General features: G+C 42.3%; 2 protein-coding genes, 1 long non-coding RNA gene and 1 pseudogene across 9 annotated transcripts; 3 read left to right on the top strand and 1 right to left on the bottom strand.

Moving 5' to 3' along the window:
* Positions 1–18,501: 18,501 nt before the first annotated feature.
* Mup4l3 (major urinary protein 4 like 3) lies at positions 18,502–27,581 on the top strand. Of its 2 annotated transcripts, none has more exons than XM_087548035.1 (7): positions 18,502–23,400; positions 23,709–23,842; positions 24,072–24,145; positions 24,837–24,947; positions 25,295–25,396; positions 25,567–25,612; positions 27,246–27,581. In XM_087548035.1, the coding sequence occupies exons 1-6, from the start codon at positions 23,134–23,136 to the stop codon at positions 25,590–25,592; spliced, it is 714 nt and encodes a 237-aa protein (XP_087404161.1). In that variant the 5' UTR covers positions 18,502–23,133; the 3' UTR covers positions 25,593–25,612; positions 27,246–27,581.
* A 1,133-nt stretch (positions 27,582–28,714) lies between these two features.
* Positions 28,715–35,835, top strand: LOC134478910 (zinc finger protein 37-like; annotated as a pseudogene).
* A 1,756-nt stretch (positions 35,836–37,591) lies between these two features.
* On the bottom strand, positions 37,592–39,278 carry LOC148005827 (uncharacterized). The gene is made up of 2 exons (XR_015620929.1): positions 39,126–39,278; positions 37,592–38,362 (listed from the first exon to the last, which is right to left on the bottom strand). It is a non-coding gene; the product is annotated as an uncharacterized LOC148005827 (long non-coding RNA).
* A 988-nt stretch (positions 39,279–40,266) lies between these two features.
* Positions 40,267–64,234, top strand: LOC148005826 (major urinary protein-like). 6 transcript variants are annotated; one of them, XM_087551614.1, is made up of 9 exons: positions 47,028–47,101; positions 49,498–49,689; positions 56,724–56,816; positions 57,125–57,258; positions 57,489–57,562; positions 58,248–58,358; positions 58,704–58,805; positions 61,177–61,230; positions 62,042–64,234. In XM_087551614.1, the coding sequence occupies exons 2-9, from the start codon at positions 49,678–49,680 to the stop codon at positions 62,212–62,214; spliced, it is 753 nt and encodes a 250-aa protein (XP_087407740.1). In that variant the 5' UTR covers positions 47,028–47,101; positions 49,498–49,677; the 3' UTR covers positions 62,215–64,234. The 6 variants fall into 6 exon arrangements, with proteins under 6 accessions (XP_087407741.1, XP_087407745.1, XP_087407744.1 ...); XM_087551619.1 differs by lacking the exons at positions 56,724–56,816; positions 57,125–57,258; positions 61,177–61,230; positions 62,042–64,234 and adding exons at positions 58,976–59,021; positions 59,853–60,105 and having other exon boundaries at positions 47,017–47,101; XM_087551616.1 differs by lacking the exons at positions 56,724–56,816; positions 61,177–61,230; positions 62,042–64,234 and adding an exon at positions 59,853–60,108.
* The last annotated feature ends 7,184 nt before the right edge of the window (positions 64,235–71,418 follow it).

The raw sequence follows: 71,418 nt of genomic DNA, 5'->3' as shown, positions 1-71,418 counted from the left end.
AAGAAAAGGAACCTACGAACACTAACCTGTAGCACAAACAGTTTCAGAGAATGGGGACACCCTTATTAACTCTTCTTTTTTTTAGGGGATTTTTCTTTGTTTTTATTTTATATGTTCACTTTTTTAAAACATTGGATAGTTTGTGTATTTACATTTCAAATGTTATCCCCTTTCCCACTTTCCCCTCTGGAAACCCTCCCTCTCATACCCCTTCCCCCTACTTCTATGAGGACACCCCCTCCCACCCACCCACTCCCACCTTAACACCATGGCACTCCTCTACACTGGGGAAACAAGCTTTCACAGGACCAAGGTCCTCCCTTCCCATTGATGCCAGATAATGCCATCCACTGCTACATATACTGCTGAAGCCATGGGTGCCTCTATGTGTATTCTTCAGTTGGCAGTTAAGTTGCTGGGAGCTCTGGGGGTTCTGGTTGGTTGATATTGTTGCTCTTCCTATGGGGTTGCAAATCCCTCCAGCTCCTTCAGTCCTTTCTCTAACTCCTCCACAGGAATCCCCATGCTCAATCTGATGGTTAGCTGCCAGCATCCTCATCTGTATCAGTAGGGCTCTGGCAAAGCCTCTCAGGAGACACTGTACCTGGCTCCTATCAGCAAGCACTCTTGACATCAGCAATAGTGTCTGGGTTTGGTGGTTGCATATGGGATGGATCTTCAGGTGGGGCAGTCTCTGGATGGCATTTTCTTCAGTCTCTGTCCCTGTCTGTTCTTCCATGATTATTTTGTTTCCCCTACTATGAAGGACTGAAGCATCCACATTGTGGTCTTCCTTCTTCTTGAGCTTCATATGGTGTGTGAATTTTATCTTGGGTGTTCCGAGCTTTAGGGCTAATATCCATATTGAGTACATACCATGTGTGCTCTCTTGTGAGTCAGTTACTCACACAGAATGATATTTCCTAGCTCCATTCATTTGCCTAGAATTTCATGAAGTCATTGTTTTTGATAGCTGAGGAGAACCCTATTGTGTAAATGTGCCACATTTTCTATATCCATTCCTCTGTTGAAGGGCATCTGGGTTCTTTCCAGCTTCTGGGTACTATAAATAAGGCTGCTATGAATATAGTAGAGTATGTGCCCTTGCATTACGTTGGAGCATCTTTTGGGTATATGCCCAAGAGAGGTATAGCTGGATACTCAGGTAGCACTATGTCCAATTTTCTTAAGAACCAAGAAGAATGCAAATCAATCCATTCTTGTCTCCTTGTACAAAGCTCAAGTCTAAGTGGTTCAATGACCTCCAGATAAAACCTGATACACTGAAACTAATAGAAGAGAAAGTGGGAAGAGCCTTGGACACATAGGCACAGGGAAAATTTCCTGAACAGAACACCAATGGCTTATACTTTAAGATCAACAGTCAACAAATGGGACCTTAAAGCTTCTGTAAGGCAAAGGACACTGTCAATAGGACAAATTGCAACCAACAGATTGGGAAAAATATTTACCAATCCTACATCTGATAGATGGCTAATATCTAATATACACAAAGAACTCCAGAGAACCAAATAATCCTCTTAAAAATGGTATACCCAGCTAAAGAAATAATTCTCAATTGAGGAATAATGAATGGCTGCAAAGCACCTAAAGAAATCTTCAACATCCTTAGACATAGGGAAATTCAAATCAAAACAACCCTGAGATTCCACCTCACACCAGTCAGAATAGTTAATATGAGGAATTCAGATGACAGCAGATGCTGGTAAGGATATAGAGAAAGAGGTATACTCCTCCACTGTTTATGGGATTGTTAGCTGGTACAACCATTCTGGAAATGTCTACTGGTTCCTAATCAACTCCTCTAATTGCCGAGTTGTACCCAAGATACTAGTTCTTTCTCCTGTCCATGTACTCATGATTCCTCTCCCCTCATGGCAGCTTCCTCCTCCTTTTCTTTCTCCTTCTTCCTCTTTCCTCTAGATCTCCTCTCCTCCATTCAGATCACTCGTAACCCACCTACCTCAAATCCCTCCAGTAATTGGCTGTTGCCAACTTTTTTAAGCCAATACTTTTAAAACAAGGAACAAAATTTGCACAGCAAAAGCTTGTAAACATGAGAAATCACTCATAGGCTTAGACTCTCAGGTATAGAATTTAGCATTACAATATATAGCAATAGACCAAATTGCAATACTAATCTAGCAATTTCTTACTTTGTTGTCACTTCCATGGTGTTAACATTTGGTAGAATTAAAATAAAAATATCATTTTAGTTATTAATGTAAGGTGATGTGAACAGGAAATCTTCCAGAATTATTAGGTTTACACAAGTAGTCTGGAATATTTGCTATCAACGTTACTTTTCATTTTTAAAATTCTCCTCTTGATGGACCAAATTGCATTAATAATTTATAACACAATGATGTTTTATATACATACATATGTAATGGCTAAATCATACTGATAACTTAGTACATTACCTTATATTTTTATTACATTTGTAACATGTAAATTTCTTTAAGAATGCACCAATAATATATTGTGTTTAATTATGCACATCACGTTATCTCTAAATCTATTACCCCTGCCTAACAAACTTGTGTCTTCTGACAAAAATCTTCTAAACAACGCCTACATTTTATACCTTAGCTCATGGTCACATCTCTAGAGTTTCAAGGCAAAAGCCTTCTCTGTGGAAATCCCAAAGGAGTAGTCTCGACATCATCCATGTATAGCAATTAAAGAGTAATGATAAGAAGCAGAGAAAGAAGTTTCTTAAAGTGAATAAATAAATGAATAAATAAATAAATAAATAAATAAATAAATAAATAAAATAATTACCCCAAATTAAGTCAGGACTACATAGTTCTGATGTTGGAGATCACAACATTCTTCCCCTGCATAAAAGGTGTTATAATCCTCAAAAGCTGACTATTCAGGAGAGGTCAAAATCTGGCTTTTAGACACTCCCTCACCACATATATGTAATTCTGTCCCAGTTGCACATTGTCTCCTCTCAAGAGGTGCTAGAAGAAATAGAAGGTAGAAAGTTAACTGAAGAGGGAATCCCATCTAGGCTGCTGTGATGAAGTCTTCATCCATGCTATAGTGATACTTTTCATTGATGAAACTCATTTCTGGTCACTCATATTGTCTTTTTGTACATAAACTAATAAATTCAGTGGTTTCCCTATGAAGACTTGATGGAATAGTTACTTTGTTTGGTGCAATACCTGAGCAAAGTACAATCTGGTTAGTCATTGTGTCAGTTCCCAATTTGCAATGTGGTTAAAAGACATCTTTATTGATTTACGAGATAGGCTGGTGCTTAGAAAATGAGAACTTCTGCTCCAGAGTCCAGTGTCATGGATGATCTCTCCTGAGAACTCTACTCTTCCTGGACTCCAGGGTGACTGCGGGGTTAGAACCTTTGCCTAATTTTTGGAAGTCTGGAAAAGAATATTTTAAAAAGCTATAAAATGCCTCAGTTACTGTTAGCTTCAAATCCTCATCTTTAATAGGAAATGAGATAGATTTATAGTCTAGCTCAGTGCTTTTTAGAGGGTTTAAATCCCCATATACAGAGATATCCAAAGGAATGTAGACATGAAGAGTGAGGCAGAGATGACTGGTTTCCATCTTAATTTTAGTATACGTGTGGACCCAGGAGAGAGTGAGTTCTTCTTAGAAAGGAGTGGCTACGCACCTACCATTGTAACTGCCATTTTACCCTGATTTCTTGATAAAGATTCTCTCCTGTTTGAAAATGCTTCACGATTTGCCATGGTGACAGGAACAATTCTCCTCTTTCCCCTGCTTTGTCAGAGAATATTCTGCAGGACACTCAGTAGGAAAAGGTAACTGAAAACATAAACTTAATTTAATAATTATACACAAACTAGTAAGAGGGGCAATGACCCAAAAAGATTGAAATTTATCTTACCATCTCAAAATTATCTATTACAAATGAATCTAAAATTGTCCTAGGAATTTACTTAAGTGGCAGATAAGTATGTGCTTTAATTAATTGGATATCATCTTAAGAGAATATACTTTTAGGGGCAGGATTATCTTGTAATTGGGTGTATTATTTTAATGAGAGATCAGTGTAGATATTTTATTATCTACAAATGTTTATAGGAATGAGGTTTTAAAATCACACAAAGCAAAAAGAAACAACTATTTCTTACTTTCGCTTTGATGTATATGATATTTTAAAATATACCATTATTAGTTACATAGGGGATTTTACACATACACTAGGAAATTATTCATATTTTGGGAATTCCATTTTGTGTGGTTTAGAATCAGTCATTAAAAAGGTCATTGAAAGGGAACAAATGGTGTGCCTGAGTTTCATTTAAAATGCTTGGTTCAGTACATGCCTAGGTGGTCGTGTGTCTTTGTTTGCCTGTATGAGTTGTTTGCTTCTATATTCTTAGCCATAAATTATATTGAACTAAGCATTTTTAATAATGGATAAGGTTTGGTGTAAGGGAAACTTTATTCTCTTTGTTTCCGTTAAATGCTTTTTAATATTACTGCAAAACTGCCAGCCTTGGACTAAGTTGTGAATAAATATTTTGTTGTGTAACCTTCAGAATAATGTAAACTTAGGAAGAATGTAAAGATAATTTAGAAGGCTCAAATTTGCCACATAACAGAGCAGAATGGAAATGGATTCTTGCAAACTGTCTTGTGTCTGGAGTGGCACAAACAGATTGAGCGTAGCCTTTGCCTTTTGATTACCTTCCTGTTTCTACCTGAAGGTGAGTGACAGCTTCCTTCAGTCTTTCCTCCTTGTACTGGCTTGTGCTTGTATGAGACATGTTGGCAGCTCTCAGGCCTCTTCCTGTAGTGATTTCCTGTGGATATACACATGAGTTTCACCTTTCTTTCAAAGCCCTTCCTTTCTCCCTTCTAGTTTTTTCTACCCACCTTTGCATTTGAATCACATATATTTACATTTCTTAGTCGTGGTAATTTACTGAAAATCGAATATGACACGGCTCTTTCCACAGACAAGTGACTTCTGTCTTCTATCATCTCTGTACAATTTGCAAATACATTTTATTCAAGGAAACTAAAATTATCCAATTGTTCCACACCTTTGCTCTAGGAAGCTCCTATCTGAAATTGGTGTAGACTTGGCACAAAGCTATCACAGAGGTGACAAAAGCATATGTACTCATTCCTTCTATTTTTATAAACTCACAATATTCTGGAAGAAAAGAATACCAGCTCTCTTTAGAGGGATTGGTGTCATACATTAAACTCTGACACGAATAGTCCTCCATACGCCAAGGAGAATTACTGCTGGACTAAGCTCAGAAGCTTGGATAAGACAGTTTTCCTCCTTTACCAATAGGAGCTTTCAACAGCATTTCTGCCTTCAGGTGGGAAGTTGGGGAAAGGCCTGCTCTTGAGTCACAACTCATGCTTTCCTCTCCACTTGCATGTACCCCTTTCTCCCCATACCCTCTCATTTTCTCCATCTTTTAATAAAATTCCCCATGCCTACTTACTACTCCCTACCACTCTGCGCTGCACACAAGAATTGTGTCTACAGACTTACCCTACCCTATATGGGCTAATATAACCAAATACTTTAGATGGGATTGCTTATCAGCTCATAGTACATAAACAACTTTGAAATCATGGAAGATCAAAATACATCACTAGCAGGCTGTCTCTTAAGAGACTCACAGACGATGATGCCTCCTTACTGCATTTTCACACTGTGGAGGCAAGGTAGAGATAGGAGTCCTTGGACCACTTTAGAAGAGCGCTAAACCCATTCATAAATTGAGAGCCATAATGATGTTCCAAAAACACCTCTCACAACAACTTCCTCATCATAAAAAGTTTCAAAGTATGCTTCTGGGACAACAGAGTCTTAAGACCACAGTAAGGCAATTGTCTACAAGAATTAAATGAGAGAATTAGTCCTCCACTAGTGTTTATATAAGAAATGACATATCTGTGCCTGCGACTTATCACAGACCATCAAGCCACAATTACAGGCATGCTGCCTATCATAGCAAAATGAAGTCAGCTGTCGCTTGCAGGGTAACACCTTTTTTTATTGGATATATTATTTACTTACATTTTGAATGTTATCCCCTTTCTCAGTTTCCCCTCCACAAGCCTCCTATCCATACCCCTCATCTTGCTTTTATGAGGGTGATCTCCCACTCACTCACCCACTCTGGCCACAGCAGATGGAGCCTACTTGATCATGATGAGTGATTGTTCTGATGTATTCTTGGATTCAGTTTGCATGTTATTGAGTATTTTTGCATCAATATTCATAAGAGAAATTGGTCTGAAATACTCTTTCTTTGTTGGGTCTTTGTGTAATTTAGGTACAAGAATAATTGAGGCTCCATAGAAGGAATTTGCTAGTGCTCTGTCTGTTTCTATTTTGTGGAATATTTTGGACAGTATTGGTATGAGGTCTTCTGTGAAGGTCTGGTAGAATTCTGCACTAAACCTATATGGTCTAGGGCTCTTTTTGGTTGGGAGACTTTTAATAACTGCTTCTATTTCTTTAGGAGTTATGTGGTTGTTTAGATGTTTTACCTGTTCCTTATTTAACTTTTGAACCTGTTATTTGTCTAGAAAATTGTCCATTTAGTTCTTGGCATCAGCAATAGTGTCTGTGTTTCTGGCTACATATGAGAGGGATCTCCAGGTGGGGCAGTCTGTGGATGGCTTTTCCTTCAGTCTCTGCTCCCCTGTTTGTCCCTGTATTTCCATTAGGCAGAAGCAATTCTGGGTTAAAATTTTGGATGTCGGTGGGTGGCCCCATCCCTCACTTATGGGCCATGTCTAACCTCTGTATATGGTCTCTACAGATTTTCTCTCCTCTTTGTAGGATATTTCAGCTAATATCATCCCTGTTGGGTCCTGGGAGACACTTGCTTTTCTGGTATGTGAGACTTTCTTGTGGCTACCGCCAGATCCCTGTCCCTCATTACTACACACCTCTCTTCATTTTCCTGACCATCTGTACATCTTCCCTGTCTCCTCCCATACCTGATACTGCCACTTTTCCCCCTCCTCCACCTCCTCACTTCCTCCTAAATCAGTCCCACCCTCTACCTTCCATAAGTCTTTTGTTTCCCCTTCTAAATAGAACTGAAGCATCCACACTTCGGTCGTCCTTTTTCTTGAGCTTCATATGATCTGTGAATTGAATCATGGGTATTCTGAGCTTCTCACCTAATAGCCACATATTAGTGACTACATTCCATGTGTGTTCTTTTGTGACTAGGTTATCTCACTTAGGATGATATTTTCCAGTTCAATCCATTTGCCTGTAAATTTCATGAAGTCTCCGTTTTTAATAACGGAATAGTACTCCATTGTGTAAATGTACCACATTTCCGTATCCATTGCACTGTTAAGGGACATCTGGGTTCTTTCCAGCTTCTGGCTATTATAAATAAGGCTGTTATGAATATAGTGGACTGTATGCCCTTGTTATATGTTGGAGCATCTTTTGGGTATATGCCCAGGAGTGGAATAGCTGGATCCTCAGGACCTCCAATTTTCTGAGGAACCTCCAGACTGATTTTCAGAGTGGTTATACCAGCTTGCAATCCCACCAACAATGGAGGAGTGTTCCTCTTTCTGCTGTCACCTGAGGTTTTGATCTTAGCCATTTTAACTGTTGTGAGGTAGAATTTCAGTGTTGTTTTAATTTTCTGATGACTAAGGAGGTTGAACATTTTTAGATGCTTCTCATCTATTTGGGATACCTCAATTGAGAATTGTGTTCAGCTCTGTACCCCATTTTAATAGGGTTATTTGGTTCTCTTGATTTTAACATAATGAGTTCTTTGTATATACAGGACATTAGCCCTCTGTCAGATGTAGAATTGGTAAATATCCTTTCCCAATCTGTTGATTGTCGTTTTGCCCTAATGACAGTGTCCTTTGCCTTATAGAAGCTTTTCTGTTTTATGATATCCTATTTGTCCATTGTTGATCTTAAAGCATAAGCCACTGATGTTCTGTTTAGGAAAATTTTTCCTGTGCCCATGTGTTTAAGGCTCTTCCCCACTTTCTCTTCTATTGAATTCAGTTTATTTGGTTTTATGTGGAGGTCATTGAACCACTTGAAGTTGAGCTTTGTCCAAAGAGATAAGAATGGATTGATTTTCCTTCTTCTACATAATGATTGCCAGTTGAACCAGCACCATTTGCTGAAAATGCTATCTTTTTCCACTGGATCATTTTAGCTTCTTTCTCAAATATCAAGTGACCATAGGTGTGTGGGTTCACTTCTGGGTCTTCAATTCTAGTCCATAGTTCTACCTGCCTGTCCTTGCACCAATACCATGCAGTTTTTATAACTATTGCTCTGTAGTACAGCTTGAGGTCAGGGATGGTGATTCCCCCAGAAGTTCTGTTATTGTTGAGAAGAGTTTTCCCTATCCTGGATTTTTGGTTATTCCAAATGAATTTGAGAATTACTCTTTCAAACTCTATGAAGAATTGAGTTGGAATTTTGATTGGAAAAGAAATGAGTAATTCTCTCTTTTTTTTATTAACTTGAGTATTTCTTATATACATTTCGAGTGTTATTTCCTTTCCCAGTTTCCGGGCAAACATCACCCTCTCCCCTCCCCTTCCTTATGGGTGTTCCCCTCCCCACCCTCCCCCCATTGCCACCCTCCCCCCAACAATCTAGTTCACTGGGGGTTCAGTCTTAGCAGGACCCAGGGCTTCTCCGTCCACTGGTGCTCTACTAAGATATTCATTGCTACCTATGAGGTCAGAGGCCAGGGTCAGTCCATGTATAGTCTTTAGGTAGTGGCTTAGTCCCTGGAAGCTCTGGTTGCTTGACATTGTTGTACTTTTGGGGTCTCGAGCCCCTTCAAGCTCTTCCAGTTCTTTCTCTGATTCCTTCAACGGGGGTCCTATTCTCAGTTCAGTGGTTTGCTGCTGGCATTCGCCTCTGTGTTTGCTGTATTCTGGCTGTGTCTCTCAGGAGCGATCTACATCCGGCTCCTGTTGGCCTGCACTTTTTTGCTTCATCCATCTTGTCTAATTGGATGGCTGTATATGTATGGGCCACATGTGGAGCAGGCTCTGAATGGGTGTTCCTTCTGTGTCTGTTTTAATCTTTGCCTCTCTATTCCCTGCCAAGTGTATTCTTGTTCCCCTTTTAAAGAAGGAGTGAAGCATTCACATTTTGATCATCCGTCTTGAGTTTCATTTATTCTAGGCATCTAGGGTAATTCAAGCATTTGGGCTAATAGCCACTTATTAATGAGTGCATACCATGTATGTTTTTCTGTAATTGGGTTCCCTCACTCAGGATGATACTTTCCACTTCCAACCATTTGCCTATGAATTTCATAAAGTCATTGTTTTTGATAGCTGAGTAATATTCCATTGTGTAGATGTACCACATTTTCTGTATCCATTCCTCTGTTGAAGGGCATCTGGGTTCTTTCCAGCTTCTGGCTATTATAAATAAGGCTGCAATGAACATAGTGGAGCACGTGTCTTTTTTATATGTTGGGGCATCTTTTGGGTATATGCCCAAGAGAGGTATAGCTGGATCCTCAGGCAGTTCAATGTCCAATTTTCTGAGGAACCTCCAGACTGATTTCCAGAATGGTTTTACCAGTCTGCAATCCCACCAACAATGGAGGAGTGTTCCTCTTTCTCCACATCCTCGCCAGCATCTGCTGTCACCTGAGTTTTTGATCTTAGCCATTCTCACTGGTGTGAGGTGAAATCTCAGGGTTGTTTTGATTTGCATTTCCCTTATGACTAAAGATGTTGAACATTTCTTTAGGTGTTTCTCAGTCATTCGGCATTCCTAGCTGTGAATTTGTTTAGCTCTGAACCCCATTTTTAATAGGGTTATTTGTCTCCCTGCGGTCAAACTTCTTGAGTTCTTTGTATATTTTGGATATAGGGCCTCTATCTGGTGTAGGATTGGTAAAGATCTTTTCCCAATCTGTTGGTTGCCGTTGTGTCCTAACCACAGTGTCCTTTGCCTTACAGAAGCTTTGTAGTTTTATGAGATCCCATTTGTCGATTCTTGATCTTAGAGCATAAGCCATTGGTGTTTTGTTCAGGAAATTTTTTCCAGTGCCCATGTGTTCCAGATGCTTCCCTAGTTTTTCTTCTATTAGTTTTAGTGTATCTGCTTTGATGTGGAGGTCCTTGATCCACTTGGACTTAAGCTTTGTACAGGGTGATAAGCATGGATCAATCTGCATTCTTCTACATGTTGCCCTCCAGTTGAACCAGCACCATTTGCTGAAAATGCTATCTTTTTTCCGTTTGATGGTTTTGGCTCCTTTGTCAAAAATCAAGTGCCCATAGGTGTGTGGGTTCATTTCTAAGTCTTCAATTCTGTTCCATTGGTCTATCTGTTGGTCTCTGTACCAATACCATGCAGTTTTTATCACTATTGCTCTGTAATACTGCTTGAGTTCAGGGATAGTGATTCCCCTCAAGTCCTTTTATTGTTGAGGATAGTTTTAGCTATCCTCGGTTTTTTGTTATTCCAGATGAATTTGCAAATTGTTCTGTCTAACTCTTTGAAGAATTGGATTGGTATTTTGATGGGGATTGCATTGAATGTGTAGATCGGTTTTGGTAAAATGTCCATTTTTACTATTTTAATCCTGCCAATCCATGAGCATGGGAGATCTTTCCATTTTCTGAGGTCTTCTTCAATGTCTTTCTTCAGAGTCTTGAAGTTCTTATTGTACAGATCTTTTACTTCCTTGGTTAAAGTCACATCGAGGTACTTTATATTATTTGGGTCTATTATGAAGGGTGTCATTTCCCTAATTTCTTTCTCGGCTTGTTTCTCTTTTGTGTAGAGGAAGGCTACTGATTTATTTGAGTTAATTTTATACCCAGCCACTTTGCTGAAGTTGTCTATCAGCTTTAGTAGTTCTCTGGTGGAACTTTTGGTATCACTTAAATATACTATCATATCATCTGCAAATAGTGATATTTTGACTTCTTCTTTTCCGATCTGTATCCCCTTGACCTCCTTTTGTTGTCTGATTGCTCTGGCTAGAACTTCAAGAACTATATTGAATAAGTAAGGAGAGAGTGGGCAGCCTTGTCTAGTCCCTGATTTTAGTGGGATTGCTTCAAGTTTCTCTCCATTTAGTTTAATGTTAGCAACTGGTTTGCTGTATATGGCTTTTACTATGTTTAGGTATGGGCCTTGAATTCCTATTCTTTCCAGGACTTTTATCATGAAGTGGTGTTGAATTTTGTCAAATGCTTTCTCAGCATCTAATGAAATGATCATGTGGTTTTGTTCTTTCAGTTTGTTTATAGAATGGATCATGTTGATGGTTTTCTGTATATTAAGCCATCCCTGCATGCCTGGAATGAAGCCTACTTGATCATGGTGGATGACTGTTTTGATGTGCTCTTGGATTCGGTTTGCCAGAATTTTATTGATTATTTTTGCATCGATATTCATAAGGGAAATTGGTCTGAAGTTCTCTTTCTTTGTTGGGTCTTTGTGTGGTTTAGGTATAAGAGTAATTGTGGCTTCATAGAAGGAATTCAGTAGTGCTCCATCTGTTTCAATTTTGTGGAATAGTTTGGATAATATTGGTATGAGGTCTTCTATGAAGGTCTGATAGAATTCTGCAGTAAACCCGTCTGAACCTGGGCTCTATTTGGTTGGGAGACCTGTAATGATTGCTTCCATTTCCTTAGGAGTTATGGGGTTGTTTAACTGGTTTATCTGTTCCTGATTTAACTTCAGTACCTGGTATCTGTCTAGGAAATTGTCCATTTCGTGCAGATTTTCAAGTTTTGTTGAATGTAGGCTTTAATAGTAAGATCTGATGATTTTTTGAATTTTCTCTGAATCTGTAGTTATGTCTCCCTTTTCATTTCTGATTTTGTTAATTTGGACACACTCTCTGTGTCCTTTCGTTAGTCTGGCTAAGGGTTTATCTATCTTGTTGATTTTCTCAAAGAACCAACTTTTGGTTCTGTTGATTCTTTCTATGGTCCTTTTTGTTTCTACTTGGTTGATTTCAGCTCTGAGTTTATTTCCTGCCTTCTATTCCTCCTGGGTGTATTTGCTTTTTTCTTCTAGAGATTTTAGGTGTGCTGTCAAGCTGCTGACATATGCTCTTTCCTGTTTCTTTCTGCAGGCACTCAGAGCTATGAGTTTTCCTCTTAGCACACCTTTCATTGTGTCCCATAAGTTTGGGTATGTTGTACCTTCATTTTCATTAAATTCTAAAAAGTCTTTAATTTCTTTCTTTATTTCTTCCTTGACCTGGTTATCGTTGAGTAGAGCATTGTTCAACTTCCACGCATATGTGGGCGTTCTTCCCTTATTGTTACTGAACACCAGCTTTAGCTGATGGTGATCTGATAGCACACATGGGATTATTGCTTTCTGTACCAGTTGAGGCCCGTTTTTTGACCAATTATATGGTCAATTTTGGAGAAAGTACCATGAGGAGCTGAGAAGAAGGTATATCCTTTGCTTTAGGATAGAATGTTCTATAAATATCTGTTAAGTCCATTTGGCTCATGACTTCTCTTAGTCTGTCTACGTCTCTTTAATTTCTGTTTCCATGATCTGTAAATTGATGAGAGTGGGGTGTTGAAATCTCCTACTATTATTGTGTGAGGTGCAATGTGTGTTTTGAGCTTTAGAAAGGTTCCTTTTACGCATGTAGGTGCCCTTGTATTTGGGGCATAGATATTTAGGATTGAGAGTTCATCTTGGTGGATTTTTCCTTTGATGAATATGAAGTGTCCTTCCTTATCTTTTTTGATGACTTTTAGTTGAAAATTGATTTTATTTGATATTAGAATGGATACTCCAGCTTGCTTCTTCTGACCATTTGCTTGGAAAGTTGTTTTCCAGTCTTTCACTCTGAGGTAGTGTCTGTCTTTGTTTCTGAGGTGTGTTTCCTGTAGGCAGCAGAATGCAGGGTCCTCGTTGTGTATCCAGTTTGTTAATCTATGTCTTTTTATTGGGGAGTTGAGGCCATTGATATTGAGATATATTAAGGGACAGTGATTATTGCTTCCTGTTATATTCATATTTGGATATGAGGTTATGTTTGTGTGCTTTTCTTGTCTTTGTTTTGTTGCCAAGACGATTAGTTTCTTGCTTCTTCTAGGGTGTAGCTTGCCTCCTTATGTTGGGCTTTACCATTTATTATCCTTTGTAGTGCCGGATATGTAGAAAGATATTGTGTAAATTTGGTTTTGTCATGGAATATCTTGGTTTTTCCATCTATGTTAATTGAGAGTTTTGCAGGATACAGTAACGTGGGCTGGCAGTTGTGTTTTCTTGTGGTCTGTATGACATCTGTCCAGGATCATCTGGCTTTCATAGTCTTTGGGGAAAAGTCTGGTGAGATTCTGATAGGTCTGCCTTTATATGTTACTTGACTTTTTTCCCTTGCTTCTTTTAATATTCTTTCTTTATTTTGTGCATTTGGTGTTTTGACTATTATGTGACAGGAGGAGTTGCTTTTCTGGTCCAATCTATTTGGAGTTCTGTAGGCTTCTTGTATGCTTATGGGTATCTCTTTCTTTAGGTTAGGGAAGTTTTCTTCTATGATTTTGTTGAAGATATTTACTGGTCCTTTGAGCTGGGAGTCTTCACTCTCTTCTATACCTATTATCCTTAGGTTTGATCTCCTCATTGAGTCCTGGATTTCCTGTATGTTTTGCACCAGTAGCTTTTTCCGCTTTTCATTATCTTTGATAGTTGAGTCGATGATTTCTATGGAATCTTCTGCTCCTGAGATTATGTCTTCTATCTCTTCTATTCTGTTGGTGAAGCTTGTATCTACGGCTCCTTGTCTCTTCTTTTGGTTTCTATATCCAGGGTTGTTTCTATGTGTTCTTTCTTGATTGCATCTATTTCCATTTTTAATTCCTTCAACTGTTTGATTGTGTTTTCCTGGAATTCTTTCAGGGATTTTTGTGATTCCTCTCTGTAGCTTTCTACCTGTTTATTTATGTTTCCCTGTGTTTCTCTAAGGGAGTTCTTCACATCTTTCTTGAAGTCCTCCAGCAGAATGATCAAATAAGATTTTGAAACTAGATCTTGCTTTTCTGGTGTGTTTGGATATTCATTGTTTGCTTTGGTGGGAGAATTGGGCTCTGATGATGCCATGTAGTCTTGGTTTCTGTTGCTTGGGTTCCTGTGCTTGCCTCTCGCCATCAGATTATCTCTAGTGTTACTTTGTTCTGCTATTTCTGACAGTGGGTAGACTGTCCTATAAGCCTGTGTTTCAGGAGTTCTGTAGACCTGTTTTCCTGTTTCCTTTCAGCCAGTTATGGGGACAGAGTGTTCTGCTTCCGGGCGTGTAGTTTTTCCTATCTACAGGTCTTCAGCTGTTCCTGTGGGCCTGTGTCCTGAGATCACTAGGCAGGTCATTTGGAGTAGGAAGGTTTGTCTTACCTGTGGTCCCGAGGCTCAAGTTTGCTTGTGGGGTGTTGGTTATGAGCTCTCCGTGGGGGTACCAACCAGGAAGATCTGCGCCACCCTTTCCGGGAGCTTCCGTGCACCAGGGTTCCAGATGGCATTTGGTGTTTTCCTCTGGCGTCAGAGATGTGCGCAGAGTGCAGTCTCTTCTGGTTTCCCAGGCGTGTCTGCCTCTCAGTAGGTTTAGCTCGCCCTCCCACGGGTTTTGGGTGCAGAGAACTGTTTATCCAGTCGGTCCCTTCAGATTCCAGAGGTGTCTCAGACGCAGCAGACCTGCTGCTCCTGGGCCCTCCTCTACGGGAACCCAGAGGCTGTATACAGTTTCCTCTTGGGCCAGGGATGTGGGCAGGGGTGGGCAGTGTTGGTGGTCTCTTCCACTCTCCAGTCTCAGGCGGTGAGTTCTCTCTCCCACGGGGTTTGGGAGCAGCAAGCTGCTTGTATATTGCTTTTATTGTGTTTCAAAATGCACCTTAAATTAAGCATGGCAAAGACATGTGACTGTGTGTCACATTACCAGGGTTGGGCTTGTAATGGCTGTGCTTGGTTGTCAAAGACATCCGGAATTAACTAAACCTTAACAGACAATGCATGAGTGAGAGAGTGGCTAAGTCAATTGAAGATGGAAAGACCCACATTTTTTTCTATTTTTTTATTAACTTGAGAATTTCTTATTTACATTTTGTATGTTATTTCCCTTTCCCGGTTCCTGGGCAAACATCCCCCTAACTCCTCCCCCTCCCCTTCCATATAGGTGATCCCCTCCCCATCCTCCCCACATTACCGCCCTCCCCCCAGCAATTATGTTCATTCGGGGTTCAGTCTTGGCAGAACCAAGGGCTTCCCCTTCCACTGGTGCTCTTACTAGGCCATTCATTGCTACCTATGAGGTTGGAGCCCAGGGTCAGTCCATGTATAGTCTCTGGGTAGTGGCTTAGTCCCTGGAAGCTCTGGTTGCTTGGCATTGTTGTTCATATGGGGTCTCCAGCCCCTTCAAGCTCTTTCAGTCCTTTCTCTGATTCCTTCAACAGGGGTCCTGTTCTCAGTTCAGTGGTTTGCTGCTGGCATATGCCTCTGTGTTTGTTGTATTCTTGCTGTGTCTCTCAGGAGAGATCTACATCCGGTTTCTGTTGGCCTGTACTTCTTTGCTTCATCCATCTTACCTAATTGGGTGGCTATATATGTATGGGCCACATGCTGGACAGGTCCTTAATGGGTGTTCCTTCTGCCTCTGTTTTAATCTTTGCCTCCCTATTCCCTGCCAAGGGTATTCTTGTTCCCCTTCTAAAGAAGGAGTGAAGCATTCTCATTTTGATCATCCCGGAAAGACCCACTTTTAATCCGGATTTTTTTGAGGAGGGAAGGTCCACTTTGAAACTGGGTCACCCCCTCTGCTGACAGCTTACATAGAAGATGGGGAAAAAGGAAGATCCCTCTCTAGAGCCTCCTCTTACTCTGGCTAGGAGGACCATTCCTTCATGAGATTTAGGGCCTACTTTGGAATTCTGATATACATTGAAAAACAGCTATGACATCCAACCTTGTAGACTAAACAACTCCTGAATTCTTGGACTTTATGTTATAGATTACCTGAACTACAGTCTGTAGACCATTCTAATAAACTAATCACACACACACACACACACACACACACACACACACACACACAGACACTGTAAGTTTTATTCCTCTAGGGAACCCCACTTAATACAATACCACAAAGACACTTACATTTGATTTGTATTGGGTAAGAAGTAATGAAAGCATTCACGAAAGGACAGGAACAGAAAAAATGTGCTAAGACAAACTCACAAAAAAGGACCAAGAACGGTTTCCTATGGAGAAAGACCTCAGACTATCTAAAGTAACTCCAGTAAAAGAATCGAACTTCAGAAATAGGGGTACAGGCCGCTGGTGGTGAATGGTGACTTTGTAACCATGACACCCTGGGTTCAATCCTCAGCACCCAAAAAACAAAAGAACAGAATGTAACTCCGAGGTTAGAAGACTAGTAACCAAGGCTTTTAGTTGAAACATTAGCCTGAAACATTTGTAATGAAAGATGAGATTAATATTTTAACATAGATTAAAAATGGATCCTTTGGAGCTGGAGTTACAGATGGTTGTGAACCACCAAGTGGGTGCCAAGAACCAAACCTAAGTCCTCTGAAAGAACAGCCCTATGCTTTTAACCGGTGACAAAGCTCTCCAGTCCTGACTTGTCTAGTTAGACGTTTTTTAGTTTTATTTTTTGTGTATAAGTGTTTTGGCTGCATGCATATCTGTTCACCACATATACCACTCGTGCCTGAAGAGGTCAGAATAAGGTGTCCTATCTTCTGAAACTGGAGGTTGTGAGCTATCCTGTGTATGCCGGAAACTTACCTCAGGTCCTCTGTGAGGGCATCGAGTGCTCTTATCCACTGAGCTATCTCTCCATCCTCGACTTTTCTATTTTTAAAAAGGACGATAATGAGTACAAGTTTTGTGCTCCAACTCTCAAGCTACTGGCTGCAAATTATAAGCACAAACCTAACAGAGACCTAACATGCACAAAGGAAGCCCCAGCAATGCGGCTGTAGGATACAGCGCAACACTGAGGTTGGTCAGTAGGGGGCAACCCTACACATTGCTGCACTGGCTCTGTGAACCCCCTGCATAGATTTCTTGCTGTGGTTAAGATTCTAACTCTTTCCTCTGTAGATGAGCTTAACAGAATTAGGCATGAGTAATTCCAGAGGCCGTGGTGTGGTTGTCAGGTCTGTCCTATTATCTCCAGAGTTTCAGTCCTTATTTGGTTTGTTAGTAGTATTTGACTGGCTCCTCCATATTTTTATATATCTATTTAAAACTGTATTGCATAGTGGATGGATGAAACTATCCAGTGGAGATTAAGCTGAGTGCCACGACCAATTAACACGGCATGTCACACAGATTGGTACTTCTCTGCACTCTAACACAGTTATTGTTATTTTATTATTTATAAACAAATTTCTGACACTACATTTATACTGTATTTAAGACTGGAGTTTTTTTTTTTAATTTCCATCTCAAGTAGGTCCATACTTTGTACTCATTTGAAAACTATTTAAAGTTCCTTTGCATCTAAATAAAACCAAAGCGATCATGTCTTCAGAAAACCAGTTCTCAGGCTTACAATGAAATTACTTCTGAATTGCTGTTTATCAAATAAATTATGAGTGATAAAGCAATCATTGCCATATCATTTTCATAGACACATATAATAAGCCCATTTGTAGCATTTCTTGTTATATTTGACCATTTAGATTAATTTTAATGTGTGTGCGTGTGTGCACGTGTGCGCGCGTGCAGGTACACGCCGAGGCCTGACAAGGGCACTTGGGCTGCAGGTGGTTGTGAGTTGCTCGGTGGGGCTGCTGGGAACTTCTGTCCATTCTGCCCTCTGGAAGCATGTCTTGAGACAGTATCAATGACCGAGGTGCCTCCCAGCCCTAAGCATTTCTTCAGGTATCCAGTTTTAAGTTTTTAACATCAGTGGCTAAAATATTTTTACATTCTGAAGTTTAAAACCACTAATCATGCTTCAGGTAAAAAAGAATTAAGGTCCACGGAAGCATCCACCGTTCAGTGAACTGTATGAACCGCCAGCACAATTCAGTTTCTGACCTGTAAATGGCGGTTATATAGGTTCGGTTCAGTTAATGTCAGGGGGAGAAGTCCTATGATCACTTATAAAACTATTTGCAGCATAAAACACAGAAAATTATGGGTAATGAAGAAAGAAGAAGAAAAGGAAGACATAAGCAAGAGGTGCCTACATCAGGAAGTTTGAAACCAGCATCTCACCAACTCTCATGCATCCAGCATCTGTGTGGATCAGTCAACGGCACATAGATGCCTTCACGCCCACCTGTACACAGGGATACGGACGTCAGGTTTCAAAACACTAGGCAGAGGCATAATCTTTATTGTTTCTCATGTAGAGTCAGTTTTTGTTTCTTTTGGTGTTTTGTTTTTTCCTTCCTTCATTAGTAACTTTCTTGGGTCATGTTTTTATTTTTGTTCTTGTTTCAATTTCACACAGGCTAGAGTTATTTGGAAAGAGGCACCCTCAAGTGAGAAAATGCCTCTAGGAAACTGATTCGGGAGGACCCACCTCACTATGGATGTACCACCCTGGGCAGGGTGTTCTGAGGTATATAAGAAGGCAGGCCCACAATCCACAGGGAACGAGCCAGGAAGCAATGTTCTCCTAAGGCCTCTGGTTTAGTCCCTGCCTCCAAGTTCTCTCATAGAGTCCCCGCACCACACACACACACACACACACACACACACACACACACACACACAACTTCCCTTCATGATAGACTGTAAGCTACAATAAACCCTTTCCTCCTCAAGTTGTTTTTGGTCATGATATTAATGGCAATAACTCTAAATTGTATCTACATAAGGATATAGAATACCAATGTGTTCTTAACACCTCACATTCTCTGAACACCATGTACTTTCTCTATAGACCTCTCTCTAATTCCAGCTATGGAGAGTAAGCTTACATGATCTCTTGCCAGCACGTTCCAGTAACTTCCTTCATGATCTCCTGCCTAAAGGTTTTCAACCTTCCTGATGCTATGACCCTTTAATACAGTTCCTCATGTTATGGTGGCCTCCAACCATAAACTTATTTCCCTGCTACTTCATAAATGTCATTTTGCTGCTGTTATTAAATGAAATGTAAATATCAGATATGCAGGATATAGGACATGTGACCCAGGTGGGGGTCACAACCCACACATTGAGAACCCATGTAAGGTCTCGATCTACACGTTTGAGAACCACTGATAGCAAATTTTTTCTCTCTTCTCCTGCCTTCCTGTTGGTCTTTGTTATCCAAATGCAGCCAGATGAACTTTGAAAGCACACCTCTGACCATGCTCCTACTGTAATTCTAAAATGCTTCAGGTCCTTACCAGATACATGAAAACCAACCCCTACATAGCTCCTCACGGGCCCACATAAGCTGATATGTGATAAGAGTGCCCACCAAAAATACGTATATTGGAAGATTTACACATAGTGCCTGAGGGTGTGATTTGGTGCAATTATGGTAAGATGAGGTCTTCAGGGTGAACCTAAGTCAAGATGCCTGACCAGTGTCCTCAAAAGAAAAGACTAGGATACAGGATGGATCAGAGAAGAGACTTCCTGAAGACCCAGGAACACGATTCCACCAACGAGGAAGAGCTCAGAAGAAGCAAGCCCCAGCAAACACCTTGCTCCCAGAGTTCTAGCTGCCAGAAAGGACAAAGTCTAATTTTTGCTGAAGTCACCCATACTGCATGAGTTCCAGAGGGCAGCCCCTGCAAACTGTCACAACTCCCTTTCTAGCCTCGACTCATTTAGTAATTCCTGTGTTCACTGTGTTCCAGCAAGGTTTCCTTTGGCTCCCTGAACTATTTGTACTCCTGTTTGCCATGGCCTTCACCTATGTGTACATTCTCCCCACAACCTAGAAGGCCCTCTGCTTAGTTCCTGTTAGTCTGGTCAATTCTCTTGTGCTTAAAACAATAGATTATTTGATGTGTATGAATGTTTTGCTTGCATGTATGTCTGTGCAGCACATGCATGCAGTGCCCACATAGGGTGTCGGATCCCTGGAACTAGATTTATGGATTCCTATGGATGCTGGGAATTTACCCGGGGATCATCTCTCCAGTCTCTCCCTCTTCTGCTTCATCCTGCCTGCCCTCCATCAGCCATTGGTGACTGAAGGCTAACACTCCAGGGCGCTGACCCTTCTGAGCATGCAGTAGTGTGGACGCATGGTTCCTGGGCTCGATGGCTTACAGATTCCCCTGAGTTAAATATCTCTGTATTGCTATGTTCCTGTGACAGATACCTAATTTGGGAGAGGACTCAAGCCCTGTGAAGAAAGACTACTCATGGATTGCAGAATGAAATTCCAGAAATCAGGATGCAGGACAGCTTAGAGTCCACCCCCAACCTTGAAGAAAAGACTGCTCGGTTGTGAGGAGTGTGAATAGCTAGCCTTCCCAACTGTTAACTGCTTCAGACTCCCTTGTCTTTGAGCTGAGATACTGGTCTCTTTGGGGTGCACATCCCGCCCCCATGATCAAGCAAAACTGTGGCATAGCATTTCTGTTTAACACAGGATAACTTCCCTTCCTTGATTCTGCTGTCTCCTAGCTCCCTTCTTCCTTCACAAGTTCCTGGCCAATAATCTCTTTGTCCCCTAAAGTTTGTTTCTGCCTGTTTTCTGGGGCTCGCTCTAGGTTTTGGGAGTTAAGCAGGTGGATTCCAGTGACTCCAAGCATCCCCAGACACTGACACAAGCAGGTGCTTTAGAACTGATGTTGAGCCGGGGTCAGCAGTACTATCTGTCACTCTGCTGGAGGGACTACAGAATATTTCCTCTCTGGGACATGAATCAAATAAGCCCGTGTTCATTGATGTTCTTCTTGGCCCTAAACATACCCTGGAATTATGTAAGTGACTCGAATGTTTCCACAGGCTTTTGGAATGGGGTATTTATTCAATTTGTTGAGGGTAAGACTCAGGTAAAGATCATTAAATCATCTTCCTATTAGTCAGTTTCAGAAATGCTAGATAGTTGCAAATGGGCCACTAGCTGGTTACACCTACACTCCTTAAATCCCTTACCCACGTGCTTTGTCTAGTCATTTCTTAACAGCCACAGTGCTTCAGTCACATGAACAGCCCACATGTACTAAGGAGTGCTAAGTGGATGGGACTGACTGTTGCCTTCTGCTGGGGAAGCATCTTCTCGTTCATTACTAGAAAAGTAGTAATCTATAGGCAGACGTGGTGCTACAACCTGTAATCTTAGCATTCAGGAGGCTGGAGCTGGGGATTGCCACAGATACAAGACCATTCAGAAACTCAGGAAGCTCAAGGCAAGCCTTTATGTGAGTTGCAGGGAAGACAGATAAGTGGAGAAGTACTGGCTGTGAGGGCTGTGTGGGCTCCCAGCAAGGTCAGAGCAGATGCTCAGAACTCACATTAAAAAGTTGGTCATGTCTGCCTTTAACCCCAACACTAGGTAGGTGGTGGAGACTGGAGGATTGCTGGGACTTACTCGCCAGTCAGCCTATCTGAAACACACTAAGTCCCAGATTCCGAGGGAGACCATGTCTGAAGGGGATAAAGTAAAAGGACACAGAGGGCTACAACTGGCACCCTGTTCTGACTCCTGCATATATGAGCAAAGGCCTGTGCATATGTGTGCACATGTGTGCACACACACCATAATCAACCAAAAAAGGAAGAGGAGGGGAGAGGAGCAGGAGAAAGAGGAAGAGGAGAAAAGAAAAATGATAGTCCCCTAGTCAAGCATTTACCAAGTGCTTGTAGACCAAGAGGGGCCAGTAGTCATGTCTCATTCAATCTCAAGCTACACCCCCTCCTCCATATTTTAAATAAACCCATGTGCAGATTCAGTCCAATGTGTCTGGAGCACTAGAGTGCTGTTTATTCCTCTTTCTCCTATTTAGGCATCCTCCCTTCCTGTAAAAACATCCCGACATATATAGTGGAGTTAATAAGAACAAAGGCTCCTGAGTCAGATGGACAGGCTTGGGTTTGAATCTAATTTCTCTCGCTGACTGGCTGTATGGCCTTGTATAGTTACTTGATCTTTCTGAGTCTTAGCTAACACTATGGAAAGATGAAAATAAATAGTACATAGTATAGAGAGTTGATGCAAAATGGAAATAAAACCTATCGAGGACTTGTCTCTTTCTTTAATTCTTTATTTCCCCACATCAAACACTATTTTATGTTTCTAGTTCCAGGGTAAATACAATTTATACAGATACAAAATATGTTCCCATTTATAACTGTGTGTCTTTGTAGGCTGACTCTTGACATCATTTCTACTTGGACCTCCATCAGCAAATATGACTTTGAACAATACCTTTGTTTTTCTTTAATGATGAGATTATGTCCAGTCAGTTAAAGTCCAACGTTCTCTGAGGTAAACAGCTGAATCATTTTACCTTACTAAGTTAGTAGTTTGCATTCTGAGGTCCAGTTTTGGGGGGGAGGTTGGGGTGGGGGCTGTCAGCTTAGCTTCAGAAGACCCTAATAATTTTTTTAAGTTAAGATTTATTATTTTTATGCATATGTGCCTGAATGAGTGAGTTCATATGTACCACATGTGTACAGGAGGTCACAGGGGCCAAAAGAGGGTCATTTCCTGTGACTGGAGTTAGAGTCAGTTGTGAGATGCCATGTGAGTGCTGGGAATTGAACCTGGGTCCTCAGCAAGAACAGGTTTCAAAGAATCAGATTCCTTCTTTTGCCCTCCTTCTGACTTCCTTGGGCCCAGGTGTGTGCATGGTACACATGCAAAACCAATGCTCATACGCATGAATGTGAATGAATCTTTTCAAAGAAAACCCAAGTAATTCAGCTTCTTCCACACTCCACTCAAGTTTTGAAGCAAAGATTCTCTCCATGCTTGACCTTCCAGTTCAGTACCCACCTACTCCATAACTGGCTTTCTGATTCCAAGTCAGATCCAAAGTTGGATCTGGTTCCGGATGGCAGCCCTCTAGAACTTCCACTGTTTTTCTTGGGAATATGTTTTGCGAAATGTATGAGTGATAGAATCAATCCATAGGATATGACATTGCCAAGTTTGAAAAGGGCATGAACAATCCTTGGCTTCACACCAATACATGAGAAAACATTCCACAAAGCTGAGGGAAAGAGGCCCATATGAGAAGGAAAAAAATAAACTCGAACCCAGAGAGAGTATAAAGACGAGCAAAGTGCTGGAGGTGGAGTGTGGACACCATCAGGAGGGAGATTGTCCCGGCAGAGAGGCAATTCTATTCCCTACCAACATGAAGCTGTTGCTGCTGCTGCTGTGTCTGGGCCTGACCCTGGTCTGTGGCCATGCAGAAGAGGCTAATTCCGAGAGAGGGAACCTCGATGTGGACAAGGTAGGCTCAGTGAATAGTAACTTCTGACTCAGAGAGTGCTTTGGAAAACTCTTGAAGCCAAGCGGGTCCTCTGAGGGGATGGGTACAGTGGCTTGTTCTATTAGACAAACGAATGGCTTCAGACCTTGAAGTAAAACCAGTTGTATGGTATTCAGATCTAACAACGTTTGGGGACTTCTGCTCTCACTGAGAGGCAGGGGCAGAATGTTAGGTATTGTGACAACTCTATCAAGCCAAATTCAAGAAGAAACATGTCCATGCGGTATCCCGACCCCCTTCTCCCTTAAGCATTTTCTTATCCATTACAGCTCAATGGGGATTGGTTTTCTATTGTCGTGGCCTCTGACAAAAGAGAAAAGATAGAACAAAACGGCAGCATGAGATTTTTTGTGCAGCACATCGATGTCTTGGAGAATTCCTTAGGCTTCAAGTTGTGTATTAAGTAAGTGAGGTGTCTGCCCTTAGCTGAGGAAGAAGAAAAAAGCACAAATTCGTGATTACTAAAGTATTGGACAGAAATGAAATAACCTTTAAAAAAAGCCATTTTGCTAATTTTGCAAAAATATACAAAAGGAAAATGGAATCAGAAACTGGAGATACCTATAGAGTAGAGGGTGAAGAAGCCAGCCAGATCAAAAATCCCCTAAGCACCAGCTTGCTCTGTTTTACAGGGAAAATGGAGAGTGCAGGAAACTATATTCAGTTGCCTACAAAACGCCAAAGATTGGCGAATATTTTCTTGAGTGTAAGTATATACAATATCTGTCTACATATCCACAAGGAATTTAGTAAACCCTACCACCTTTATCGTGTGTGTGTTTGTGTGTGTGTGTGTGTGTGTGTGTGTGTGTGTGTGTGTGTGTGTGTGCGCGCGTGTGTGTTACTGGGGATTGAAGTCAGGAACTCGCACCTTCCAGTCAAACTTTCTTCTAGCGAACTCACCACAACCCCTTATATAATCTCAAGCACTTCCTGACATGGTTGATTTAGCCAGGGACACAGGGGCCATCTAATAGCTAGCACCCTGTGGCAGGCAAGGGGGATAAGTATGGTGAGGTGGAATCTGTTACTGCCCGGTAGCTAGCACCAGTGCACATTGCTCAGGATGTGCCATGTGAGACGGCAGACTTATGAAAGACAGACGTGTCGCTTGCAGGTGCTGAGGGAGGCAGGTGAGCCTCAGAGAGGATGAGAGAGAGTGAGTCGCTGCTGTGGGTAAGTGTTCTCTAGTGGGCGTCCTCCCAGGGCCCCTTCCTTAGAAGTTACTTCATCAAGTCCAGAAAGCTACAGATGGGAAGCAGCAGACATCCCCGCCCCCCATCTCTTCCAGGATATGTATTTTAATGATTTTTATATTTGGGGTAGAACAGGTAAAGGGTTTACACAATTTCTTGCAGACCAGAGAATTTCTGAGCTGTGTCCCATTTCCTCCACAGATGACGGAGGGAATACATTTACTATACTTAAGACAGACTATGAAAGATATGTCATGTTTCATCTCGTTAATGTCAACAATGGGGAAGCCTTCCAGCTGATGGAGCTCTATGGTAAAGTATTTCCACACGGACACTGATCTTGGGGTGGGAAGAGAGGAAGGAAACTCTAGCTTTAGTATGGTATTCCCAGCTTGGTCCTGCCTCTTTCTCACTTCCTGATGGTCGAGGATGTTCACCTACATCCTGCCTCAAGCACAGTGATGGGCTCACTCTGAAATCTCTCCGTGTGCCAGAAGGCCATTGCATGGGTGCCACATTCAGGATAGATTGGACCCACACCTGTCAACCATGTCACCAGCCATTTTTTCTCCCTTATGGGGGAACCCCTGTCCCCTCGCTTAGTCCTCTGGTCAATGCCTAGGACACAGCTGCTACACTCACTGCTGCTCTTTTCACAGGCAGAACAAAGGATCTGAGTTCAGACATCAAGGAAAAGTTTGCAAAACTATGTGAGGCGCATGGAATCACTAGGGACAATATCATTGACCTAACCAAGACTGGTAAGTCAGGACTCACTTATTTTTCTCGTCCTGAATATTATATCATAGAAGAAATGAACCTGGGGGATTGGCTATCAACCAGTTGTTGAAAGCTGGAGAGGCACCTCATTTCCTCTTCGGGGAATAACGTGGACCTGGTACCTGAACACGTTCTTGTTCTCACCCTGCAGATCGCTGTCTCCAGGCCCGAGGATGAACACAGGACTGAGCCTCCAGGTGGGCAATCTCCAGTGAGAGCAAGGGGTGTGTGGGCATGGACCAGGCCCTTCCAAAAGCGTTAGTATGGTGCCCCCAAATTATTATAAGAATAATTTGATAAGGAGTCTTTGAGGAAAGCTTGAACAATGGCTTTGAATTATGTGGATTTGTGACTATCTGGTCCTATTTTGAGCTCTAAAGCAAAGTGACCTTAGCACTTAGGCAAGAAAACAGGGAATGAGTTTTCCATAGTTGCTGCACGGTTGTGTAAAAAGGGCTCAGCGATGTGTTAAGTGTCATTAAGAGTTAAAGTTTGAAACAGAGAGTAGCAGGATGTGAGTATGACTGCTCTTCAGAGAGTGCGGTCCCACTCCATCCCACTCTGCACAATACGATCTTCATCTGAACTCCGTACAACCTTGGCTTCTTACCTGGAAGTGGAGTTGCATGATCTCCATTTCTCCTACAGTCTGGAGAGCAGACTCCTTTGACCCCTCTTTCCCATTTCCCAAGACTTCACTCAGACAATGTATGAAAGTCTTTAAAAGTGGCCAAGGCTCATCCAATTAGACAAGATGGATGAAGCAAAGAAGTGCAGTCTGATAGGAGCCGGATGTAGATCGCTCCTGAGAGACACAGCTAGAATACAGCAAACACAGAGGCGAATGCCAGCAGCAAACCACTGAACTGAGAATAGGACCCCCAGAGAAAGAACTGGAAGAGCTTGAAGGGGTTAGAGACCCCATATGTACAACAATGCCAAGCAATCAGAGCTTCCAGGGACTAAGCCACTACCTAAAGACTATACATGGACTGACCCTGGGCTCTGACCTCATAGGTAGCAATGAATATCCTTAGTAAGAGGACCAGTGGAAGGGGAAGCCCTGGGTCCTGCTAAGACTGAACCCCCAGTGAACGGGATTGTTGGGGGGAGGGCGGCAGTGGGGGGAGGATGGAAAGGGGAACACCCATAAAGAATGGGAGGGGGAGGGGTTAGGGGGATGTTTTCCCGGAAACCGGGAAAGGGAATAACACACGAAATGTAAATAAGAAATACTCAAGTTAATAAAAAAAATAAAATTAAATTTAAAAAAATAATAAAAAACAAAAAACACCATGTAGCCCATAAAGAAGGGGAGGGGGAGGATTAGGGGGATGTTTTCCCGGAAACCGGGAAAGGGAATAACACTCAAATGTAAATAAGAAATACTCAAGTTAATAAAAAAATATAATTAAATTTTAAAAAAAGAATAAAAAACAAAAACCACCATGTAGCCCATAAATAAGGGGAGGGGGAGGGATTAGAGGGATGTTGGCCAGTAAACCGGGAAAGGGAATAACACTCGAAATGTAAAGAAGAAATGCTCAAGCTAAAAAAAAATAAAATAAAAAAAAATAAAAATTTAAAAATATAAAAAAAAAGTGGCCAAGGCTTTCACCATTATTCCTCAAGGCAATGACCATTCTTCGGAGCTTCTTATGCCAAAGATTGTGAAAACAATCCTCAGACCTTTCGTTACTTCATTTTTCATAGGTCATCCATAAGGAAAGAGTCATTTATTCTATGCCTTTAATCCCTGTTTTCTGGCAAATAATGTTGATTAGATTGCAGGGCAAGATCTATTTCTTCATCCTTTGTTCTATACAATAGAGTGCCTGTCTGTCCAGAAGTCAATCCAAGAAGTGCTTAATGGGTTCCTGTATCCTTTCTTCCTGGATTACTCAGTGCTGAGTGGAGACTTCTCACCAGGACTCCAGCATCACCATTTCCTGTCCACGGAGCATCCTGAGACAAATTCTGCGTTCTGATTTCCATCCTGTGTCACAGAAAAGTGCAATCCTCGTCACTCCAGCATCTTCCCTAGATACCCAGGATAACACATCGAAAATTAAAAGCTTTCTTAAATTTCTCTTTGCCCCACCCATGATCATTCTGCACAAATTTCTTGTTCTTGCAGTTCAATAAATGATTACCCTTGCACTTAAATGTATGTCTATGTGTCCAGAGGGCTAACCCATGAGAGAATGAGGGGACCTCCTTAGTCCTGTACCCAAGATCCTTCCTCATGTCCCAGAATCTAAGCTGAGTCTCAGGATTTCACCACCTCTGTAGCAGTCCCAAGACCTGATGAATGCCCTCTAGGGCTCCTGCCTTAGAGGCTTTATAAGGACCATAGACACATGAGACTTGCTGCACAATTCTTCCATCCATAGACTATCTTTTCCAACAGATCTAGGAGAGACACATCTTTCTAAGGCTATGGCTGCTCAACCTGGTTCAGGACATGCCAGGGGTCGGGGGAGGTCTGGTCATTAGACGCCCAATGGATAAAGACAAAAGTTTGCTCAGCACCCCATAGCATCCTCTGGCCCCTAGATCGAGAGATTAAATTTGGTTCAAGCTCAGGATCCTGAATCAAGTTCTTGCTGTGGTTTTCTAGAATATGGCAAAATGCTGTTCAGAGAGCCAACCAATTTTGCTGAAATCTCTCTCTGTCTCTCTGTCTCCCCCCACCTGCCATGGTCCACATCATTCTCTGACCAAAGCCTCCTCAGTGGCTTCAGCTGCATCCGTGCACCACTGTGCCTGGCTTTTTACCTTTAGTCTTGGCAAAAATTTAAGAGACAAAAAAACAAATTGTTCACAAGCTAAGCTATCCTTGAGAATACTTACAAAATTAGGTAACAGTTCCAGTCCAGGACTCTGTGGAAGATAGAAAACGGCCTGATAATGGTGCCATAAGCCAAGGGACAGCAACCCAGAGAAAGGTCCAGACAAACTCGCTAGTCCCAGGTCAACATGGCAGCTGGAGTTCACCTAAAGCCTTCCCCCTTTGATACCAAATACTTTGTGGAAATGAGATGTGAAATAGTAGAAACATTCAAATCCAAGGAGGAAATTCTAAACACCAGAGACAGAGCCAATCCCTTTGTAAAGAAGAAGAGAGGAAAGAGGTGAGGGTTGATATGGTCGAACTGTCCAATTCTCTGTGGACTGAAGAAGAATGATAGGAGTCAGTAACGTTCATGGATGTGTCTGTGGCTTTTCCTCAGAAGGAATGGGAGCAGCTGGAACCTGGGCAGAGAAATGTGTACAAGGATACAAAGCTAGAGAACTGCAGTAATCCAGCCTCGATGAGTAAGGACAGTTCTCCACAACCCAGAACATGTTCCCTGCTGTCCCTTCTTCCTCAAGTCCTTCATGTTTCCCTTTGATGTTTTCTTGTTTTGTTTTGTTTTATTTTGGCAGTGGTGGTGGTGGTGGTAGTGGTGGTGGTGTTGGTGGTGGTGGTGGTGTTGGTCGTGGTGGTTGGTTGTTTGGTCAGGGACTTTTGATCCCTTTTTAGTACTGTTAGGGTTTTTTATCTCAACCCTTGACTGGACAAAAAACACTAAGACACCATGGTTTCACGTGACGAGGTTTAATGAGAGAAGAGTAGAAGAGAGGACAGGTGGCCCAGTCATGGGCACATGGGGGAGGGTGATGGGACAAGAACAGAGAAGAACAAAGAGCAAGAGGGGAAAGAGAGGGTAAGAGGGAATAAGAGGTGGGGGGGCAAGCAGCTCCTTTTATTGTGTCAGGTACTATACATGCCATTTGCTAGCCAACTGTGGGGCAGTGCATACCTGGCTGCTGCCAAGTAGCTGTGGGGGTGGAGCTTAGACAGAATAGCAACAAGTGCTAGGAATGATGCTTGTGTCATTGCCTCCAAAAGGGAAAGTGTGCTTAGTTGAGGTTCATGGGCATCCTTATTTTGAAACATCAGAAGCCATATATGTTCATTAGCCTTGAAAGACCCTGGAGTAAAAAAGTTGGGGCTTGATTTCTGAAGTGGTTGTCCAACTCTCAGTGTCTACCATTTCTTATGAGTAGGAAATCAAGATCCCAGACAAGTCCCAGTCTCTAAGTTGGATGGAGAAGAGGAGCGACGTTCTTCAGGAAAGGTAAATAAGAACAGCCCAAGTAGTCTGCACAGACTCAAGAAAACAGGAACCAGTGCAAGTAAGTCTTTAGTTTCTTTGTGGTAAGTTTGGAATTCTTCAAAGAGTAATTTGAAAAATTTCCATAGGACTTGGGATACAGCTGAGAATAGAGAGTGATTTCTCACAAGGACCTAGATTTAATCCCCAATATGGAAAAAATAATTTTTTCTGAAATGTCCCGGGTTTTTGTCTCTTAACCAGGAACAGGTAGAAAAAAACAACAGAATCTCTCAGGAGAAAAGGAATTCACAGCACAGATGTTTTCTTACCTTGGAGATTCTAATTATCACCTTCTCCTGTAAACCTGTCCACATGAGCAGCTCACAACAAGCTTTTATTTCATGGAGAAGAAAAGAATGGGTGAATGGAACCACTTAATTACTCCTTAAATCACTGCTTGGATGAGGTAGTTACCCGCTGTAGCGCACTTTCAAATGGTCAGAGCGAGTCGCCTGGCTCAGGGGTAGGCATGCATAATCTCTTTGTAGAAGAGGTGCATCAATTCCAAATGCCATGCTACAGGGTAGCCTGAGAGTAATGGTCTTCCATAATGAGCAAGAGTATAGTCATTCACCATTCTGACAATGGTAGGGAGAAAGCTGAAATCCAGGGCTCAGTAGCCTGAAGTCACCTCCCTCACCTAGCCCCTTCCCTACTGTATACTTATTGCTTAGCCTCCAGAAGACTCTTCAATGTTCAATCTCATTCCTCTTCACCATATTTAAAAAAGAATCCTCAATTTTCCCTGTCCTCTCCCTGCACACAAGTTCCCTAATTTTCATATTTTCTTGTAATAATTTTAGACATTCTTACATCAGTCTCTTTTCTGCATCTCTGGAGATGGTGGACACTCCTAATATTTTGTTTCCTTCCATTAACCACAAAACTCCTCATACCCCTTCTCTGTAAGTGTCCATATGTCCTTAATCCCTGGGATGATTTGAATGAGATATCCCCCATAGTCTCAGGCATTTGAGACATCACCCAGTTGGTGGGTGTTGTCATTAAGGCTGGCCCAACTGTGTGTGTGCCACACACAGAGGTATGGCCTGTTTCCTACTTACAGCTCAAGATGTGACTTTCACCTTCCTGCTCTGTGACGGTCCCTTGCTGCCATGCCTCCCTGTCATGACTGTAGAGAGGGAGATGTACCTCTCTGAAACCATCTGCCCCCTGTTGACACGGTCATGGCGTTTTATCACAGCAATGTGAACGTAACTAATACAATCACTCTCTAGTCAACCTTCTTGCCCTCTAGTGCCCTTGTTAATGGCTGTCAACCTTAAGTTCTTGCTGTGTTTTTAAATGGATGAGTGACCAGCTCCCTTACTTTGCTGATGGTCCCTTAAAGTCAGGCATCCTGGTGTTCTGGTCTCTATTCCATCTTTCCAAAGGATCTCCCAGTATGCAAATACAAGCTAATTTTTCTAGACTGGCAGCTTCTAGGTGGACATCTCTGACGTCTTTGTCTTACCTTCTTATTGGAGTGGCTTGTAGGAAATTCAGCTATGGAAAGTCTCATTCTTATTAGTCAGAGGCTCCCTTCACCCTCCCTGCTTTTGACCTGTGTTCTATGATCCTCTTGTCAAGTCCCATTGGTTGGCTTTTCTTAGTTGTCACTGACAGTACACGAATCTGGCTTGCCTTATCTCTAAGTCTAGTACTTAGGAGGGTTAACGAGTCCACGTTCCCTGATTCGCGGTACAGATGTGTCACTCATAAGCATTACCTGCACTTGCAGGGCCCAGTGAGCCCATGCTTCAGTTTCTGAAGATACATTTGGTTTCTCTTAAAATTCAGTTTCCACTTGCTGTCTCAAATTAAGAAAATTATTTTCCTGAGAAGGGGGATAGACACACTTCTGATCTTGGCACTTAGGAGGCATAGGCAGACAGATCTATGTGAGTTTGAGGCCAGCCTGGACTACAGAGTGAGTTCCAGGACAGCCAGGGCTATACAAAGAAACCCTGCCTTGAAAAACAAGAAAAAAAAAACAAGAAAGGAAGAGAAAATGATTTCCACCTTAATCAATTATTAGTACCCTGGTATGATCTTGTCACGTAGTAGGACTGTGATTCATAAAACCTTCATAGTGAAGTTGTCTTTTCATACGTTCTGTCTTTTGGGGGAGTGGATACAAATTGTGACAGCTCCATCCATCCCTGTAGGAAGTTGGTTATGGGGCTAGAGAGATGGCTCAGTTTGTAAAGTACTGGCCTCATGAGCATGACCCTGAGTTCAGCTCTTCAACCTCCATGTAAGAAGCTGTGCCTGGAGGTGCACACCTGTAATCTGGCACCAAGGCGGTGGAGACCAGAGCTGGGACTTGTTGGCCAGCGTGTCTAGCCAACTGGTGAGCTGTTTGGTGAGAAACCTTGTTTCAAACCTAAGATGAAGAAAACAGTCCAGGAATGGCTTGATGACAAACTGTCACGCACATCATGGGCATGTGGATATGTGCACACATCCAAATGAACATGTGTACACACGGGCAAAGATTGTTTTAATCTTACATGTCAAGAGAACAGGTGTTAAGTGTTGATCACTTCCTTTTTTTTTTTTTTTTTGGAGCTGAACACCGAACCCAGGTCCTTGCATTTGCTAGGCAAGCGCTCTACCACTGAGCTAAATCCCCAACCCAATCACTTCCTTTGAAGAAGGAAATTTGTCCCAGTCTTCCCCCATCATCACTGGGTATCAGAAGACTAGTGCTGCCATCCTGCCCGGAGAGTCCTGCTCATCTCTCTATCCCAGGGTGCGAGTCCTGAATCCCTGGGTGAAAGAGCGGCTCCAGTTCAGCTTTCTGGACTCCCCCTTCTATACTATACACATGTCCACCCAACATACTCCCCCACCGTCTGAAAGTGTGTGTTCCCCCCCATCTCTCTCTCTGAGTGTGTGTGTGTGTGTATCTTTCTGTTTCTCTGTCTCACTGTGTATGTGTTTTCCTCTTTCTGTTCTTTCTGTATCTGTTTTTGTCTCTTCATCTCTGCAATGCTCTCTCTCTCTCTCTCTCTCTCTCTCTCTCTCTCTCTCTGAGTGTGTGTGTTTCTTTTTGTTTCTCTGTCTCACTGTGTATGTGTTTTCCTGTTTCTGTTCTTTCTGTATCTGTTTTTGTCTCCTCCTCTCTGCAATGCTCTCTCTCTCTCTCTCTCTCTCTCTCTCTCTCTCTCTCTCTGTGTGTGTGTGTGTGTGTGTATCTTTCTGTTTCTCTGTCTCACTGTGTATGTGTTTTCCTCTTTCTGTTCTTTCTGTATCTGTTTTTGTCTTCTCATCTCTGCAATGCTCTCTCTCTCTCTCTCTCTCTCTCTCTCTCTCTCTCTCTCTCTCATGAATTTCTATTATGTAGCCCTGACTGGTCTGGAACTCTGCCTCATGAATGCTGGAATTAAAGATGTGTGCCACCATAGTTTACCCCAAACCAGGATCTCCTAAATGCCCTCCATAAAAGTGAGAATTCCAGACATCCATTCAGATGCTCTGATTTTCTCCATATAAACTGGAGTGGCTATTCACTCTTACCTATGTTTCTCTCGTTAAATGTTTAAAACTCTTACCTCAGATGATTTCTCCATTCCATTTCTATGCAGAGAGCTGGTAAGGGAGTAGGCTGAGAGAAGAAGAGCGTTTCTAAATGTACATTTTTCAATTGGGCAATGTGTAGGAAAAAGAACATGAGCAAGTGTTCGGGCCATGAATCAACTTGAAATTGGCCATCATCTGTTGGAATGGTGACAGGATCAAAGGCATGCAATCCACAAGTCACTGGGAAAACAGGTGGACACCCACTGTAAACCCAGACAGTAAAGCATCTCCCAAGTGAGTTGCTTGGAAATTCATGACTTTGCAAAAGCATCAGGGAACTTAGAGGAACCATGGAGTCATTGGTTGTTAGTAAGGATGTCCTTGGTACATTGCTCATGGAAGAGAAGGGAGGAGCAGCCGCCCTTCGCAGTGCCCCAATCATCTGCTGGCTCCTCAGTTCTCCTTGGTAGATGTGTTCTGTTTTAGTTTATTTTAGGTAGCCTTAGTAAAAATAGAGGGATTTATTGAAGAGGCAAAAGTACACCTCTTACAACCCAAGGGTAGAGACTTTAGCCAGACTCCACCAGGAACAAGAACTGGCAACTTAGAAGTCACAGGGAAGTGAAACTATGCACACTATGTTCTTGAGAACAAGTAGTCCTACATTTCTGCTTCTTTCTTTGCGTGGGTAAGTAGGATAAGTATGGCTTTTATAACACTTACATCATGGCATCCTAAATTTAATCACAGTGGGGAGACTAGTAATGCTTTGCTATGTAGCCCCGGCTGACCTCAAACTTATGAAAAGGTATTTCAGCCTCCCGTGTACTGGGAATAATAGGCATGTGCCACCATACCTGGCATAACCACAAATCTGTTTTTTAACTTAATGCATTGTTTGTTCAATATTCCTTGTGTGTATTTCATCTTCTACCCTAAGGTTACAAGATCCTGTTTCTATGCAGCCAACTCTTTCAGTGGTCTTTTTTCTGGTTTACTGTAGCTTTCTTTCCATTGGGTCCAAGAGGACAGAGACAGTCCTTCCTGACACTTATTTTATTATTGGGATGTTAGGGTGGTACATATATAACCCCAACCAAGGAGGGAATCTCTTTAGGAAACTTATGAAGACGTTCAGTGGGGGTGCAGAAACTCACAAGAATCTCTCATCAGTTCTATTCTAGAGGTCCAACAAGATGGTGTGCAGATGGAGGGGAAGCAGAAATTCCAAAGGAAACTCACTACAGAAGTGACATTCAGGAAGAAAAGTTCAAACAGTGAGAAAAGCAGTGAGTGTACTTTGTTGGAGAAGAAAAATGTCCATTCAAAACACGATCCTTCTGAAAAAAGATTGCATAAATCCAATTTGTATGGGAAGAACTTGAATCAGAATTTAGACTTACCCAGTCAGATTAAAAACTCTGCGAAAAAGAAACCCGATAGAGCTAGCGAATATAGAAAATCACTCAGCCATTCTGCATCCAATGTGAACAGAGATGAGATTTCAACTAGAAAGAAATGTGACAAGTCACCCAATAATAAATTGTTTGGTAAAGGTGACAAAAACCAAACAGGCAAGAAATGTGAGAAAGTATGCCGTCATAGCCCATCCCATACCAAGGAAGACAAAATTCAGACCTGGGAGAAACGGAAATCACCCTGCCGTAGTCCATCTAAACCTGACAAGGCTCCAATCTCTGGGAAACCTTATGAATGTAATCAATGTGGGAAGGTCCTCAGCCATAAACAGGGGCTCCTTGACCATCAAAGAACGCATACCGAGAAGAAACCATATGAATGTAACGAATGCTGGATAGCTTTCAGTCAAAGTCCCACCTTGTCGTACATCAGAGAATTCACACTGGGGAAAAGCCGTACGAGTGTGTCCAGTGTGGCAAAGCCCACGGTCACAAACATGCCCTCACTGACCACCTGAGAATCCGGACCGGAGAAAAGCCCTACAAATGTAACGAATGTGGCAAAACCTTTAGGCACAGCTCAAACCTTATGCAACACATAAGATCTCACACGGGCGAGAAGCCGTACGAGTGTAAGGAATGTGGCAAATCCTTCAGATATAATTCATCTCTCACCGAACATGTGGGAACACACACGGGCGAAATACCCTATGAATGTAATGAATGTGGCAAAGCTTTTAAGTATGGCTCATCCCTGACTAAACACATGCGAATTCATACAGGCGAGAAGCCATTTGAATGTACTGAGTGTGGGTAGACTTTTAGCAAAAAGTCACACCTAGTTATCCATCAGAGAACTCACACGAAGGAGAAATTTTATAAATGTAAGGAGTGCAGCAGCCTTTGGACATAGCTCATCTCTTACCTACCATCTGAGAACTCCCACCGGGGATTGCCCCTTTGAATGTAATCAATGTGGTAAGGCCTTTAAGCAAATTGAGGTTCTTACTCAACACCAGAGAGTTCATACAGGAGAGAAACCCTATGAGTGTGTAGAATATGGAAAAGTCTTTAGTCAGAAGTCACACCTCATTGTACACCAGAGAACTCATACAGGGGAGAAGCCCTTTGAATGTTATGAGTGTGGAAAAGCCTTCAGTGCAAAATCACAACTAGTTATTCATCAGAGATCCCACACTGGAGAGAAACCCTATGAGTGTGTTGAATGTGGTAAAGCCTTCAAACGAAATGCTTCTCTTACTAGAGAAGAATATGAAAATTCACTTGGAAGAGCAATCTCAGGAGGAAGATTAATGTGGGAACTCTGACAGCTGACTGGTTTGGTATTGTTTAACCTTCAAGATGGTCTCAGTTTGATGATGGTAGAGTCATTTTTTGGAGTATGTATCTTTACATGAGATCATTAGATGGTAATAAAGTTTAAACTTCATCCTAAACCTTTACAGGAAATACTGTGTTTTTACACTTGTTACAAATTGTCTCCATATTTAGATTAAAATAGGAAGCTCTTAAAATTTTGAACAAGGAGATGAGGAGATAGCGTAATCAGTAAAAGCTTGTTAAGCAGTATAGGACCCACGTCAAAATCTAGATGTGCTGCTGTGCTCTTGCAATCTCATAATTGGGAAAGTTGAGAAAGGAGATCCCAGAGACTACCTGGCCAACCAGACTTGCTTAATTTACAAGCCATAGGTCAGAAGGAAAAACTTTTAAAGACAGTGTACAGTGCTCCTGAGAAACGGTACTCATGTTGACACACACACACACACAAACACACACACACACACACACACACACACACACACACTCATTTGTGAAAATGTTAATTAGGGCAACAAACAGTAAAATAAAAGAATTCATGAACTTTTTAGGCATGTGCTTAGCCACCACAATTAGTATTTAATTTGCATTTATGCTTACTGCATACTAGGGCCTGTGTAAAATACAGGTGAGGGTACCCTCTGGTATCGTCTCGCTTTCTTTGTTTATGTCTTCGTTAGCTTCAGAATTAATAGAAAACTTTGGGGAGTTGTTTTGATTTGTTTTGTTTGAGACAGAATCTTACCATATACTGCTGGGTAGCCTGGAACTTGTTATGTAGACCAGGCTGACCTGGAACTTGTTTTGTAGACCGGGCTGCCCTTGGACTCACAGAGATGTGCCTGCCTCTGCCTCCCAAGTGCTAGAATTAAAGACTTCAATAGAAAACTTTGAGGGGTTTTGTCTAAATATTGTTAATAAGAGATGAATAAAAATGTGGAGAACAGCTGGGAATGTGTTGTAGTGAATGCTACTTGTTATATCGTTTAAGTACAGAAATCAGATTGTTGAACAGTGTATATAGTATGTTCTCACTGTTGACAAAGACCGTGTATGTGTGTCTGTCTTTTTATGCCTCTGTGTACATATATATGCATTTATACTGATATATCTGTATATGAATAGACTTGTTTTTTTTTAACCTAGAAAAAAATAGGGGCTACCACTGAACACAGGAGTGCAGCATGGTTGTCTGACATTTTTACCATGTACATGAGACTTATTCAAATATATATCACAGTAAAATACTTTTATATGTACAAATTAACACAGTTTTAAAAGACAGCCGAGTCTATTCCACAGTGTTATTTGACAAAGTGACCTGAGATTTCTATACTCATTTATGAACACTCGCACACGTGCACACACACACCCTCCATGTGCCCCACTCAGGGAGCAAAAGCACTTGCTTATTTGTTGCTTGACTCTCAGTCTCAATCAAGGTTGCTCCCTGGGTGGAGGTGGGGAGAAGATAGGCCTCTCATCCAGGGTCCCTTTCCTCTAAGCAGCATGAACACAGGGAGGAGGAAATAGCTACCTAAGGTGAGTTTCCCTCTGTTCCACCCATATCTGCTCTAAGCAGCTCCAGAGAAGCAGAAAAGTTCCCCTCAGCTGAGCCTGAAGTGAAAGAGAAAGTTCTCCTTTATGATTTATGTCGCCTTTTAAATCAATGATCTTTTTCTTAGGGTTTCATTGCTGTGAGGAGACATCATGACCAAGGTAACTCTTATACAGGAAAACATTTAATTGGGGCAGCTTACAGTTTTAGAGGTTTAGTTCATTATTGTCACCGTGGGAAGCGAGGCAGCATCCAGGCAGACATGGCAGAGTTGAGAGTTCCATATCTTGATCCAAAGGCAGCCAGGAAGAGACTGTCTAATGTGGGCAGCCAGGAGGGGAGCTTGAGGGTAGGAGCTCAAAGCCCACCCCCACAGTGACAAACTTCTGCCAACAAGGCCACACCTATTCTGACAAGGCCACACACCCTAATGTCACTTTCCAGGAGCCGAGCATATTTAAGCCGACGCAATCCAGTGTAACTTTAATTTTTTTCAAATCCTATTTTTTTTTAATTTTTTTTTCAGAGCTGGGGACCGAACCCAGGGCCTTGCGCTTGCTAGGCAAGCGCTCTACCACTGAGCTAAATCCCCAACCCTCAAATCCTATTTTTAATGATGGTTTTTAAATGCTTTCACCTTCCTTATAACGCACCACCCACCAGAGGCAGTTAGAAAGGAAAGGATATAAGGGAAGTAGACCTGTTTAGAAAAGTTCTTTGGAGCAACTCCAATCTGTGTTGTCCGGAAATTGGCAGTTTAGTTCGTCCGTCAGCAGCAGCAACAGCTCAATCCACAGGCAAACACTTCACAGATACACCAGTAGTCCAGTTTGGTAGAATCCAGTTAGTAACAATGGTAACAACCTAGTGGAGACAGCCAGGCTTCAGCCTAGGATCCAGTCAGCAGGGGCCAACAGGAACACCAGAAGTTCTTGGCTGTGTCTGTCAGGGAAGTGAAGATCGACAAAGCCTCGAGACCCACAAGCTTTTTACAGCCAGCTGTACCAGTAAGCTAAGTCCTGTATGTTACACTGTGGAATCCTATTTACAACCTCCAAGCATCATGTGTCCACCATGTGTCGTGCCTCAGCATGTGCATCCAATCAGACCGAGTCTGCCCAGAAACTGCAGCACACCACTATTCTACCAGAAGGTTTCTGGTGCATTTCTCTCTATGGAGTCCTGACAACTGCACCTCAACTATGCCATGTAAGTTGGAACAACACATGCATATTGTTAGAAAACAATCCTTCCTCGTGTGTCCTTTCCTGTGCTTGCTTTAGCAGAATATCATCTCTCCTGTGTCTGCTTCAGCCAAACATTCCTTCACATTTTGCCTTAGCAAAACACCATCCAACTGTGTTGCTGTAAAATTATAAAAAAAAGCTTTCTTTTACCCCGTACTAGATTCTGCACCATAGTGCCCCAAGACATCTGGTAGATATCTTCATCTCAGTCAGCAAAGCTTCTCACCTGCTGTGCTCCATCCCATACCACACTGCCTATGACTACGCTGAGCCTGGCAACAATCTCTCTACCCATCCATTTCCCAAGGCAGGTTGAACCAGGCCAGAAATACATATCCAAAGTCCATGGCAGCTTAGGGACTCTGGCTGCCACATAACTCTCTTTGATTTAAATCTCCACATGAAAGAACACACAACACAATAACCTCTGATCAAATTGGTAAGATACAATTGCTCACCTAAACATACAAAGCCCTGTCCACATCCATCCCTTAAGAATATTCATAACCTGTAAATGTGCAGAGAGGAATCTTCACATCAGCCTCCATATTCTCTCTGCTGCTTCCTCTGCCTCACTCCAGTCTCCTCCTCTCTCTAAAACTTTTCTCCCCTCATCCCTCCTTCTCATCAAATGGCAGGCCTCATTCTATCTTGTACCTGCCTTTGCCTGTGTGACATCCTACACAACAGACTTTCCAAAGAGCCTCTAAGTTTCCACTTCAACCCACAACCTACCATTCTCTGAAAAAGAGTTTAAAACACAAAACCAAAAATCACCCCTGGACTAGATATGGGGAATGACACAACACAATACAGCCTGTAAAAACCAGATTCTTCCTTAGATCCAACACTGACTGAGCAAACTTTAAGCAATTTTCACCAAGTTCACATGCTGAAAAGATTCCCTTTGTTACCGACTCATATTTAACCAGAATCTGAGCACATCTTGGTGGCCACGGTGTCTTTATTGATACTCATAAGCTCAACGCAGACAGTGTTTGTCTTCTGAGAATCCGTGGATGGTTTAGGACTCATAAGTGTGTCTGTGTGACAGAGTCTGGCCCTCAGGGTCATGGATTAATATTGCTTAAAAACCAACAGTAGAGGCTTTGAAGAAGTCATCCAGGGTTAGGAACTTGGGGTACTGGGCAGAGTTTATTTGAGCAATTCATGGAAATTAAATAAAGCAAATATAGATAACTATCGGTTCAAAGGATAAATTCAAAAGTAAGATAGAAAATGTTGCAAGACAATGGGATGAGAACAGGACATTACAGTTCACTGGGTGAAAAAGCAATGTCAAAGGTTATAACAGTAGATTCCCCCTGTGTAACTACCTCAAGTGGCACCAAATTCTACACCTCCAGAAACTACCGAAAAAGGACAAACTCAACTCAAAATGATGTAATATAATTTACATTACAGAAGGAGGAAGTAAAGATTAGAGCCCCTCTCTTTCATTCTATAAGTTCTCTCCCTTTGGAGAACCCTGACTAATACAGATTTTAGTACCAGAAGAGGTTCTAGCACAACAGTAGGTCTGCAAGTGCTGTCCTTGACCTGTCCAGCTCAGCGCTCAGTCCTATCCCCAGCTCTTTTACAAGACTCCCCGAGCTCGGCCTGATGTTTCACTGTGGGTGTCTGCATCTGTTTCCATTCAGTGCTGGATGAAGCCTCTCAGGGGACAGCTATTCCAGGCTCCTGTCTCCAGGCATAGCAGAGTATCACTAAGACTGTCAGGGGTTGACTCTCTCAAATGGAATGGATCTCAAGGTGGGCAGTCATTGGTCGGCCATTCCCTCAAACTCTGCTCCATCTTTGTCCCTGAACATCATGGAGGCAGGACAAATTTTGTTTTTAAGGTTTTGCAGCTGGATTAATGTCTCCCTCCCTCCACTGGAAGTCCTGCCTGGCTGTAGGAGATGGCCACTTCAATCTCCATATTCCCTGTTAGTAGGAGTCTAAGGTAGGTCATCCCTATAGACTCCCCAGAGCCTCCCTTATCCTAGATCTCCAGCTATTTCCAAAATTGCCCCCACCAGTTTCTGTTCTCATACCCAGACCTCTCGAGCAGCCTCTCCCCATACCTGATCACAGTTCCCCTCCTCACCCCCTCTCCCACCTATCTCCCTTTGATGACTATTTTGTTTGCTTCTGAGTGAGATTCATGAAACCTCCCTTGGGCTCTCGTAATTACCTTTGAGTCTGTGGATTGTAGTATGGTTATCCTGCACTATGGCTAATGTCTACTTATAAGTGACTAGATACCATGCGTATCTTTCTGGATCTGAATCACCTCACTCAGGACGATATTTTCTAGTTCCATCCATTTGCCCACAAATTTCACGATGTCTTTGTTTTTAATAGCTGAATAGTATCTCATTGTGTAGATGTACCACATTTTCTTTTTTCCATTCAGCAGTAGAGGAACATCTGAGCTATTCCTAATTCTTGGCTACTACAAATAAAGCTGCTATGATCACAGCTGAACGAGTGTCTCTATGGTAGAGCGGGGTATGATTGGGGCATATAGCTGAGACTTCAGGTAGAACTATTTCCAATTTTCTGAGAAACTGCCAAATTGATTTCCAAAGTGGTTGTCCAAGTTTGCACTCTCACCAGCAATGGGTGAATATTCCCTTTCCCCACATCTTCACCAGCATATGGTGTCACCTCAGTTTTTGATTATAGCCATTCTGATTGGTATAAGAAGGAATCTCAGAGTCATTTGTTTTGCATTTTCTGAGGACTGAGGACACTGAAAATTCCTTTAAGTGCTACTCAGCTACTCAAGATTCCTCTGTTGAGAATTCTCTGTTTAGCCCTGTAGCTCAGAGTTATTGGCGTTTTTGGGGGATTCGGCTCCTGTGCCAATGTGTTTAAGGAAGTTCCCCCACGTTCTCTTCTATTAGGTTCAGTATGTCCGGTTTCATGTTGAGTTCCTTGATCCACTTGACTTTAGTTTTGTGCAGGGTGATAGATATGGCTCTATTTACATTCTTCTACATGCAGACATTCAGTTTAACCAGCACCATTTGACTGAAGATGCTTCTTTTTTCCATTGTATGATTTTGGCTTCTTTATCAAAAATCAAGTGTTCATAGGTGTGTGTGTGTGTGTGTGTGTGTGTGTGTGTGTGTGTGTCTGTGTGTGTGATTTACAGACCTTTGATTTTATTCCATTCATCAACCTGTCTGTCTCTGTAACAACACGGTGCAGTTTTTATTATTATTGGCCCTGTAGTGCAGCTGGAAATCAGGATGGTGATTCCTCCAGAGGTTCTTTTATTGTTCAGGATTGTTTTGGTTATCCTGGGGTTTTGGTTTTCTATTTGAGGTTGAGAACTGCTCTGTAAAAGTCTGTAATGAATTGCATTGGAATTATGCTGGCAGTTGCCCTGAACTCATAGATCCCTTTAGGCTATATGGCCATTTCGCTGTATCAGTCCTACTGACCCATGAGCATGGGAGTTATTTCAATCTCCTGATAACTCCCTTGATTTCTTTATTCAGGGACTTGAAGTTCTTGTCATACAGGTCTTTCACTTGCTTGGTTAGAGTAATACCACCATAGTTTGCATTATTCATGGCTATTGTAAAGGTTGCTGCTTCCCTAATTTCTTTCTCGGCCTGTTCATTGCTTTATAAACGAGGGCTACTGATTTATTCTGAATTAATTTTGTCTGTGGCCTCTTTGCTGAAGGTGTTTATCAGCTGGTAGAATTTTGGGAGTCACATACGTGTACTATCACATCATCTGTGAATAGTGATACCTTGATTTCTTCTTTTCCAATTTGTTCCCCTTTGATCTCCTTTAGTTGTCTTAGTGCTCTAGCTAGAACTTCCTCCAAGTACTATGTTAAATTGATAGAGAGAAAATGGGCAGCCTTGTCTTATCTGTGATTTTAGTGGATCTGCTTTATATTTTTCTTTATTTTTTTGATGTTGGCTTTTGGATTGCTGTATATTGTTTTTATTGTGTTTAGAAATGCACCTTATATCTCGGATCTCTCCAACACATTTAATATGAAGGAGTGTTGTGTTATGTCAAAGACTTTTTCTGCATCAAGTGAAATGATCATGTGATATTTTTCTTTTAGTTTGTATGTACAGTGGATTGCATTGATGGATTTCTGTACATTGAAACATCCCTGTATCCCTGGGATGAAGCCTACATGATCATGGTGAATAATGTTTTTGATGTGTTCCTGGATTCGGTTTGCAAGCATTTTATCCAGAATATATGTATCAATGTTCATAGTGTAAATTGGTCTGAAGTTCTCTTTATTTATTGAGTCTTTGTGTGGTTTAGGTATCATTGAATTCTAGAAAGTGCTTAATTCATTTCTTTATTTCCAGTGGCTGGACAATAGAGGTGGGGGTCCAGGGAGGGGAGTATGCAGCTCAGGGCAGTATTTTGTTAAGAATGTGTTTGTACAGATTTTCATGTTTTATTTCTTTGTCATGGAGTATCAGAACGTTTAAGAGATTATCAATAGTTGTCATATTTAACTTTTGAGATATCAAAGGAATGTCCCTTGAAGGAACATCATAAAATTTATAATAAATTTTTGGTTGTACGAGGGATGCTTACATCACGCTGTGTACAATTATGACTCTGTTAAACACATAACACCTTTGAGGCTCTACATGGGGTAGTTACACAGGCACAGTTATGACCTGGCTATTACTTCCACCTGAAAATTAAGCATGACAAAGAGATCTGACTGTGTGTCACATTGACCAGGGGTGAGCTTGTAATTACTTCTTGGTTGTCAATGACATCCAGAATTAACTAAACCTTAACAGCCAATGCACGTATGAGAGAGTGGCTAAATCAATTGAAGATGGAAAGACCCACTTTTAATCCAGATCTTTTTGAGGAGGGAAGGTCCACCTTGAAACTGGGTCACCCCCTCTGCTGACAGATGTGGAAGAAGGTAGATCCCTCCCTACAGCCTCCTCTTACTCTGGCTAGCAGGTGCATTCCTTCATTAGCATTAGGGCCTACTTTGGAATTCTGACATACACTGAAAAACAGCTATGACATCGAGACTTGTGGACTAAACAACTCCTTAACTCTTGGACTTTATGTTAATAGATTACCTAAACTACAGTCTGTAGACCATTCTAATAAACTAATCACACACACACACACACAAACACACACACACACACTGTAACTTTTATTCCTCTAGGGAACCCCACTTAATACAATACCACGAAGACACTTACATTTGATTTGTATTGGGTAAGAAGTAATGAAAGCATTCACAAAAAGACTGGAACAGAAAAAAGTGCTAAGACAAACTCACAAAAAAGGACCAAGAATAGTTTCTTATGGAGAAAAACCTAAGACTATCTAAAGTAACTCCGGTAAAAGAATCTAACTTCAGAATTAGGGGTATAGGCCGCTGGTGGTGAATGGTGACTTTGTAACCATGACACCCTCATTCAATCCTCAGCACCCAAAAAACAAAAGAACAGAATGTAACTCCGAGGTTAGAAGACTAGTAACCAAGGCTTTTAGTTGAAACATTAGCCTGAAACATTTGTAATGAAGATGAGATTAATATTTTAATGTAGATAAAAAATAGATCCTTTGGAGCTGGAGTTACAGATGGCTGTGAACCACCATGTGGGTGCCATGAACCAAACCTAAGTCCTCTGAAAGAACAGCCCTATGCTTTTAACCGGTGACAAAGCTCTCCAGTCCTGACTTGTCTAGTTAGACTTTTTTAGTTTTATTTTATGTGTATAAGTGTTTTTGCTACATGTATGTCTGTTCAACACATATACAACTCGTGCCTGAAGAGGTCAGAATAAGGTGTCATATCTTCTGAAACTGGAGTTATAAATGGTTGCGAGCTATCTGGTGTATGCCAGAAACTGAACTCAGGTCCTCTGTGAGGGCATCGAGTGCTCTTACCCACTGAGCTATCTCTCCAGCCTCGACTTTTCTATTTTTAAAAAGGACGATAATGAGTACAAGTTTTGTGCTCCAACTCTCCAACTACTGGCTGCAAATTATAAGCACAAACCTAATAGAGACCTAACAAGCACAAAGGTAGCCCCAGCAATGCGGCTGTAGGATACAGCGCAACACTGAGGTTGGCCAGTAGGGGCCAACCATACACCTTGCTGCACTTGCTCTGTGAGACCCAGCATCGATTTCTCGGTGTTGTTAAGATTAGATGCCCCAACATATAAAAAAGACACGTGCTCCACTATGTTCATGGGAGCCTTATTTATAATAGCCAGGAGCTGGAAAGAACCCAGATGCCCTTCAACAGAGGAATGGATACAGAAAATGTGGTACATCTACACAATGGAATATTACTCAGCTATTAAAAACAATGACTTTATGAAATACGTAGGCAAATGGTTAGAACTGGAAAATATCATCCTGAGAGAGGTAACCCAATCACAGAAAAACACACATGGTATGCACTCATTGATACGTGGCTATTAGCCCAAATGCTTGAATTACCCTAGATGCATAGAACAAATGAAACTCAAGTCGGATGATCAAAATGTGACTGCTTCACTCCTTCTTTAAAAGGGGAACAAGAATACCCTTGGCAGGGAATAGAGAGGCAAAGATTAAAAAAGACACAGAAGGAACACCCATTCAGAGCCTGCCCCACATGTGCCCCATACATATACAGCCATCCAATTAGACAAGATGGATGAAGCAAAGAAGTGCAGGTGGACAGGAACCAGATGTAGATTGCTCCTGAGAGACACAGCCAGAATACAGCAAACACAGAGGCGAATGCCAGCAGCAAACCACTGAACTGAGAATAGGACCCCTGTTGAAGGAATCAGAGAAAGAACTGGAAGAGCTTGAAGGGGCTCAAGACCCCATATGTACAACAATGTCAAGCAACCAGAGCTTCCAGGGACTAAGTCACTACCTAAAGACTATACATGGCCTGACCCTGGACTCTGACCTCATAGGTAGCAATGAATATCCTAATAAGAGCACCAGTGGAAGGGGAAGCCCTGGGTCCTGCTAAGACTGAACCCCCAGTGAACTAGATTGTTGGGGGGACGGCGGCAATGTGGGGAGGATGGGGAGGGGAACACCCATAAGGAAGGGGAGGGGGGAGGGGGATGTTTGCCCGGATACCGGGAAAGGGAATAACACTCGAAATGTATATAAGAAATACTCAAGTTAATAATAATAAAAAAAAAAGTGAACACAACATAAAAAAAAGATTCTTACTCTTTCATCTGTAGATGAGCTTAACAGAACTACGCATGCGTAATCCCAGAGGCTGTGGTGTGGTTGTCGGGTCTGTCCTATTATCTCTAGAGTTTCAGTCCTTATTTAGTTTGTCAGTAGTATTTGACTGGCTCCTCCATATTTTTATATATCTAATTAAAACTTATTGCATAGTGGATGGATGAAACTGTATAAGATTAAACTGAGCGCCACAAACAATTAACACGGAATGTCACACAGATTGGTACTTCTCTGCACTCTAACACTTATAGTTATTTTATTATTTATAAACAAATTTCTGACACTAGATTTATACTGTATTTAAGACTGGAGTTTCTTTTTCTTTTAATATCCATCTCAAGTAGGTCCATTCTTTGTAGTCATTTGAAAACTATTTAAATTTCCTTTGCATCTAAATAAAACCAAAGCGATCATCTCTTCAGAAAACCAGTTCTCAGGCTTACAATGAAATTACTTCTGCATTGCTGTTTATCAGATAAATTATGACGGATAAACCAATCATTTCCATACAATCTTCATAGACACATATAATAAGCCCATTTTTAGCATTTCTTGTTATATTTGACCATTTAGATTAATTTTAATGTGTGTGTGTGTGTGTGTGTGTGTGTGTGTGTGTGTGTGCATGCGCACGCGTGCAGGTGCATGCCGAGGCCTGAGAAGGGCACTTGGGCTACATGAAAACCAACCCCTACCAAGCTCCTCACAGGCCCACATAAGCTGATACAGGATATGTGTGCCCACCAAAAATACATATATTGGAAGCTTTACCCATAGTGCCTGAAGGTGTGATTTGGTGTAAATATGGTAAGATGAGGTCTTCAGAGTGAACCCTAAGTCAAAATGACTGACCAGTGTCCTCAAAAGAAAAGACTAGGATACAGGATGGATCAGAGAAGAGACTTCCTGAAGACCGGGGAACATGATTCCACCAATGAGAAAGAGCTCAGAAGAAGCAAGCCCCATCAAACACCTTGCTCCCAGAGTTCTGGCTGCCAGAAATGAGAAAGTCTAATTTTTGCTGATGTCACCCATATTGCATGAGATCGAGAGGGCAGCCCCTGTAAACTGACAAAACTCCCTTTGTAGCCTTAACTCATTTCGTAATTCCTGTGTTCACTGTGTTCCAGCAAGGTTTCCTTTGGCTCTCTGAACTATTTGTACTCCTGTTTGCCATGGCCTTCACGTATGTATCCATTCTCCCCACACCCTAGAAGGCCCACTGCCTAGTTCCTGTTAGTATGGTCAATTCTCTTGTGCTTAAAACAATAGATTACTTTATGTGTATGAATGTTTTGCCTGCATGTATGTCTGTGCAGCACATGCACACAGTGCCCACATAGGGTGTCGGGTCCTTGGAACTAGACTTATGGATTCCTGTGGGTGCTGGGAATTTAACCGGGAATCATCTCTCCAGTATCTCCCTCTTCTGGTGTCATCCTGCCTTCCCTCCATCAGCCATTGGTGACTGAAGGCTAACACTGCCAAGGCACTGACCCTTCTGAGCATGCAGTAGTGTGGATGCATGGTTCCTGGCCTCGGTGGCTTTCAGATTCCCCTGAGTTAATATCTTTGTATTGCAATGTTCCTGTGACAGATACCTAGTTGGGGAAAGGACTCGAGACCTGTGAAGAAAGACTACTCATGGATATCAGAATGAAATCCCAGACATCATGATGCAGTATAGCTTAGAGTCCACCCCCAACCTTGAAAAAAAGACTGCTTGGTTGTGAGGAGTGTGAATAGCTAGCCGTCCCAACTGTTAACTGCTTCAGACTCCCTTGTCTTTGAGCTGAGATGCTGGTCTCTTTGGGGTGCACATCCCCCCACCCCATGATCGAGCAAAACTGTGGCATAGCATTTCTGCCTAACACAGGATAACTTCCCTTCCTTGATTCTGCTGTCTCCTAGCTCCCTTCATCCTTCATGAGTTCCTGGCCAATAATCTCTTTGTCCCCTAAGGTTTGTTTCTGCCTGTTTTCTGGAGACCGCTCTAGGTTTTGGGAGTTAAGCAGGTGGATTACAGTGGCTCCAAGCATCATCTGACACTGACAGAAGCAGGTGCTTTAGAACTGATGTTGAGCTGGGGTCAGCAGTCCTATCTGTCACTCTGCTGGAGGGACTACAGAATATTTCCTCTCTGGGACATGAATCAAATAAGCCCGTGTTCAATGATGTTCTTCTTGGCCCCAAACACAGCCTGGCACCATGTAAGTGACTCGAATGTTTCCGCAGGCTTTCTGAATGGGTTATATATTCAATTAGCTGAGGGTAAGACTCAGGTAAAGGTCATTAAATCATTTTCCTATTAGTCAGTTTCAGAAATGCTAGCTAGTTACACATGGGCCATTAGCTGGTTACACGTACATTCCTTAAACCCCTTACCCACGTGCTTTGTCTAGTCATTTCTTAACAGCCTCAGTGCTTCAGTCACATGAACAGCCCACATGTACTGAGGAGTGTTAAGTGGAAGGGACTGGCTGTTGCCTTCTGCTGGGGAAGCATCTTCTCATTCATTACTAGAAAAGCAGTAATCTATAGCCAGACGTGGTGCTACAACCTGTAATCTTAGCATTCAGGAGGCTGGAGCTGGGGGAGTGCCACAGATACAAGACCATTCAGAAACTCAGAAAGCTCAAGGCAAGCCTCTATGTGAGTTGCTGGGAAGACAGATCAGTTGAGAAGTACTTGCTGTGAGGGCTGTGCGGGCTCCCAGCAAGGTCAGAGCAGATGCTCGGAACTCACATTAAAAAAGCTGGTCATGGCTGCCTTTAACCCCAAAACTAGGTAGATGGTGGAGACTGGAGGATTGCTGGGACTTACTGGCCAGCCAGCCTATCTGAAATACACTAAGTCCCAGATTCTGAGGGAGACCCTGTCTGAAGTGGATAAAGTAAAAGGAGACAGAGGGAGACAACTGGCACCCTGTTCTGACTCCTGCGTATACAAGCAAAGGCACAGGCATGTGCACATATGTGCACATGTGTCACACACACCGTAATCAACCAAAAAAAGTAAGAGGAGGGGAGAGGAGCAGGAGAAAAAGAAGAGGAGAAAAGAAAAATGATAATCCCCTAGTCAAGCATTTACCAAATGCTTGTCGACTAAGAGGGGCCAGTAGTCATGTCTCATTCAATCTCAAGCTACACCCCCTCCTCCATATTTTAAAGAAACCCACGTGCAGTTTCAGTCCGATGTGTCTGGAGTCTACAATGCTGTTTCTTCCTCTTTCAACTATTTAACCATCCTCCCTTCCGGTAAAAACATCCAGACCTGTGTAGTGGCGTTAATAAGAACAAATGCTCCTGAGTCAGATGGACAGGCTTGGGTTTAAATCTAAGTTCTCTTCCTGACTGGCTGTATGGTCTTGTATAGTTACTTAATTGTAGGGAGCGCCACATATAGATAAAAGATGGCGGTGACATCTGCTGGTCGCTTGTGGTTAACACCCACAAAGCACATGTCCTGGCATTTCTCTGGCAAGCTATCAGGCTGGAGTGATATTCATGCTAATGAGGTATTTTATGATCCACCAATCCCTAGAGGGCAAGTATATAGCCATAACCTGTTTTTGTATTTAAGGCTGTTGCCTTTGTTGCTCGGGGTCCCTGTATCAAGAATGAGGTGTTCCTGCAATAAAGGGTGTTGAGAAGAATCCAACGGTGTTGTGTCTTCCATGTTAGAAGATGTGGGCGTTGCAACTGGTGGCCTTTACTGGGACCCGAGGACATCCTCGTGGATTCACAACTCTTCAACCTCAGGATGGCGACGTCGGTAAGTTTCCAGATGGGACAATAAAGCTCCTGGATAAGTGACAATAAAGCTCCTGGATAAGGGACAATAAAGCTCCTGGGAGAGGGACTATAAAGCTCCCGGACAAGGGACTCTAAAGTTCCCTATTAGGGACAGTAAAGTTCTCTGGACTAAGCAGAGGCGATGAAAGCCTTGGTTTAGAGGCAAAAAGGTTTATGGAGCACAGCAATGTTGTTTTCCCCAATTGATCCTCTGTGGGTTGGACTAGCACTTTTGCCTTTTACCCTTTTTGTGTGGTGGTGTTGTTACTGTTTGAATTGCCACCGTCCCGGGCATGAGTGCATTTGCTGGGAAGAGCCCACTAATGATGAGCTACAAGATCGTGTGTAAATAAACACTTCAGCCCGCCCTGCTCGTAAATGGATCGTAAATAAGCTCGTAAAGCATGGGAAACTCACACTGCACCCTGCTCCTGTTTGCTCTTCAGGAGCTTCTTGGTCAGCATAAGCTTAAAATTGAAAGGAAATTTAATTTTATGGACCCCGCTCTAGTGGCGGTGTATTGGTTGATAGCCAACATTATTTTTTGAAACATAGTGTTTTACCTGTGCTTCTGCTCGAAGCCCACACAGTAGGGGGGAGCGAAACTAGCTGTGGAGCTTCTGTAGTGAGCATGGGGACTTCTCAGTCTCACTCAATTTTTCTGACTCTTCAAGAGCTGTTTGAAAGAAAAAGGCTTAGGAAGAAAAGAAGCACTCTAGAGAGATTTCTTAGTGAATGCGATGCCATTGCACCTTGGTTCTCTGTCTCTGGGAATCTCACGGTGGGCAGCTGAGATCAGAAATGCTGTCAGCAGGCTATAAAAAAGGGACAGGCTGTGTTAGAAATGCTAAGGAGGAATGATCTGAAAAGGCTGAGAGCGAGGCGGGGGAGGACTCTAAGGAAAACAAGAGCAAGAAAAGAATTTATCCATCCCTCAAGTAACAGGGTAAGAGAAAAAAAATTCCAGTTGCTGCCTTTAGTGGCCTGACCTTCAATGCTTGCTCACAGAAGGAGAGCGTTCATGAAGAGAAGTTCTTTAAGGGAGCCTGCCTTATCTGCTGGCCTTATTCCAAGAGAGGAGTTGATCTCCAACATTAAGTTTCTTTTACCGTTGGTCATCATTAACATGGAGAGTGCCTTTGGTCCTATCCCCTCAGCAGCCAGTTCCTGCCCCTATGGTCAAAATGCCCCAGGTTTGGGGACAGGGGAGCCCCTGAAATAGTTTCAGAAAGAGTCCGCAGAAGACTGTGAGTAACTTTGTTTTGCCAGACAGAACAGGCTTTACTCTATGATGATGAGAGGAGAAAGTCTTGGCACCAGCTCTTCAACTTACTCCAACTGGAGGCTGTGGCCAAGGTCAAGATTAATGTTTTCTTTTCCATGGGCCTTTAGCCCACTGAGACAGTTTGATAAAGGGCTGCTACTGATGTCCTGAAAGTCCCAGGTGAACTGGTTACAATTCTTTTGTCAGCCACTTGATGAAAAGATCATTTAAAAACATTAAATGACTTTCAGAAATTACTAGGAAGCATAAATTGGATTCGACCCTATATTAAAATGCCCAATGTAGAGTTACAACCACTCTATGAGATCCTGAAAGGGGATTCTCAGCTTACTTCACCCCGTGCTTTAACCAAGGAAGCACGATTATCCTTAAGGAAAGTAGAAGAAAGACTGGAAAAGGCAATGCTAAGAAGGTGCAAGGAAAAGGAAGATCTCCTTTAGTGTATACTGAGAATTTTTCATCAGCCTACAGGAGTGCTATGGTAACAAGGACCGCTTCTTTGGATTTATCCCCATATTTCTCTTAATAAGACCCTTGAATATTACCCTTCTGCTGTTGCACAGCTTGCTATGTTAGGTGCAAAATCTTGCATTCAGAATTTTGGTATTGTACCCAAGAAAATTATTATACCTTATACTACAGCTCAGATGGAAACATTGTGTGCCCTGATAGATGATTGGGCCATATTATGCTGTAGTTTTGATGGAGAGTTTGACAATCATTATCCTAAGGATCCTTTGTTACAATTTTTTTCTGAACATCCAGTGATTTTTCCTAAGATCACTGCCTCAGAGCCTTTGTCTGGAGCATTAGATATTTATACAGATGGCTCCAAAACAGGTGTAGATGCCTATATGGTTGATTCTCAAGAAGGAGTATTAATTCAATACAGTCCAGGCACCTGCCAAATTATAGAATGTAATATTGTATTGGAAGTTCTTAAAAGATTTCATGATTCCTTTAATTTAATTTCTGATTCTGCTTATGTAGTTAATGCTGTGCGCTCACTTGAAATTGCAGGGCCAATTAGGTCGACTAGTACTGTATGTCAAATTCTTTCAGAATTACAAAAATTGATTTGTGCCAGAAAAATACATTTTTCAGACAACATATTCGAGCTCATACTAATTTGCCTGGTCCCATTGCCAGCAATAACGCCCTGGTGGATGCCAGTACTTGTAGAGAGTTTATTTTTCATGCAGCTCCGGTTGATCTCGCTAGAGATTTTCATCAAAAGTTTCATGTTCCTGCCTTCACTCTTCAACAAAAATTTAAAATCTCTAGAGCTGCAGCTCATGCTGTGATATTTCGTTGCCAGAATTTTGTTCAATTTCACACCCTCCTCAGGTGGGAATTAACCCTCGTGGTCTGATTCTGCTAAAAATTTGGCAGATGGATGTCACACACATATCTCAATTTGGAAATTTAAAATATGCTCATGTTTCTGTTGATACCTGTTCCGCGGTATTATACATGCCACTCTGATGACTGGTGAAAAAGCTCGTAATGCCATTAGTCGTTGCTTAGAGGCGTAGGCAGCCTGGGGAAAGCCTGATAGTCTCAAGACAGACAATGAGCCTGCCTACACTGCAAAGTCCTTTCAGGCATTTTGCCAGACAATGCAGGTCACGCATACTACTGGATTACCCTACAATCCCCAGGGTCAAGGAATTGTGGAAAGAGCACAGCCTACCTTAAAAGAGCTTATACAAAAACAAAAAGGGGGAATTGCCTATGGCAAAACACCAAGAGAACAGTTGTCATTAGCGCTTTTTACTTTGAACTTTTTAATCTTGGACGGACATGGCTGTACTACACTTATGAGTAATGCAGAAGTAAAGTGGAAGGATGCCTTAACTGATGAATGGCGTGGCCCAGATCCCGTGATTTCGAGATCTAGGGGAGCTGTTTGTGTTTTTCCACAGAATCAAGACAATCCAATTTGTGTGCCTGAGCGTTTGACTTGCAAACTGCCTCCTGCTACTCCTGACAATGGAACTATGCACTCTATTATTGCTGGGAATGGTAATCCAGGTTGATTCACTCACTCTGTGGGCTATTGCCAGATCCTGGCCAGTACTTATGCCAGTTCATAGCAATTCTACTGTTTTGCCAACCTTCTTCTCCACCTCCTGTTTGCGTGATGTTCCTTGTATAGTGCCTAATGGAGAATTGTCCCAACGGTATACTGCCACTAATCTTTCTTTGTTGCATACATTATGTTTCACTCTTAAAAATTCCTCCCAGCCTTGTATATGGCTGCGAAGGACAAAATTGGCTAATTGGTTGGATCCTATGAGCAATAGTGCTATGGGCACTGGGACCATCCTGGCTGATTTGAATCAAGTTACCCAAGGAGCCTCTTCAGGCCGTGGAGACACATCAATCAATAATTCTGCTGAGTTGAACATTACAACTTTGATTATGATGCATAATTGTAGTTTTCCATCACGCCTGGGGCAAGGAAATCACACACTGGATAAGTCTACCTGTCGTAGAGTCCTACCTACTTGCTCCCATATCAAGCGTTTCCACCTAATTTTTCCCCATGTCAGAATCCATTCCATAGAGCAAAACAATTCCTATGGCGACTTGAATTTTCCCCTCCTCTTGGCAATGTACAGTATGATCGGGGGGAAAATAAGTCTGGCAAGCCTTATTTTGGCCTTGGTATCAATGGGTATTATCAAATGAGCAGGGAGCATACACATCTCTAATTCCTTTTGCCTGATTATTAGGTGTAGACTTTACATTGTATAATATTTCAGTCACTAGAACAAATAACAAAACCAGTTTAGTAAATGTAAAGATTAATGGCCTTTATCAAATGATACTGCCGTTGGAGCTTCAGTATGTGTTAGACCAACTATCTTCTTTCTGATAAGCACTAATGAAAGTGATGATGCTATAAAATGTGACAACTCTGATGTAGTCTGCTATTTAACTGAATACTGGGATGGCACCAATGATACTGCAGTGATGGTCAAGATTCCCTCCTTTGTGCCAATCCCAGTAGAGGCCAACCCAGATAGTTTCCCCATACTTCATTTACTAAGAACCAAAGGGGATTTTGGTATTATGGCAGCTATAACTTCAGACATTGTACTATCAGCCGCTGCAGCAACACCAGCCGCGATTGCTATGACTAATCAAGTACAGACGGCTGAGACTATCAATCAGATTGTGGAAAGAACAGCAGAGGCATTAGAGATACAAGAAGAATTTAATGCCCACTTGACATCTGCCTTTCTATTAGCTAATCAACGAATGGATTTAATTCAAGAACAAATTGAAGCAATATATCATATGACACAGCTGTCCTGCATTTCCTCCCTTAGAGGTTTATGCATTACTCCTTTGCAAGTTAATTTTTCTCAGTATTCTCAAGAGAGCAAAGAAATCTCGAATTATCTGAAAGGAAACTGGTCCATGAAAGTGGAGCAACTATCGAGACAATTGCTGATGCAGATTGCTGTCGTTAACAACACTAGATTGAATCCTATCACGTTTGGAGATTTGACCTCATGGATTACCGATGCTTCCTCCTTTTTAAAAGAATGGGCTGGCATGTTTGCCTGGGGGGCCATTGATCTTTTGGGATGTGGAGTATGTCTATAGCTCTTCTGCCATTTAAAACGAGAGCATGCCAGACACAAAGCGATTGTTTACAAGGCTATGGTCGCCATTGCAAGTCATGCTTCTCCCAACACATGCCTGGCCTCTTTGGAAAATTAAGAGTTCGCCCTAGATCCTATTTTGTCACTGTCATGTGAACTCATTGTATCCAGAGACGGGCAACTTTCCTTGGGCTCAGACCAACCTAAGACAGGGTCCCAGTGGCAATAGGGTAACACAGTGACAGGAATAGCCAAGCTGCCGAGAGGAACGACCTAAGACAGGAGCAATGACAATATTGACGTGACACCCTGATCTAGACCAGTCATAGACAGAGGTGGCTACACCCCGTTTGAACATACGGGCTGGTCAAATGGTCCTCTGCCCAATTTCTCCCCAATAAAAAGGCACATAGAGCCAAGAACGGTGTGTTACAGCATAAGTTCATTTATTGCCATTGGGGTACAAGAGTGGCCTGCCATAGCCGAGTTGGGCTCTCTGTGAGACATGTCTGAACTCTCTCAGACCACTACCTCCATCTAATGGCTTCTTTTTTTTTTATAATACAAAAAAGGAGGAGTTGTAGGGGCGGCACATATAGATAAAAGATGGCGCTGACATCTGGTGGTAATTTGTGGTTAACACCCACAAAGCACATGTCCTGGCATTTCTCCAGCAAGCTATCAGGCTGGAGTGATATTCATGCTAATGAGGTATTTCATGATCCACCAATCCCTAGAGGACAAGTATATAGCCATAGCCTGTTTTGTATATAAGGCTGGTGCCTTGGTTGCTTGGGGTTCCCGTACCAAGAATGAGGTGTTCCTGCAATAAAGGGTGTTGAGAAGAATCCAACAGTGTTGCATCTTCCTTGCTGGATGAGGTGGGCATTGCACTAGATCTTTCTGAGTCTTAGCTAACACTATGGAAAGATGAAAATAAATAGTACATACTAGAGAGTTGATGCGAAGTGGAAATAAACCTATCGAGGACTTGCCTCCTTCTTGAATTCTTTAATTCCCCACATCAAACACTATTTTATGTTTCTAGTTCCAGGGTAAATACAATTTATACGGATACAAAAAATATTTATAACTGTGTGTCTTTGTAAGCAGACTCTTGACATCATTTCTACTTGGAATTCCATCAGCAAATATAACTTTGAACAATACCTTTGTTTTCCTTTAATGATGAGATTATGTCCAGTCAGTTAAAGTCCAACGTTCTCTGAGGTAAACAGCTGAAGCAGTTTACCTTACTAAGTTAGCAGTTTGCATTCTGAGGTCAAGCTTTTGGGGTGGGGGGGTGGGGGCTGTCAGCTGAGCTTCTGAAGACCCTTCCTGATAATCTTTTTAAGTTAAGAGTTATTATTTTTATGCATATGTGCCTGAATGAGTGAGTTCATATGTACCACATGTGTACAGGAGGTCACAGGGGCCAAAAGAGGTTCATTTCCTGTGACTGGAGCTAGAGTCAGTTGTGAGATGCCATGTGAGTGCTGGGAATTGAACCTGGGTCCTCAGCAAGAACAGGTTTCAAAGAATCTGACTCCTTCTTTTGACCTCCTTCTGACTTCCTTGGCCCCAGGTGTGTGCATGGTACACATGCAAAACCAATGCTCATACGCATGAAATGTGAATGAATCTTTTAAAAGAAAACCCAAGTAGTTCAGCTTCTTCCACACTCCACTCAAGTCTTGTAGCAAAGATTCTTTCCATGCTTGACCTTCCAGTTCAATACCCACCTACTCCATAACTGGCTTTCTGATTCCAAGTCAGATCCAAAGTTGCATCTGGTTCCAGGTGGCCCTCTAGAACTTCCACTGTTTTTCTTGGGAATATGCTTTGTGAAATGTATGAGTGATAAAATCAATCCATAAGATATCACATTGCCATGTTTGAAAAGGGGATAAATAATCCGTGGCTTCACATCAATACATGAGAAACCATTCCACAGATCATGAGGGAAGGAGGCCCATATGAGAAGGAAAAAAAAAAGCACTCGAACCAAGAGAGCATAGAAAGATGAGCAAAGTGCTGGAGGTGGAGTGTGGGCACCATCAGCAGAGAGATTGTCCCGACAGTGAGGCAATTCTATTCCCTACCAACATGAAGGTGTTGCTGTTGGTGCTGTGTCTGGGCCTGACCCTGGTCTGCGGCCATGCAGAAGGAGCTAGTTCCTCGAGAGGGAATCTCGATGTGGACAAGGTAGGCTCAGCGAATAGTAACTTCTGACTCAGAGAGTGCTTTGGAAAACTCTTGAAGCCAAGCGGGTCCTCTGAGGGGATGGGTACAGTGGCCTGTTCTATTAGACAAATGAATGGCTTCAGACATTGAAGTAAGATCAGTCGTATGCTATTCAGATCTAACAATGTTTGGGGACCTCTGCTGTCACTGAGAAGCAGGGGCAGAATGTTAGGTATTGTGACAACTCTATCAAGCCAAACTCAAGAAGAAACATGTCCATGTGGTATCCCTGCCCCCTTCTCCCTTAAGCATTTTCTTATCCATTACAGCTCAATGGGGCTTGGTTTTCTATTGTCGTGGCCTCTAACAAAAGAGAAAAGATAGAAGAGAATGGCAGCATGAGAGTTTTTATGCAGCACATCGATGTCTTGGAGAATTCCTTAGGCTTCAAGTTCCATATTAAGTAAGTGAGATATCTGCCCTTAGCTGAGGAAGAAGAAATATGCTCAAATTCGTGATTACTAAAGTATCGGACAGAAATGAAATAACCTTTAAAAAAACAGCCATTTTCTAATTTTGCAAAAATATTCAAAAGTTAAGTGGAATCAGAAAATGGAGATATCTACAGAGTAGAGGGTGAAGAAGCCAACCAGATCAAAAATCCCCTAAGCACCAGCTTGCTCTGTTTTACAGGGAAAATGGAGTGTGCACAGAATTTTCTTTGGTTGCCTACAAAACGGCAAAGGATGGCGAATATTTTATTGAGTGTAAGTATATAGAATGTCTATATATCTATCCACAAGGAATTTAGTAAACCCTACCACCTTTATCGTGTGTGTGTGTGTGTGTGTGTGTGTGTGTGTGTGTGTGTTCGTGTGTGTGTGTGTGTGTGTTTTGCTGGGGATTGAAGTCAGGAACTTGCACCTCCCAGTCAAATTTTCTACTAGGGAACTCACCACAACCCCTTGTAGAATCTCAAGCACTTCCTGACATGGTTGATTTAGCCAGGGACACGGGGGCCATCTAATAGCTAGCACCCTGTGGCAGGCAAGGGGGATAAGTATGGTGAGGTGGAATCTGTTACTGCCCGGTAGCTAGCACCGATGCACATTGCTCAGGATGTAGCCATGTGAGATGGCAGAATTATGAAAGACAGATGTGTCACTTGAAGGTGCTGAGGGAGGCCAGTGAACCTCAGAGAGGATGAGAGAGAGAGTGAGTCGCTGCTGTGGGTAAGTGTTCTCTAGTGGGCGTCATCCCAGGGCCCCTTCCTTAGAAGTTACTTCATCAAGTCCAGAAAGCTACAGATGGGTAGCAGCCGACATCCCTGCCCCCCCATCTCTTCCAGGATATGTACTTTAATGATTTTATGTTTGGGGTAGAACAGGAAAGGGTTTACATAATTTCTTGCAGACCAGAGAATTTCTGAGCTTTGTCCCATTTCCTCCACAGATGATGGAGGGAATATATTTACTATACTTAAGACAGACTATGGCAATTATGTCATGTTTCATGTCGTTAATGTCAAGAACGGGGAAACCTTCCAGCTGATGGAGCTCTACAGTAAAGTATTTTCACATGGACACTAATCTTGGGTGGGAAAACAGGAAGGAAACTCTAGCTTTAGTATGGTTTTCCCGGTTTGGTCCGCCTCTTTCTCACTTCCTGAAGATTGACAATATTCACCTGTACCCTGCCTCATGCACAGAGATGGGCACACTCTGAAATCTCTCCTTGTGCCAAAAGGCCATTCCGTGGATGCCACATTCAGGATAGATTTGACCCACACCTGTCAACCATGTCACCAGCCATTTTCTCATCCTTATTGGGGAGCCCCTGTCTGCTCACTTAGTTCTGTGGTCAATGCCTAGGACACAGCTGCTATACTCACTGCAGCTCTTTTCACAGGCAGATCAAAGGATCTGAGTTCAGACATCAAGGAAAAGTTTGCAAAACTATGTGAGGCGCATAGAATCACTAGGGACAATATCATTGACCTAACCAAGACTGGTAAGTCACGATTCACTTATTTTCCTCATCCTGAATATTATATCATAGAAGAAATAAACCTGGGGGATTGGCTATCAGCCATTTGTTGAAAGCTGGAGAGGCACCTCATTTCCTCATTGGAGAATAAAGTGGACCGGGTACCTGAACACGTTTTTGTTCTCACTCTGCAGATCACTGTCTCCAGGCCTGAGGTTGAAGAAAGGCCTGAGCCTCCAGGTGGGCAATCTCCAGTGAGAGCAAGGGGTGGGTGGGCATGGACCAGGCCCATCCAAAAGCATTAGTATTGTGCCCCCAAATTATTATAAGAATAATTTGATAAGGAGTCTTTGAGGAAAGCTTGAAAAATGGCTTTGAATTATGTGGATTTGTGATTATCTGGTTCTATTTTGAGCTCTAAAGTAAAGTGACCCAAGCACTTAGGCAAGAAAACAAGGGAGTGAGTTTTCCATAGTTGCTGGATGGTTGTGTAAAAAGGGCTCAGTGATGTGTTAAGTGTCATTAAGAGTTAAAGTTTGAAACAGAGAGTAGCAGGATGTGAGTATGACTGCTCTTCAGAGTCTGTGGTCCCACTGCATCCCACTCTGGGCAATAAGATCTTCATGTGAATTCTGTACACCCTTGGCTTCTTACCTGGAATTGGAGTTGCATGATCTCCACTTCTCCTCCAGTCTGGAGAGCAGACTCCTTTGACCCCTCTTTCCCATTTCCCAAGACATCACTCAGACAATGTATGAAAGTCTTTAAAAGCGGCCAAGGCTTTCACCATTATTCCTCAAGGAAAGACCATTCTTCAGAGCTTCTTATGCCAAAGGTTGTGTCAACAAGCCTCAGTCCTTTCGTTACATCATTTTTCATATTCCATCCATAAGCAAAGAGTCATTTATTCTATGCCTTTTATCCGTGTTTTCTGGCAAATAATGTTGATTAGATTGCAGGGCAAGATCTATTTCTTCATCCTTTGTTCTATACAAGAGTGCCTCTCTGTCCAGAAGTCAATCCAGGAAGTGCTTAATGGGTTCCTGTATTCTTTCTTCCTGGATTACTCAGTGCTGAGTGGAGATTTCAGGACTCCAACATCACCATTTCCTGTCCATGGAGCATCCTGAGACAAATTCTGCGATCTGATTTCCATCCTGTGTCACAGAAAAGTGCAATCCTCGTCACTCCAGCATCTTCCCTAGTTACCCAGGATAACACATCGAGAATTAAAAGCTTTCTTAAATTTCTCTTTGCCCCACCCATGATCATTCCGCACAAATTTCTTGCTCTTGCAGTGCAATAAATGATTACCCTTGCACTTAAATGTATGTCTATGTGTCCAGAGGGCTAACCCATGAGAGAATGAGGGGACCTCCTGAGTCCTGTGCCCAAGATCCTTCCTCATGTCCCAGAATCTTAGCTGAGTCTCAGGATTTCACCACCTCTAGAGCAGTCCCAAGACCTGATGAATGCTCTCTAGGGCTCCTGCCTTAGAGGCTTTATAAGCACCATAGAGGCATGAGACTTGCTGCACGATTCTTCCATCCATAGACTATGTTTTCCAATAGATCGAGGAGAGACACATCTTTCTAAGGCTATGGCTGCTCAACATGATTCAGGACATGCCAGGGCTCGGGGGAGGTCTTTTCATTAGAGGCCCAATGGATAAAGACAAAAGTTTGCCCAGTACCCCATAGCATCCTCTGGCCCCTAGATCGAGAGATTAAATTTGGTTCAAGCTCAGGATCCTGAATCAAGTTCATGCTGTGGTTTGCTACAGTATGGCAAAATGCTGTTCAGAGAGCCAACCAATTTTGCTGAAATCTCTCTCTGTCTCACTGTCTCCCCCACCCCTGCCACCTTCCATATCATTCTCTTACCAAAGCCTCCTCAGTGACTTCAGCCGCATCCATGCACCACTGTGCCTGGCTTTTCATTTTCAGTCTTGGAAAAAATTTAAGAGACAAAAAATCAAATTGTTCACAAACTAAGCTATCCTTGAGAATACTTACAAAATTAGGTAACAGTTCCAGTCCAGGACTCTGTGGAAGATAGAAAATGGCCTGATAATGGTGCCATAAGCCAAGGTACCGCAACCCAGAGAAAGGTCCAGACAAACTCATTAGTCCCAGGTCAACATGGCAGCTGGAGTTCACCTAAAGCCTTCCCCCTTTGATACCAAACACTTTGTGGAAATGAGATGTGAAATAGTAGAAACATTCAAATCCAAGGAAGAAATTCTAAACACCAGAGACAGAGCCAATCCCTTTGTAAAGAAGAAGAGAGGGAAGCGGTGAGGGTTGATATGGTCGAACTGTCCAATTCTCTGTGGACTGAATAAGAATGATAGGAGTCGGTAACGTTCATGGATGTGTCTGTGGCTTTTCCTCAGAAGGAATGGGAGGAGCTGGAACCTGGGCAGAGAAACCTGTAGAAGGATACAAAGGTATAGAACTTCAGAAATCCAGCCTCAATGGGTAGGGACAGTTCCCCACCACCCAGAACATGTTCCCTGCTGTCCCTTCTTCCTCAACTCCTTCATGTTTCCCTTTGATATTTTCTTGTTTTGTTTTGTTTTATTTTGGTGGTGGTGATGGTGGTGGTGGTGGTGATGGTAGTGGTGGTGGTGATGGTGGTGGTGGTGGTGGTGGTGGTGGTGGTTGGTGAGGAAGTTTTGATCCCTTTTTAATACTGTTAGGGTTTTGAATCTCGGCCCATGCCTGGACAGAAAATACTAAGACACCATGGTTTCACATGGCGAGGTTTAAGGAGAGAAGACTAGAAGAAGGGAGGAAAGGTGGCCCAGTCATGGGTATATGGTGTCCTTGGGGCAAGAACAAATAAGAACAAAGAGCGAGAGAGGAAATAAAGGGTAAGAGGGAATAAGAGGTGGGGGGGAAGCAGCTCCTTTTATAGTGTCAGGTACTATATATGGCTGTTACTAGGCAACTGTGGGGCAGAACATACCTGGCTGCTGCCAAGTAGCTGTGTGGTGGAGCTTAGACAGAATAGCAACAAGTGCTAGGAATGATGCTTGTGCCATTGCCTCCAAAAGCGAAGGTGTGCTTAGTTGAGGTTCATGGGCATCCTTATTTTGAAACATCAGAAGCCATATAACAAGTGCACTAGAGGTTACTCATGAAGGAAAGAAAAAACAAAACACCAAAACAAACAAAAACCGACTCTACATGAGAAACAATAAAGATAACTCCTCTGCCTAGTGTTTTGAAACCTGACGCCCGTATCCCTGTGTACAGGTGGACGTGAAGGCATCTTTGTGCCATTGACTGATCCACACAGATGCTGGATGCATGAGAGTCGGTGCGATGCTGGTTTCAACCTTCATGATGTAGACGCCTCTTGCTTCTGTCTTCCTTTTCTTCTTCTTTCTTCATTACTCATAATTTTCTGTGTTTTCTGTTGCAAATAGTTTTATAAGTTATCTCAGGACTTCTCCCACTGACATTAACTGAACCGAACCATATATAACCACCATTTACAGGTCAGAAACTGAATTGTGCTGGCGGTTCATACAGTTCACCTGAACAGTGGATGCTTCCGTGGACATTAGTTCTTTTATAACTGAAGCATGATTAGTGGTTTTGAAATTCAGAATGTAAAAATATTTTGGCCACGGATGTGAAAAAGTTAAGACTGGATACCTGAAGAAGTGCTTAGGGCGGGGAGTCACCTCGGTAGTTGATACTGTCTCGAGACATGCTTCCAGAGGGCAGGATGGACAGAAGTTCCCAGCAGCCCCATCGAACAACTCACAACCACCTGTAGGCCAAGTGCCCTTGTCAGGCCTCGGCATGCACTTGCGTGCCTGCGCGCATGCGCGCGCGCGCGCACACACACATACACACACACACACTCATTAAAATTAATATAAATGGAAATATAACAAGAAATGTCAAAAATAGGCTTATTATATGTGTCTATGAAGATGATATGGCAATGATTGGCTTTATCCCTCATAATTTATTTGATACATAGCAATTCAGAAGTAATTTCATTGTAAGCCTGAGAACTGGTTTTCTGAAGAGGTGATCGCTTTGGTTTTATTTAGATGCAAAGGAACTTTAAATAGTTATCAAATGACTACAAAGAACGGACCTACTTGTGATGGAAATTAAAAAAAAGAAAAGAAAAGAAAAGAAAGTCCAGTCTTAAATACAGTATAAATCTAGTGTCAGAAATTTGTTTATAAATAATAAAATAACTATAAGTGTTAGAGTGCAGAGAAGTACCAATCTCTGTGACATTCCGTGTTAATTGGTTGTGGCGCTCAGCTTAGTAGCATACAGTTTCATCCATCCACTATGCAATAGGGTATTAATGAGATATATAAAAATATGGAGGAGCCAGTCAAATACTACTGACAAACCTAATAAGGACTGAATCTCTGGAGATAATAGGACAGACCCGATAACCAAACCACGGCCTCTGTAATTACGCATGCGTAGTTCTGTTAAGCTCATCTACAGACTAAAGAGTAAGAATCTTAACCACAGGAAGGAATTGATGCTGGGGCCTCACAGAGCAAGTGCAGCAATGTGTGTAGGGTTGCTCCCTACTGGCCAACCTCAGTGTTACGCTGTACCTACAGCCGCATTGCTGGGGCTTCCTTTGTGCATGTTAGGTCTCTCTTAGGTTTGTGCTAATAATTTACAACCAGTAGCTGGAGCACAAAACTTGTACTCTTAATCGTCCTTTTTAAAAGTAGAAAAGTCGAGGCTGGAGAGATAGCTCAGTGGATAAGACCGCTCGATGCCCTCACAGAGGACCTGAATTCAGTTTCCGGCATACACAGGATAGCTTGCAACCATCTATACCTTCAGTTTCAGAAGATATGACACCTTATTCTGACCTCTTCAGGCACGAGTCGTATATGTGGTGAACAGATATACATGCAGCCAAAACACTTATACACATAAAATAAAACTAAAAAAAGATCTAACTAGACAAGTCAGGACTGGAGAGCTTTGTCACTGGTTAAAAGCATAGGGCTGTTCTTTCACAGGACTTAGGTTTGGTTCATGGCACCCACATGGTGGTTCACAACGATCTGTAACTCCAGCTCCAAAGGATCCATTTTTAATCTACATTAAAATTTAATCTCATCTTTCATTACAAATGTTTCAGGCTAATGTTTCAACTAAAAGCCTTGGTTACTAGTCTTCTAACCTCAAAGTTACATTCTGTTCTTTTGTTTTTTGGGTGCTGAGGATTGAATGAGGGTGTCATGGTTACAAAGTCACCATTCACCACCAGCGGCCTATACCCCTAATTCTGAAGTTAGATTCTTTTACCGGAGTTACTTTAGATAGTCTTAGGTTTTTCTCCATAAGAAACTATTCTTGGTCCTTTTTTGTGAGTTTGTCTTAGCACTTTTTTTCTGTTCCAGTCTTTTTGTGAATGCTTTCATTACTTCTTACCCAATACAAATCAAATGTAAGTGTCTTCGTGGTATTGTATTAAGTGGGGTTCCCTAGAGGAATAAAAGTTACAGTGTGTGTGTCTGTGTGTGTATGTGTGTGTGTGTGTTTGTGTGTGTGTGTATGTGTGTGTGTGTGTGTGTGTGTGTGTGTGATTAGTTTATTAGAATGGTCTACAGACTGTAGTTCAGGTAATCTATTAACATAAAATCCAAGAGTTAAGGAGTTGTTTAGTCCACAAGTCTGGATGTCATAGCTGTTTTTCAGTGTATGTCAGAATTCCAAAGTAGGCCCTAATGCTAATGAAGGAATGCACCTGCTAGCCAGAGTAAGAGGAGGCTGTAGGGAGGGATCTACCTTCTTCCACATCTGTCAGCAGAGGGGGTGACCCAGTTTCAAGGTGGACCGTCCCTCCTCAAAAAGATCTGGATTAAAAGTGGGTCTTCCCATCTTCAATTGATTTAGCCACTCTCTCATACGTGCATTGGCTGTTAAGGTTTAGTTAATTCCGGATGTAATTGACAACCAAGAAGTAATTACAAGCTCACCACCACCAGCGGCCTATACCCCTATTTCTGAAGTTAGATTCTTTTACCGGAGTTACTTTAGATAGTCTGAGGTCTTCCTCCATAGGAAACTGTTCTTGGTCCTTTCTTGTGAGTTTGTCTTAGCATTTCTTTCTGTTCCAGTCTTTTTGCGAATGCTTCCATTACTTCTTACCCAATACAAATCAAATGTAAGTGTCTTTGTGGTATTATATTAAGTGGGGTTCCCTAGAGGAATAAAACTAACAGTGTGTGTGTGTGTATGTGTGTGTGTGTGTGTGTGTGTGTGTCTGTATGTCTGTGTGATTAGTTTATTAGAATGGTCTACAGACTCTAGTTCACGTAATCTATTAACATAAAGTCCAAGAATTCAGGAGTTGTTTAGTCAACAAGGTTGGATGTCGTAGCTGTTTTTCAGTGTATGTCAGAATTCCAAAGTAGGCCCTAACACTCATGAAGGAGTGGAGCTGCTAGCCAGGGTAAGAGGAGGCTCTAGGGAGGGATCTTCCTTCTTCCACATCTTCTATGTAAGCTGTCAGCAGAGGGGGTGACCCAGTTTCAAGGTGGACCTTCCCTCCTCAAAAAAATCCGGATTAGATGTGTCTTTCCATCTTCAATTGACTTAGCCACTCTCTCACTCATGCATTGGCTATTAAGGTTTAGTTAATTCCAGATGTCCTTGACAACCAAGAACAGCCATTACAAGCCCACCCCTGGTCAATGTGACACACAGTCAGATCTCTTTGTCATGCTTAATTTTCAGGTGGAAGTAACAGCCAGGTCATAACTATGCCTGTGTAACTACCCCATGTACAGCCTCAAAGGCGTTATGTGTTTAACAGAGTCATAATTGTACACAGCGTAATGTAAGTATCCCTCATACATCCATAAGTGCATTATAAATTTTATGATGTTCCTTCAAGGGACATTCTTTGATATCTCAAAATTTAAATATGACAACCACTGATATTCTCTTAATCATTCTGATACTCCATGACAAAGAAATAAAACATGAAAATCTGTACAAACACATTCTTAACAAAATACTGCCCTGAGCTGCGTACTGCCCTCCCCCGGACCCCCAGCTCCATTGTCCAGCCACTGGAAATAAAGAAATGAATTAAGCACTTTCTAGAATTCAATGATACCTAAACCACACAAAGACTCAATAAATAAAGTGAACTTCAGACCAATTTCCACTATGAACATTGAAGCCAATATTCTCGATAAAATGCTTGCAAACTCAATCCAGGAACACATCAAAAACATTATTCGCCATGATCATGTAGGCTTCATCCCAGGGATACAGGGATGGTTCAATGTACAGAAATATATCAATGCAATCCACTGTACATACAAACTAAAAGAAAAATATCACATGACCATTTCACTAGATGCAGAAAAAGTCTTTGACATAATCCAACACTCCTTCATAGTAAATGTCTTGGAGAGATCTGAGATATAAGGTGCATTTCTAAACACAATAAAAACAATATACAGCAAGCCAAAAGCCAACATCAAAAAAATAAAGAAAAATATAAAGCAGTTCCCCTAAAATGAGGGATAAGACATCCTATCTCTATCAATTTAACATAGTGCTTGGAGGAAGTTCTAGCTAGAGCAAAAGACAACTAAAGGAGATCAGAGGGGAACAAATTGGAAAGGAAGAAGTCAAGATATCACTATTCACAGATGATGAGATAGTAAACGTATGTGACTCCCAAAATTCTACCAGCTGATGAGCAACTTCAGCAAAGTAGCTGGATACAAAATCAACTCAGAATAAATCAGTAGCCCCCCTTTATAAAACAATAAACAGACCGAGAAAGAAATTAGGGAAGCAGCAACCTTTACAATAGCCATGAATAATGCAAACTATGGTGGTATAATTCTAACCAAGCAAGTGAAAGACCTGTATGACAAGAACTTCAAGTCCCTGAATAAAGAAATCAAGGCAGTTATCAGAAGATCGAAATAACTCCCATGCTCATGGGTCAGTAGGATTGACACAGCAAAAATGGCCATATAGCCCAAAGCAATCTATGAGTTCAGGGCAACTCCCATCATAATTCCAACGCAATTCATTACAGACCTTTACAGAGCAGTTCTCAATCTCAAATAGAAAACCAAAAACCCAGGATAACCAAAACAATCCTGATCAATAAAAGAATCTCTGGAGGAATCACCATCCTGATTTCAAGCTGCACTACAGAGCCAATAGTAATAAAAACTACACTGTGTTGTTACAGAGACAAACAGGTTGATGAATGGAATAAAATCAAAGGTCTGGAAATCATACACACACACACACACACACACACACACACACACACACACACACACACACACACCCATGGACACCTTATTTTTGATAAAGAAGCCTAAATCATACGATGGAAAAAAGAAGCATCTTCAATCAAATGGTGCTGGCTTAACTAAATGAATGTCTGCATGGAGAAGACTGCAAATAGAGCCATATCTATCACCCTGCACAAAACCAAGTCCAAGTGGATCAATGACCTCAACATAAAACCGGACGTACTGAACCTAATAGAAGAGAAATTGGGGGAAATTCCTTGAACACATTGGCACAGGAGACAAATGCCCAAAGAACACCAATAACTCTGGGCTACAGAGCTAAGCCGAGAATTCTCAAGAGAGGAATCTTGAATGGCTGAGAAGCACTTAAAGGAATTTTCAGTGTCCTCAGTCCTCAGGAAATGCAAAACAAAATGACTCCGAGATTCCTTCTTATACCAATCAGAATGGCTATAATCAAAAACTGAGGTGACAGCACATGCTGGTGAAGACGTGGGGAAAGGGAATATTCACCCATTGCTGGTGGGAGTGCAAACTTGGACAACCACTTTGGAAATCAATTTGGCAGTTTCTCAGAAAATTGGAAATGAACCTGAAGTCTCAGCTATATGTCCCAAACACACCCCACTCTACCACAAAGAAGCTCGCTCAACTGTGTTCATAGCAGCTTTATTTTTTAGTAGCCAGGAATTGGGAATAGCTCAGGTGTTCCTCAACTGATGAATGGAAAAAAGGAAATGTGGTACATCTACACAATGAAATACTATTCAGCTATTAAAAACAAAGACATCTTGAAATTTGCGGGCAAATGGATGGAACTAGAAAATATCGTCCTGAGTGAGGTGATTCAGATCCAGAAAGATACGCATGGTATCTAGTCACTTATAAGTAGACATTAGCCATAGTGCAGGATAACCATACTACAATCCACAGACTCAAAGGTAATTAGGAGGGCCCAAGGGAGGTTTCATGAATCTCACTCAGAAGCAAACAAAATAGTCATCAAAGGGAGATAAGTTGGAGAGGGGGTGAGGAGGGGAATGTGACAGGGATCAGGAGTGGGGAGAGGGTGCTGGAGAGGTCTGGGTCTGAGAACAGAAACTGGTGGGGGGCAATTCTGGAACTAGCTGGAGATCTAGGATAAGGGAGGCTCTGGGGAGGCTATAGGGATGACCTACCTTAGACACCTACTAGCAGGGAATATGGAGATTGAAGTGGCCATCTCCTACAGCCAGGCAGGACTTCCAGTGGAGGGAGGGAGACATTAATCCAGCTACTAAACCTAAAACCCAAAATTTGTCCTGCCTCCATGATGTTCAGGGACAAAGATGGAGCAGAGTTTGAGGGAATGGCCGACCAATGACTGCCCACCTTGAGATCCATTCCATTTGAGGGTCAACCCCTGACAGTCTTAGTGATACTCTGCTATGCCTGGAGACAGCAGCCTGGAATAGCTGTCCCCTGAGAGGTTTCATCCAGCACTGAATGGAAACAGATGCAGACACCCACAATCAAACATCAGGCCGAGCTCGGGGACTCTTGTAGAAGAGCTGGGGATAGGACTGTGCGCTGAGCTGGACAGGGCAAGGACAGCACTTGCAGACCTACTGTTGTGCTAGAACCTCTTCTGGTACTAAAATCTGTATTAGTCAGGGTTCTGCAAAGGGACAGCACTTATAGAATGAAAGAGAGGGGCTCTAATCTTTACTTCCTCCTTCTGTAATGTAAATTATATTACATCATTTTCAGTTGAGTTTTTCCTTTTTCGGTAGTTTCTGGAGGTGTAGAATTTGGTTGCCACTTGAGGTAGTTATACAGGGGGAATCTACTGTTATAACCTTTGACATTGCTTTTTCACCCAGTGAACTGTAACGTCCTGTTATCATCCCATTGTCTTGCAACATTTTCTAACTTACTTTTGAATTTATCCTTTGAACCGATAGTTATCTATATTTGCTTTATTTAATTTCCATGAATTGCTCAAATAAACTCTGCCCACTACCCCAAGTTCTTAACCCTGGATGCCTTCTTCAAAGCCTCTACTGTTGGTTTTTAAGCAATATTAATCCATGACCCTGAGGGCCAGACTCTGTCACACAGACACCCTTATGAGTCCTAAACCATCCACGGAGTCTCTGAAGACAAACACTGTCTGCATTGATCTTATGTGTATCAATAAAGACACTGTGGCCACCAAGATGTGCTGAGATTCTGGTTAAATATGAGTCGGTAACAAAGGGAATCTTTTTAGCATCTGAACTTAGTGAAAATTGCTTAAAGTTTGCTCGGTCAGTGCTGGATCGAAGGGAGAATCTGGTTTTTACAAGCTGTACTGTCTGGTGTCATTCCCCATATCTAGTCCAGGGGTGATTTTTGGTTTTGTGTTTTAAACTCTTTTTCAGAGAATGGTAGGTTGTGGGTTGAAGTGGAAACTTAAAGGCTCTTTGGAAAGTCTGTTGTGTAGGATGTCACACAGGCGAAGGCAGCTACAAGATAGAATGAGGCCTGCCATTGGATGAGAAGGAGGGATGAGGGGAGAAAAGTTTTAGAGAGATGAGGAGACTTGGGTGAGGCAGAGGAAACAGCGGAGAGAATATGGAGGCTGATGTGAAGATTCCTCTCTGCACATTTACAGGTTATGAATATTCTTAACGGATGGATGTGGACAGGGCTTTGTATATTTAGGTGGGCAATTATATCTTATCAATTGGATCAGAGGTTATTGTGTTGTGTGTTCTTACATGTGGAGATTTAAATCAAAGACAGTTATGTGGCAGCCAGTGACCCTAAGCTGCCATGGACTTGGGATGTACATTTCTGGCCTGGTGGCAACCTGCCTTGGGAACTGGATGGGAAGAGAGATTGTTGCCAGGCTCAGAGAGTAGTCATAGGCAGTGTGGTATGGGATGGAGCAGAGCGGGTGAGAAGCTTTGCTGACTGAGATGAAGATATCTACCAGTTGTCTTGGGGCACTATGGTGCCGGATCTAGTACGGGGAAAAGAAAGCTTTTTTTATATTTTTACAGCAACATAGGTGGATGGTGTTTTGCTAGGGCAAACACGAGAAGGAATGTTTGGCTGAAGCAGACACAGGACAGATGATATTCTGCTAAAGCAAGCACAAGGAAGGACACACTACAAAGGATTCTTTTCTAACAACATGCATGTGTTTGTCCACCTTACATGGCATACTTGAGGTGCAGTTGTCAGGACTCCATAGAGAGAAATGCACCAAAAAGCTTCTGGTAGAATAGTGGTGTGCTGCAGTTTCTTGGCGGACTCGGGCTGATTGGATGCACATGCTGAGGCACGACACATGGTGGACACATGATGCTTGGAGGGTGTAAATAGGACTCCACAGAGGGACAGACAGAGCCTAGCATACTGGTACAGCTGTGCAAAGCTTGTGGGTCTCGAGGCTTTGTCGATCTTCACTTCCCTGACAGACACAGCCAAGCACTTCTGGTGTTCCTGTTGGGCCCTGATGACTGGATCCTAGGCTGAAGCCTCTCCACTAGGTTGTAACCATTGTTGCTAACTGGATTCTACCAAACTGGACTACTGGTGTATCTGTGAAGTGTTTGCCTGTGGATTGAGCTGCTGCTGCTGACACATGTACTAAACTGCCAATTTCTGGCAACACAGATTGGAGTTGCTCCAAAGAACTTTCTAAACAGGTCTACTTCCCTTATATCCTTTCCTTTTTACTGCCTCTGGTGGGTGGTGTGTTACAAGGAAGGTTAAAGCATTGAAGACACATCATTAAAAATAGGATTTGAAAAAAAATTAATGTTACAGTGGATTGTATCGGCTTAAATATGCCCGGCTCCTGGGAAGTGACATAAGGGTCACTGTCAGTGTGTCACTGTGGCCTTGTCAGAATAGGTGTGGCCTTGTTGGCAGAAGTTCGTCACTGTGGGGTCGGGCTTTGAGTTCCTATCCTCAAGCTCCCCCTTGGCTGCCCACATTAGACAGTCTCTTCCTGGCTGCCTTTGGATCAAGATATGGAACTCTCAACTCTGCCACGTCTGCCTGGATGCTGCCTCGCTTCCCACGGTGATGATAATGAACTAAACCTCTAAAATTGTAAGCTGCCCCAATTAAATGTTTTCCTGTATAAGAGTTACCTTGGTCATGATGTCTCCTCACAGCAAGGAAACCCTAAGGCACAGATCATTGAGTTTAAAGTCGACATAAATCATAAAGGAGAACTTTCTCTTTCACTTCAGGCTCAGCTGAGGGGAACTTTTCTGCTTCTCTGGAGCTGCTTAGAGCAGATATGGGTGGAACAGAGGGAGACTCACCTTAGGTAGCTATCTCCTCCTCCCTGTG

This window comes from Rattus norvegicus, chromosome 5 (genome assembly GCF_021556685.1).
Source record: "Rattus norvegicus strain SHRSP/BbbUtx chromosome 5, alternate assembly SHRSP_T2T, whole genome shotgun sequence".
In the NCBI taxonomy this organism is placed as follows: domain Eukaryota; kingdom Metazoa; phylum Chordata; class Mammalia; order Rodentia; family Muridae; genus Rattus; species Rattus norvegicus.
The sequence above is the reverse complement of the archived record's forward strand: the minus strand, read 5'-3'. Positions and strand labels throughout refer to the sequence as shown.

Excerpts from the sequence above, each read along its gene's own strand:
- Mup4l3 (XM_087548035.1), top strand. The coding sequence starts at position 23,134 with ATGAGAAAACATTCCACAAAGCTGAGGGAAAGAGGCCCATATGAGAAG. Across the intron at positions 24,146-24,836 it reads TGGCGAATATTTTCTTGAGT|ATGACGGAGGGAATACATTT; the intron begins GTAAGTATATAC and ends TTTCCTCCACAG. Across the intron at positions 24,948-25,294 it reads CCAGCTGATGGAGCTCTATG|GCAGAACAAAGGATCTGAGT; the intron begins GTAAAGTATTTC and ends CTCTTTTCACAG.
- LOC148005826 (XM_087551614.1), top strand. Across the intron at positions 57,259-57,488 it reads GGCTTCAAGTTCCATATTAA|GGAAAATGGAGTGTGCACAG; the intron begins GTAAGTGAGATA and ends TCTGTTTTACAG. Across the intron at positions 58,359-58,703 it reads CCAGCTGATGGAGCTCTACA|GCAGATCAAAGGATCTGAGT; the intron begins GTAAAGTATTTT and ends CTCTTTTCACAG.